This window comes from Tinamus guttatus, unplaced genomic scaffold (genome assembly GCF_059628265.1).
Source record: "Tinamus guttatus ecotype Peru unplaced genomic scaffold, ASM5962826v1 Tinamus_guttatus_pri_ptg000384l, whole genome shotgun sequence".
NCBI lineage: Eukaryota > Metazoa > Chordata > Aves > Tinamiformes > Tinamidae > Tinamus > Tinamus guttatus.
The window spans coordinates 1,482,267-1,545,650 of NW_028288918.1; the positions used below are offsets into that span (position 1 = coordinate 1,482,267).

The window sequence follows — 63,384 nt, forward strand, 5'->3', positions numbered from 1 at the left end:
GGCTTTCTGATATTTACTGATTTATGTGCGCTAATGTTAAGAAATTTGGCAGCACTTCAAGCAACAACGTGAAAACAACGTGTTTATTCTAAGCTTCGCTCTTGCCCTTTGACTCCGCAGCGGCTGCGCGACTGCCCTCTCTTCTCAGCTTGGCTCCGCCGTAGCATGGGAAAAGCAAGAGCAGCAGCGGAGAGACAGCCGGCTGCCTGCGTAGGAGCTCGGAGAGGAGCTCGTCATTGCGTCACGTCGTGTCCGGTAAGTTATCTTTGCAATCAGAAGGGTCAGGATTTCCCCTTTTTTTAATTGCAACGCGGAGACCGCACACACCGATCACACAGGCTCTTCTGCATCGTCAAGTAAAGCTGCCCATTCAGCAGCAGTGAGGTCATTTTTCAGCCCTAAAAATTAAAAAAATACATACATATACTCTCTAAAACTTAAAAAAGAAAAACCCAAAGACTTAAAAAAAAAAAAAAGAAAAAAAGACAACCTGTGCTGGATGCTTTTACAATCCCCCTTAAGAGGAACTATTTGTAATCCTAATAGGATTCCATATTTCATTTTTAATATATGTATGTTCTTTGAATGGAAATATTAAAACCAGCACAAGCCATAAAGATGGATTGCCAGTAAAATAAACGGTTTGGCCTCTGACTGTGCAGAGGAGGCAGACTGATTGGAGAAAATACTTTCAAAAAGTCAGCTTTCTAACTGTAAGAATATTCCAGTACTCATTTCTTATTTAGAACCCATACTACCTTGTGATTTACTAATCTACACATTTACCGTGGTGCGGAAGAGCAAGTTAATTGACATTCTGCTTCCAAAGTAATACTGATAGCAGGAAGGGGATACTCTGTATGAAATGCAGAGTAAATGTGAATGGGAAACCAGAGGGATGTATTTCTGAGGCTCCAGAGAGAGTCTTCCAACAACGGATAATGAAGTAACATGAAATAGTATTTACATGCACGTGGGATGCTGGCCCTAATGGAGCTAGGGGAAAAAATATGATAGGCTGCTGTCATGCAGGACTTTTGCCTTGTCTCTTTAAAACTCTTATGGTGAAACTCATGGGGAGGTATGTCTTGCCCAGTTCACATTCACTGTTGTAAAAGTATACATATGTAGAAGACTCACTGGTGGGGAATCACATATGGGATTCTATCCTTCAAGCCTCTAAGCCGGTGAGTGTGTTTTACACCTATTTACGTTGAGCCTGCTCAGCCACTTGCATTAGGAATGTAACGTCCTAGAGGGCTGGCTTTATAATTTGCGGCTGTGTATATATTTCCTTCATTAAACCACATTTGTGTTTCCTTATTACTGTCATTATTTTAAAGGTTTCTTCATGGCTCCTGGTTCTTTTTCTATAAGCCCTGCTACCTCTTCTTCAATATTCTGACTTTTTAGATTTCAAATCCTGGCTATGGTGTTGGGTATCAGGTTGCTGTCTGGGGACATCTGGATAGGTTTGCGATCCGTGCGTATCACAATCAAATCTCTTAGCCATATATTTTGAGCCCATGTTTTTTTTCCAAGTTTTTGTATCCTTTGTACTTGTATGAGCGTATTCAGTCTCATGCTATTATATAAAAATGGTTTCCTCATGCATGGTATGATATTTTTATAGTTTTATATTCCCTTTCTTTCCATCATCCAGTTTCGTGCTTAAAGAGGTAGAATAAGTTAGGTAATATGTACACAGGGACTGCTGCACTACAGAATGGAGCTTTAAGTATCTCTGTTAACACATATTGTAGCCAAAGAAGTTTACAGCATGTAGAGGGAAAAGGTTATTGTTAGTGTAACTGAATAAGTATTGGGGTTAATATATAATGTATAGGTCTATGTAATGGATAGTTTTTATTCATCATAAAATGTTCAAATGACTTGCAGATGTATGACTGCTGCAGCTGTTGCAGACCTTGTAATGGCATTAGGCTCTGACTAAGAAAGCGGCTCGTTTGCCAAAAGATTCTGGCAGTGGCTACGGTTGTGATATTCCCATTGAAAAAACTATTGTCAGCAGCGGAGATGGTGATATAAAACTGAACCGGAGTATGAGAAAGGGGCAAGGCTGGTGACAGGAAAATGTGGATTCTGAAAGTTGTCCCGTTTTTTGATGCTTAATTAGATAAGTAGTGTCCTACCACCAAATGATCTACCACAGGGGAGCAGCTGCAAGTTATACAGTCATTACACATTCTGGCTACATGCAGTTCACATAATATTAACTGGGGGGGAAAGCAAAAGAGTAAATATTTGATAAAGTAAAATTTTGTGGCTGAGTTTTAAGAAGAAGAGGAGGGCTACAGACAGAATTGAACCTCTCTGCACAAGCATGGCCTGTCGCACAAAGTTTGCAGCGTGTTACATTAACTGTGCTGGCTACTTTCTGCCTTTGGAGACCACGTAATTCGGACAGATATATGCTTACTGAGCAGGGAGAGGAATGCTATCATCCTATGGATACACTACTGTGAAATAGTACTGCAGGGGAAAAAAGAAGAAAAAAGAAAAGAAGGGATGTTTTGTGTTTATTTTCCCAAGTTTGATTCAAGTAAAGAAAATAATGAAGATTGACAGCTGAAATAGGCACATATTTCATGTGTGGGATGTCCCACTGAAATAGGCCCGCTGGGGCTGGTGCAGCTTTGTGGCTCCCGGGCGACTGGAAAGCAGACGCCTGATCATCTTTAGCACAGGACTGGAGAAGGCAGTGCAAGACAAAAGCGCAGTTTTGGCAGGGTTCGGTGCTAATGCTCCGAAAGGAGGGCTGAGGAAAGCAAACCCTGGAGGCAGAGCCGGGCTGTAAATCTCCGACATGGCCAGGGAGCATAACACCACCAACCTATGAATGAGGAGTGTATTTCATTCCTGATGCTGCCTTTCCTGATGTTTTAAACTACTCGGGGAGTGCATTGGCTAGTCATGAAACTGGCTGCTGCGGTGAGGACACTGCTGTCTATGGAACAGTTACAAAGCCACCGGCAATATTGTTTCTGGCACTTCTTGAAAGGTCTCTGGTGACTGCAGTGTGCTCCATCTGACACTGTTCAAGGTCCTATTTAGGAAACTAAGGCTACCAAGTATATAGGCTATTATAAAAGGGATGCAATCTGCATAAAAGTCACTTAATGTAATTAAAAAAAAAAATAGATCCTTATGTGACTTACGCCTTATGCTCTTAAAAGGGAATTAATTGCTTTTGCCTTGCCTAAAATTTCCTAGATAGGCCAAAAAACTCAGGACAGTATAACTGTATTGGCTACTGCTTGGGACTGTGGGCTGAGACATGGGACGTTCTGCTGGATGCAGGATGTGATTTGGCTTGGATGTGTGGATCTATGGGATTACAAGGACTAGAGTTGGGAGATTTTAAATCTCTCCCTGGGAATCGCACCCATTCTCAGAAATTAACAGGAGGCTGCAAGGGGCAAAGGGTGCAGAAGTCACTGCCCTGCAGCGTCCAGGTTGGATTGTCCACAGGAGAGGTGGCTCCGTGTCCTCGGGCCCTGCGGAGCTTCGGGAGCGGGATGTGCCCCTCGGCGCGTGCCCGTGCGGCACAAAGCAGCTCTGTGCTGTGCATCCCCGAGCCCGGCCTGAACGGGCCGGTGTTTCCCAGAGGAAGGAGCAGCCCTTGGCAGGGATACGAGCCGGAATCCCGCGAGCGGTCTGCCTTGTTAGCACAGTGCTCAGCCCCATCCGATTTGCCTTTCCTCCCAACGCGCCGGCTGGGCTGCGCGCAGCACGAGGCTGACGGGGCTTCCGCTGCTTCCTTGTCCAAGGCTGCGTTGTGCAGCGCAGCTTGCGGTGTTTTCTACGAATCTCAAGGAAAAAGGCAGAAAGTTCAGACAGCCTCCTGTATCTCCTCTCTCGTGAGTGCAGGCTTGGGAGTCCAGGAGAGACTTGCTGGCTGGCCAGAAGACATTACAGATTTTCCAGTTTGTAGATGGATTCAGAAAAGGTAATGTTGGTATTAACGGAGCAGCCTGTCGGTGACCTTTGGATAGGATGGTCTGATTGCAATTTTGGATTCGAAAAGGTGCTAAGCTGTTGGTCCCCAGAAGTTCATAAGAAACACCAGAAGGTGACCGAGCCAACCCTTCCCTCATTCCTGATACTCATCTGCTAAGCATTGGCTATTGGCTGCTGTTGGACCCCAAACCGGCTGAGCCCTGCAGCTGTTGTGATGCGAATGTGAAAGGGAGCCCTGCAGCTAAGAATAAGCTGCCCGTGACATCCAGGCTGTCATGCTTGCGCACATTAGCCTTGTACGCAGGGAAAGCGTGGCAGCGTTGCTGGGAATGGTGCCCCAAGCATCAGTAGTTAGCCCACACACAGAAATAACTTATCCCACAGACACAGAGCCTGCCCCAAATGCACGACTGCCCAGAAGAGGAGAGGCTTTGCTTCGATGTGCTGGGAGACATCACATCTGGGATGGCCACATGGATGCGGGGCTGGAGGGAACGGTGGAAGAACAGCAGCGAGGACCATCGTGGGGCAGGATCGTCTGCTTGGAGTGTGTGTGCGCATGGTGCGCACCCACGGCAGCTTCCCCACATCCAGACGTGGCTGGGGAGGGAAGGGGAACGCTTGGGGAGCGCCTCTGCCCTGGCTCTTCCTGCGTGCCTTTTGCTCAGCGCTGTCTCTTGCGTGGAGCTCGGCTTTCCTTCTGCCTCGTGCCAGCAGCCCAGGCGCCTGCCCAGGAAGGTGCATTCGGCAGCACGGCACATAAATCCTTGCTGGGGGCCACCTATCCTCGCTGCCTACCTGCCTTCTGCTCCTGCAGATATTTCCTTCTCTATTCTTTCTCTGTTTCCTAAGTGATTGATTTCTTCCCTCTTCCAGTCGCAAAGCAGTGGCCAGCCATCCTCATTCCCTGCTACTAAAGATTTTCATTTCTTCTAAGCTTCAAAATGCAGAAACCCACAAAGCAGCTGGAAGTAAATGAGTAATGGAGAGGAAAGACAGGTCTCTATGGACTCAAGAAAGTGCTCTGCAGAACCACTGCTTGAGGACCTCTTGTTAATGTCTCCTGCCTATTTTTTTTTCTGTATTTTGTTTTACTCAAATCAAGTCTCACTCAAGCCAGTGGGAATTGTTCCACTGACTTCTGTGAGACTTGAGTCTATCCCCTGGACTAGTCTCGCTGATTTTATTTTAGTTGGTTTCGTTCTCTGTTTCTCAACTCATAGAATAACGTGATTTCATTTGTAGTCCTCCATGGAGGGTTCATAAAAAATGTCTTCTTTTTACCCTCTTTCAAAAAAAAAAAAAAGAAATCAAGATGTGTATTGGTAATTCCTCCTCTGTTCTTCTGACTCTGATTTTCTACCTCTACCTTTTTTTTTTTTTTTTTGGTCCTGTTTCTGCAATGAAGTAGATTAAAATGTTACTGTCTTTTTAAGTATAACACATTTCGGAGGAAACTTTGCAGTCAAATGACAACACACTCTCAATTTTTAGCATCATTAAAAGCAGACAATTTGTCCTCAGGAGGTAATCTGTTTATATTATTCCAAGTAGAGAAAAAAAAAAGATATGCTGAGTTACAAAGGGTGTTTGCTCCACTACTGTGAAATTCCTAGTGTAATTCCCAGTGCAAAGCACAAAGCATTGCTTGTAGGAACATGAGAGTGTATTTCTGCATCATGGTTCAGTCTTCAGTTTTAATTGTATGCTGCGCTTTTATGAGAAGCTCTCTCTTTTTTAATAGCAGTTTGTTCAAATCAACATCTCTGATGATAGCAGAAAGTGAGTGATGCAGGGAATGGTACTAGAGAACAGACAGAAGGGAATATTATCTTATGGAGGTTTGGGGTTTTATCCTCCAGATAGCCTAAAATTCTTTCCAAGTAATGTGTTAGATATTGGTAATGCAGTGACTCAACCATATAAACAGATGGAGTAAGTATTATGCAGCCAGTGATTCAGCTAACATACAGCTCTGGAAATTCAAATTTGAGTAAATGAGAGGATAAATGTTGAATAAGACACAAGAATTACCCCTTTTTCTTTTTCTTTTTTTTTTTTTCCTTTTTTCTTTTTTACGGAGCCTTCTCCTGACCAGAGGTGGGGGAAAAATCTGCAGTTCCATAATAGCTCATTGAAGGAACCGTATCTTGATCACTGCGCAGAATCCCCTTGGAGCTGGAGCAGGGCTGCACCGCAGTGCCAGCAATTGGTCCAAGCCCAAATCCTGCTGTGGGACATGAGCTCTTAACTTCTGCAGAGGGAGCGTTTCCCAGCTGAGTTACACAGATATGCAAGATCTAGTTGAATCAAAGCTTGACATTCATTTAGACTGAGTTAACTCGTTAATTTCAGCTTTAAAATCCAGAGTGCCATATCCATTAAAAAATAACTCTCACATTTTTCCCAGGCTCCTCCTATACCATGTGAAGTTGTGGCTGCAGATGTGAATGTGCTGTGCATGCAAACAGAGCATACAAAGGTTGCTTTTTGCAAAGCTCTCCAAACAGCTAGAGGACATCGAAGTAGTTGACATGTCTTATTACATACTTTTTTTTTCCCCCTGAGAGTGATGCAAGAAGAAGCTGGTTTGCTGTAGAAACTTTCCATTATTAAGAGATCAGCGCTCAAAAACTCACCTGATTTTTATGGAAATCTGGGGAGAACTCTGCTCTGTTTAGATTACTTGAGCCCTATCACTGAAATGACAATTGTTATTCAGTAAGAGTTATGAGTGCGGATTGATTGCTACCACTTCCACATCACCAATCTCTTCACCTCTATGTAAATGTTTCCTTTGAAAGCTCATTACAAAAGAGATAGAAAATACACAATCTAGAGTAATGCCACATATCTAAAATGAGAAATCTCCCCCCCTTTTTTTTTCTGGAGTAGGCAAAATGGACGTGAACATTACATCACAATGACAGTTTTAACATTTAGAACTTGGAGAATCCTAAAGGATCTCACAGTAACTCTAACTCATCTAGCCGCTGTATGTAGGGTCTAGTTTTGCCCTCTAATTCTTTCCTGCAGTCCTATTATCAGTAGCTGCAATTGAATGCGTGTTTCAACTAATAGATTTGGGAGGGTGGCTTTTTCTCATTTGGTGAGACAGGACTTGATTAGCTTGGTGTTTGCAAATACTTGGCCCAATTGTTAGGCATTCTACCATATATTGGAACTGCCTTAGCAGCCAACTAAGGCTCTGTCCCACAAACATATCTGTGTATGCTCTATGTAATAGGCTGTACTTAATAAGGACATTTCGTATGCAAAATGTGAAGCATGCAGCAGTAATCTGAGAATCCCAGTGTTTTATTATTAGCAGTTGCAAATCTAAATGTTACTGAACCTCCTTTTTAAGTATTTGTAGCTTGCAGCTGTAAAGCATTAAGGTGGCATTTCATTCACCTTTCCACACAGTTTTATTTTGCTTTGTTTTGTTGTTTGTTTGTTTTTAGAAAAAAAAAAAGCAGCCACCTCATCACTGCCAGTTAGTGAGTACACCTGTATCAATGGAAATTCATAGCACAGAAGCACATCAGTTGTGTGATAATCCTTACAGAATGTGTACTGTGGAGAACTGCCTTATGATAGATGTTATAAAGATAAGTTGTATTGGACACTGATCCTTTTGCAGAACTGATGAGGCGACATAATATGTTTAGATAAAATGGAGAAATAGAAAAAGGGGCATGTGTCTCTTTATCATTTGGGGCGGGGGGGCTGTTTCTTTGTACTATTTTTCTCATTTGCTTCTTCATTCTTTTTTTTTTCTACTCCACTCCTCACAGCTTTTTGCTATTTTCTGGGGTTGCAAGCTTCTCACAAAAGCCTTGTAACTTTTAGCTACATAACAATAGTTATTTCAGCCATCATATTTTTTAAGGGTAAGCTTCTTAGTTTTCAAGCCTACCATGGCTGTACCAGGGAGAACTAAAGATAAAATGAGAAGCAAGGAATTCCTTACAGTGACTCAGAACAGTGCATTCAGTGAATTCAGACACGGGCAGCTGGAAGGCACAAGTTAGATCAAGAATGACTTTCAGGTTACTTTCTTAATGGAACAAGACTTATGTGGTCATGTCATGTAGGTTTAGGTGTATTTGGAAGTGTATCCATGTGATTTAATCGCGTTTGAACCTACTGACTTGCTTCTATACCATAGGAGATAGGACTAAAGCTGTCAAAAATAATTTAGTTCCTAAAGCTTTCATGAAAATAAGCATTTGGGTAGCAAAAAGGTATCACACACTGACTGAATGATGGAAAGTCTGCACAGCGATCTTAGGCAAATGAGAGTTCACTGTCTGAAGGGACTCCTTATGGATACCATAACTTCAGATGCTTCAGTCAAAGCTTGCACCCCAAATTTAATCAGCCCTGAGGCAGAAATCAGTAGGAAACAAGGCCATCTTAATTCCAGTGCTTGGGAATTACATGCTTTAAGACTGAGGAAACATATTTATGTTATGAAAAGAGCAAGAGACTGAGGAGAATGAAGTATGGGATACGCTTAATTACAGAGCAGACCAAGAGGTGGCATTGCTGGGGCGAGGGGAAGGCAGTAGAGAAGTGTTTGCACCTGTTGTGCAGGAAGGAGCTGGAGACAAGACAGGGGCAAGATACAGAAGAAGGAAAATCAAAACAGAGATAAAGGGGCATCCAGGTTGGGAAGGGCATCCAGAAAGGCTGTGGGGATAAGTGGGAAAAGGGATTGCACAGGAACTACATTAGTTTGAATTTAATCTGCTCTTGTGCAGACAAAATCCCTGAACTCATGCCCGAAGAGGCACAGGCAAGGCAGGAGGGGAGCAGAGGGTTTGCAGGGTGAATCAGGCTTGAGGAAGAGGCAGGTCTGGGCACGGAGTCAGTTCATTTGAAGAACTGTTTAATGAGTGTGTCACTAACAAATGTGTCAGAGAAAATGAGAGAAGAAAGTGTTGGCAGAAGATGCCTGCTCGACCACAGGAATTCTCTTAGAGACGTTATATAGCATGAGAGCAGGCACAGAGAACCTGTGAGAAAGACAAAGCAAAAGTGCTATTATTTGTAAAATCTTGGGGGGCTATTTTGTTTGTTTTTTAAGTTACTCCCAAGAACTTTCATACCTGATTCACACTTTTTTTTTTTGAGCACTTTGCCTTGGCACAATTCATTTTCTTTCCCACTCTCTGTGCAAGATGTACAAGCTCTTTTCACACTTACAAGCCTGGCAAGCATGTGGTGCGGGGAAAAAAAAAACCTAGAAAATGAACTCCTGTAAAGGCTCCAAGTGGCCCGGTGAGGGGATGAAACGGCTGTTTGTGCCTGGAGAAACGGTGGCAGTGTGCACGGCGCGACCATATTCCTGAAAACCCAGCGCAATTTTAACCAGCCAGGCAGGGTCTACACACAGTGGTGATGCTCGGAGGGCTGAAGGCAGAGCTGGCTTGCAGGAGCAGTTATTCAACCGTTTGCATTAACACTCTGCCTATTGGCCTCGCTTTAAGTGGCCTGGTGCTGGAAAGTGTTACGTAAAACAAAATGGAGAGTTTTCTACTGTTAAACCAACTGAAAGATGGAGGTGGGTCTTGAAAAACACCGGGCATTTCCAGTTTGTACAGGAACAAGATAATCAGATAGCTTTCCAGCCTGTATTCTGCAGAGGGGCCACAAAACCTGGAACAAAATCCAGTTCAGTTTTGAGCTGAGTTTCCTAAGAAGATGTGGCTTTTTGTCTGCCAACTTCTTCTTCATACCCTTGATGTCTCTTGCCCTCAAGGCCTGCGCTGCAAAGAGGGGAGGCTACCCAGATCCTGAGAATGAGGAGCCAAGAAACCATATCGATGAGCCACTGCAGGATGCCAATCCAAGCCCTTTTAGACACTGTGGAACGGGCACAGGAGGAAAAGCTCCAACTGGGAATCCTGAGACAAAATGGCAAAGCCACGAGGCAAATGCCTGTCAGGGATCCCCCTTGCCTGTGAGAACAGGCTCACCTTACTGCTCACTTAAGGACAGTCTGGACAAACACAGTTAATCCTGGCAAAGCAGGAAGGAAAAGCAGAGGTTTATTTCTTTTTTTTTTTTCCCTCTGAACGCAGGAAGGGCCCAGACGAAGGAGATAGGTGACAGCACCTTCTCCTTCGCTCTTTCCTGGTGGCGTTCTGGGGGGGGTCCCTGGGGCTCTGCTCGCCCTTTGGCACCGCGCACAGGACGGGGGCTCGTGCTGGGCTCCCGGTGGCCGCAGGGTCCTCCGCAGTGGCCACGGGCTAGCGCAGGGACCCGGCGCGCTCTCAAGAAGACGCCTGTGGTCACCGCGGCCGTTAACGGCCGGCGCGGCGGAAAGCGCCGCTCGGGCTCCCTCGGGAGGGGCCTCGGCGGGGCCCCGCCGGGCGGGGGGCGCCCCCGCGCCGCTTGGTACCTCCCTCCCCCCCCCGCCCTCCTCAAGGCGGTGGTTTCACCTCCCCTGCCCGGGGCGGGGCGCGGCGGCGGCCGCTGGGGACGCCCCGCCCACGTCCTCCTGCATATTCATGAGGGGGCGGTGTTGCGCGCGGGCGCGGGGGGCGGTGCCCGGCGGCCGCCCCGCCCCGCGGCGGTGAATATTGATGAGGCGCGACGCGCGGCGCGCTGTCGTGGCGGGCGGCGCGCGCGGCGATTGGCCCGGCGCGCGTGTGCGCGGTGACGCGCGGCGCGGCGGTGCGGGTCCCGATTGCTGCAGCCGCTTGTCAGTGTGACGAAGATTGGCACCCAGGTAAGCGCTGTCACTCAAACGCGCTCCCAGCCAGCCAGCCCGCCATCCATCACGGCGCGCCCGCCGCGCGCCCGCCCGCCCGCCCGCGCCCACGGCGCCGCCGCGCGCCGCGCCGCACCGCGCCGCCGGGCCGGGCCGGGCGCGGGCACGGGCCGGGGGGGCCGCGCGGCGCCCGGCCCGCAGGGGGGTTAGGGGCGGCGGCGGCGGCGCGGCGAGGGGAGGGAGGGGGAGCGAGGAAGTTTCTGGAACGGCCGCCGTGCAGCCGCGGTGGCTGCGGGCGCGCGGGCGGGGGCGCGCACGCGCCGCAGCGCGGAGGGAGGGCGGGGGGGCGCGGGCACGAGGGGAAGGGAGCGGCGAGCGGGGCAGTGCGGAGCGCGGCTTAAAGGGCCCGCGCGCGGCTGCTCGCCACCCTCTTGGCCATCTCCCCGCCGCCTCCGCTGCGCTGCTTCGCCCGGCCTGGCCCCGCGGAGCGCAGCGCGGCTTGCCGGGATGAAGCCGCCGCGGCAGCTGCCGCGTCCCCTCCGCACCTGCCCCGGGCGCGCCGCCATCGCCGCGGCCCGGCCCGCGGGGAGCCGCCAGCGGCCGCTGCCAACGGCCGGCGCGCACAGAGCTGGTGCGCCCCTCACCCCCGGTGTCCCCCGGGGCCGCGTGTTTGGTGCTTCCCCCCTCGTTCATAGAAAGCAGCTTCCGCTGTCGGCGGGCACACTCGGGAGGCCACTGCTCTTTCGTGCTCCTATTTCGCTTTATTTATTTTCGACGCGGCCTCCCTGTGTCTCGGCTGCACCGCGCGCCTGGAAGCTTCCCTGACACCTAGGCCGAGGCTCCCCGAGCGTTCGAGGAGGCGCAATTAGGGGCTGAAACTTGATGTTGCCCAGAGGCCCTGCTTAGGATGTGTGTAAACAATAATAAATCAAGCACTGGTTTTATCTGGGAGTATTGCCTCAATTAGCCGCGCATCCTGGGTCTCCGTGGAGGAGCCAAGAGCCAGCCTTCATTCCCACAGCAGCAGCTGTATGGTCCAGAGTTCATCAATTAAAACCAAAAGTGGTTAACGCTTCTGTGTGATACTTCTTTCCACAGTTTTATCTAGTTTTATTGTTTCTTTATTATTTTGGGGGTCTTAAATGGGAATGAGCCATGTTATTTTAGAGATAACAGTATTCTTAGCTGCAACTGCGGTTAAAAAGCCCCCCGTTTTTTCCGTTATATCTAAGTAAATGCTTTTGGAAAGGAGAATGTATGTCCAGATCAGGTTAGATACTTTCACTATTTATTTATTTATTTCTGTGCTATAAATTACTTTTTTGGCATCTACAGTTAAGTGCTGTCCAGGCAAGATGCATTTTTGTATTCCGCTAAGTAGATTGCTGGAATAGAGAGCATGGACCATATGTGCTTTTTATTTTACATGTTGAAGAATGTTTTAGCCCGCATCCTGTGGAGAATGGGACAGGGTTTAGGTCATTTTCTGAGTGTGCTAAATGTCTTGGGTGATTAACGAATTCTTTCTTTAATCTTTATAAACCATGACAGTTTATAGTGCCCCCACTTCATAATGCCATTTATAATATTCTTCCAGAGAAAATGCCCTGCAAATTTTTTAGCAGTGTAGTTTTATGGATTAGAGAAGTTGTAATGACTCTAGCATAATAAAAGCATGTATCTTACAGCTGTCCATGCTAGGAATATGCTCCCAAGTCTTTCCCCTTTTCTGCATGGGATATAAACTATCTACACCCTGCCTATGCTGTGGGCTTGCATTGCTTTAATTATACATGTGTAGTTAAAGTGATACAGCTTCTGCACACAGGCAAGTGCTGAAAATCTGTTTAGTGCGTGCTAGCTACATGTACAAATTTTATGAATTAGACTGAACCACAGAGCAAACTATTGTGATTGCATTGGAAATCTTTATTTATATATATAAATATATATAAAGTAGTAACAAATGTAATTTGAGTGCATTTTCTGACTGACTTTACAAAATAATAATTTCCTGAATCTGTGCCTTTATATTTTATATTTAAAATTTCAAAAAAAAGAGAAAAGAAAAATATTCACATGTGTTCAATCTGAAGGAACAGTCACACACTTTTCAGAGTGACTGACTTTTTAAAAATATACACATATTTAAATAAGTGTATATTTCACTGGAGGTTGCTACAGATTTATGTATTTTCTTGTCAGTTTATAATTAAAGTTGATTGAAGTATCACATGAAAACTTCAATGTAAGTTTCATGATGATTTCTTAACATAAGCGTCAATTGTGTGGAAGGCTGGAGGCATAACCCCATTTACTTCATCTACAGGATAAACACTGTTTCAGAGGATGTTACACTGCACTGAGGCTTAAAAGATTGATTCACTCATTCTCTTTGATCTGCTGAGTGATTTTGGGGGTGGAGGGACACGTATTTTGGTCGGTACAAATGAGGTAAATATACATCTGAAGTATTAGTCTGTAGTTAAAGTGCTTTGCTGAAGCAATTTGCTGGAATTGATCTGATTACCCTTTCCTGTGTACCAATAAGAAATTCAGGGGCTCTCCAAGTTCTGTGTCTACTAGGATTACTCGTGCCTATTTTTCTTTTTTTAATTTGGAAGGGGCACTTTGGCAAGTAAAAAGTTAGTCTACTTGTGTTTTCCTTAATATTAAAGGCATAACTTCTAGCCGTTATTCATATTATTTCTCAAGCTAGATAAAATTTTAAAGATTTAGGTTCATCTTTTAGTGTATTTGTATTTTGAAGTAACGTTTTTAAACTGAGTCTTTTTAGTTTTCTGTTAGTGAAACAAAAAGGAATTTCGTATGGAGAGAGTACAAATGTTAATTCTGTATGTTTGAGTCTTGTGAAATGGATGTGTGTCTATTAGATACTCTATTTTAGTTTTGCCTGTGAACAGAATTGGTTTCCGTTCTTGCCTTATCTATACATTACCGTGCTGTAACGTAGTAATTCGGATTGTGACTACAGCAAAATTAAAGTGTTTCAGGAGTTTTTAAGTTCTTGGAGAAGAATAACTCTTTCTCTGTTACTACATCCTGTACTAATGTGTGGTTGATCCAGAGAACCAGTTTTGTGATAGTGGAACTGCTTGTTCTAATGGCTCTATTAATTCTCTGAATGGAGATGTAGGCCACAATGTCTTTCGGGATATTATTCAGTGATAGGGGAGCCAAACAGTACTTTTCAGGAAGCACATGTGGAAATTTACAGTAAAGTAGATTAATGTCTTTACTTTGGTGTAAGTAAGAGTGAATTATTTTTTTGTGTGTGTGTAAAAGGCAAACTTCCAAAGGGTTACTTCTCTCTTGCAACAGCTGCTTGCTTCAGTCTCGCTTGTTACAAGAGTCTATGGGTTTACAAACACTAAATCTCTCAGGGGTTTATTTTACCATGGCTTATACTGTACAAAATGCAAAGCAACGTACTGCTCCTCTAAAAGGAGGTTTCCAAGAGCAAGAAAAGAGCTGCAGATAGATATATTTTTTTTAAATTCACTTATTTGCTGCCAGATGTTACTCAGCCAAAGATAGTTTTATCTAAGATAACTGAATACTGCAAAAATAATGGACTATTTTAGCAGATTCTTCAGTCAGTGACATTACTATCTGTGACTGCATTGTGTGCTCTCGCCATGGAAGTGGTTTCATGGCTGTAGCAAACCAGCGTCATCAAACACAACTAGGAGTGGGGGTCGAAAGTAAAAATAGTGACCCAGGAATCTGGAAGGAGCAATGTGCTGTTAAAGGAGCATTGGCATGCTGGTATGAAGGAGGTAAAAGGTGTCTCTGGTTTCTCCAGCATCAGTTTGGAGAGTACAAAGTCATGTGTCTTGCTAAAGAATAAAAAGGAAGTCAGTGTTGGTGGAAATAAATTTTGGCCTTACTTGCCTTCATGTCCTTGCTTGTCGTCCTGCAAACAAGGACTTGGGTTTTGTTTTTAGTATTTTAACATACCAACTACTCCAGGCCGTGATATTCTATTTTATAAACATATGTGTATAAAACTGCTATTTGCTCTAAGACAGGAAGAGCATTTAAATATATTAACTGTCAAAAGGTGATTTCAGAGAATGGGAGAGAAATGGCTATGGTGTGACTGCCCCATAACCTCATACACTGATGGGCTATACCTGTCACCTGCACTTGGCAGTAAATTCAGGCAAAAAAAAAAAGTGGAATATGGCAACATAATACTGGTGAACTAAAATAGGGATCAGGTTTTTATACCATTAAATTTTAGTTTGCTCTGTTTTGGAGTATTTGGAATTGAGGAACTTTTTTTTTAATTAAAAACAAAAACCTGCTACACTTTTTCTCTTGCTTAACTTTTTTTTTAAGATTACACAGTAAAGGAAACAAAGGGAGAAGGTTATCGCAGTACTTTCTACAGCAAAATGAAGTCAAATTCTTTTATATTTGTTTTCCAAAAAAAGAGGGTTTTATAGAACAGAAATTGGAGCGTTATACATGTATAACGTGCCTAGAGAATAGTGGAACAAAAATATGTGCTGCTTTTTTACGTATATTGTGTTACTGAATAAGTCAAAATTCTAGGTCTGTGATTACTAAATCCTTACCTGTTTTACGCCATGACAGTAGTAATACAAGTGGTAGGGTTACTTGGTTAACTTTTGTTTTAATATGTTGTCTTCAGTTGGTTATATCTTAGTCATACTGAAATTTGCCATGATGCATATGTTTGAGCAGGGTTATTGCAGGAAGTTTAAGCTAAAATGATTCAGCATTTTGAAAATTATCATTAAGAGAAAGTAAATATACTAATTTAAAAGAGAAAATCATGTTTGGTTTATTTAAAGGAGTATCTGAACCTGAGATACTGTATTTAGGGTTGTAGACAAGGGGAACTGTGTATGGCTGTTTTTAGAGAAATGTTAGCAAATTAAAAGCTCTTGAAAAACTGGTTCATTAATATTATTTGGCAAATATTTCATATAATGTGAGTATCTTCCTGTCTGCTGGTCCTTACATGTCACCTGTCTGGGCAGTCATTACCTGGACCAGGTAGTTAGGCGTGATGCGTCACCCATCAAGTAGGTGATGGGTAAGTCTAATACTAAATAGTCTTTCTTTAACTGGCCCAGTGCTTTCTAGCCCCAGTGCTGGCATGGAGATGGGTGCTGGGGATGAGGTGGGAATGGTTATTGAAGCTGGAAAAGCAAAAGGCCCAGGAGCCTGGAAAATATGGTGCTAGCCAAGCTAGTGAAGGGTCAGAAGCAGAGCGGGTGTGAAAGGGCAAGAGCCGAGAAGAACAAGCTGAATGTTCCTGTGGAAGCAGCAACAGGAAAGAGCACGGTGAATACGGGTAGGAAAATAAGGGAGCATGAGGAGCAGGAGCAGAAGAGTGTAACACAGAACATTTTCCATGCAAAAACTAAGCAAAGTGATTGCTTCTGGTTCACCATTGCTTTACTGTTTACCACATAGCTGTGGACAACGTAGAGGTGAAAAGGAAGAATTTTTAAAAGCTTTATGAGAAGAAAATTAACAATTGTGTTAAAGCCTAAACATCACAGTAAAATTAAGTTTGTGTTTGACCAAAGTTTAGGGTCAAGGGAAAGTAAATGATGCTGGAAAAATCATTGACCAAAGGAGAAGTGCAGGAGCAGAGATACTTGTCATTTTAGTTTATTTGATTAATCCAAGTAAATGACCAGATAATTCACAAGCTCAAAAACTATTATTTCTGAAATGAAGAAGGGCATAAAAAATGAAATCATTGACAACAGAACATATTAATCTTGATGAAGTATTTAAATGTAGAGGGATTTTCATGAGCATTAGGCACTTTAAGCTTATTTAAAATGCAGTTATTAATCAGCTAAAGCAGATCTTTCTTCCTTTAATTGCATGTTAGTGTCAGTAGGACAAATTGTCATAGAAAGGACCATTAGAAACTTCTGTAATTTTGTAATAAAACTGCTGACAAATCTAAATATAAGCATGTTAAGTGATATCTTACACGAGCTGTTTGCTAACACTGTGAATTATTTAATAGCAATAAAGCATTGGGAGATGGGTGCTCATTTGGTGTCTTCTTCATGAAAATAACTACAAAGTATAAACTGTGACCAAAACTACTCTGGTTTTGTTTACTGGGCGTTGATACAATTCAGAACAAAATTGGATTTCATGTTGCTTTGGTTAGATTAATTTGGAAAAATGAGAGCAAATGAGTGTCTCCCTCCAGGAATAAGAGATCCACATAGATGTTCATATGGACATTCCGTAGGCTTAGATGGCAGGAGATCAGGATTTTATGTCTAGCACACAGGCAAACCTGTTTTTTATCCACATAGAGTCTCGGCAAAATAGGGAGGGTGGAGTTTAGGATTTTATTATCTGGAACATGTTCTATGAAACTTTATTTGAAAAACTAATTAAATATAAATTGGGAAAGTCATGCCAGAGTGAGTTCTAGCTGTGCAATTGTTATTGTACCCACTCTGTTACGTGTAGTTCTTTATTTAAAAAAAAAAAAAAAAAAGTCATACAGTCCTTTTATCACTATAGCAGCACATTAGAAACTTGATTTTGGGCCTAAGGTGTCATGATAGAAGTATTTGGTAGCTCTTAAAGAAAAAAATATTACCTTTCTGTTCTGCCATAAGAAGGTATATGTGAGGAATCACTATCACTGCATGTATTCTAGGGTTCACAAGGAAGAACCATAAAGCTCCTTTCGTTTGCAATGCTGAGAATACAGCAGGAAAAAAAAGCCAAAGGAGTCTTCATTTGCTCTGAGGATATTGGGAGTGAATGAGGGAGTAATGAGAAATAGTGCTCCTCCCCAGTCCTCTAATCCTTGAGCAGTTCTGGAGCAATTAGCAAAAGAAGCTTTCTTTTTTCCATGTTTTGTTTTCTTTTTTTTAACCAAATTTTCATTTTCGTCCCTTTCATTTCTTCCTACTGCTTTATGGAGTTAGTAAAGCAACATCAGATTACGGTGTGAAATGGGTAGGAGAAACTGAGGTGCTGCAGGAAGTTTCTTGAATTTGAGAATCTTTCGATGGTTATAAGAGTGAAGTTTTAATTCTGCAACTGGTAGAACAGCTTCAGGGTTGCCTTCTGCAGTGCTGTGAGTGACTTGGAGCCTGGATACCGGCACATGAGGTGACATTCTTTGTGGCTAGATGGGATAGGATTTCTCATCTCTTTAGTTGTTTTTATGCCTGTGGTTTATAGACTGTTTTTTTCTATAGCAGATGTCATCCATGTTGTTGTTAAGAAGCACTTGGTAAATTGTAGATTAAAAAGCCGTGATTATGCATGCTCCCCAAGAAGTCTGCTGATGTAAGCAGGAAGGTCATATGCAAGGTTAACTAGTTAAAGTTTGTTTAGAAAAACAGAAACAAACACCCAAATGCCCTTAATTCTGCTTTCATTGTTATGCCTTGAGGAATTTATATAATGTTACGCATTTTTAATATTTGTTTTAGCAACTGCTACATACCCAAGTTCAGATTGTGAAGTGGCACATTTTATAACACTTGTATACAGTACTTAGAATAGAAGAATTTCCAGAATTTCTTTCAAATAGTGAAAACAAAGTTTCCTCACTGAGTGTCCACCAGTAGAAGGATTTATGTCTTCATATGAGATAATTTGTTGTTTGTCCACCTCTGTAACATGATGTGCTAATGCTTGAAAAATAAATTCTATGATAACAAGGCATATAAACTATGTGATTTGTAAAAAGAACAATCAAGATGAGTGTAATGACAAAGAAACCAGAGAGATCTTGCTGAATAAAGTCAGTGTTGCCTAGTGTATGTCCAAAGTTGCACTTGCATTGAAACGTTAGTAACAGGTATTAATGTAGTCTGTATACTGAAGAACTTCAATGTTAGCAGTGGTTTTTATTGATTTGTATTTTCAATTTCTTAAAATATAATATGCATTTTGTAATTTAACCTCATATTTGTCTTGATTAAAGTATAAATTACTTGATTGCATCACCAAGCAATAAAGAGGGGGAAAAAATGATATAAAGTTAATTTTACAGCAAAAAATGTGAGGCTTGTGGGCTTGTCTCCTAGGGAAGCTGACAGCAAACCTGATGTATAATAACTGTTTACCTCTGTGCAGTAGTACTACTCCTTGAGACTGGTTTATATTCCTGAGCAAGAGGATCATCATTCTGAAAAGGTTTTTCTAAATAATGACTGTACTTCATGAGTACATAAGATAGAGGAAATGAAAGCCACCTTGCTGCTGAATAAGAAGAATTACATTCCCATTCAGCACAACTTTAATGCACTTCGGCATCAACTTCACATTAGCTTCTATGTCTTGATTAACTGAATGTCTCTTTGTAGGCCAGTTGATTGAGATAGGCATCCATTGCAGAAGAGGAAGAATGAATCTCTGATGACATGTCGTAATGGCTTCCTTATTACTCCTTGAATCTGTGAAAATACAAATTTATCCTGACTTGTTAATGTATGCTAATATTTGTGTATATATAACTGTATGCGTAAGTCTTTTTTTTAACTAGCTGATATGTGAAATGAGAGAATGACTAAACAGAGAGGGTTCCCTACTGTTTGACTGAACAGCGTATTTACTTTTTAGTGATGTAATATTGCAACTATTAAGTTGCAACTATTGCAACTGTTAAGCTGCAGTACATCTTTCAAGTGACAAAGAAAGCACTGCTTATATTTTCAGAGTTAGGCATCTTCTTCGTGATGGTAATATGACTTTAAAGCTTGTCCGCAAGAGAAAAAAAATGGTAAAAAATGGCAAGTGTGGGCTCCACGGTGCCTTGGTAAAGATGCTATCTCCATCCTTACATAGGTACACTTCTGCCTCTTGTCCCTGCTAAGATGCATGGGAAGGCATGACGTGCAAACTCAGATCTTTCTTGTCATATCTGATATGTTTCAGAGTAGAAATTGTAGCATTAATTGTATCAGATGCCTTCTGGAAGACAGCATTGTGCTTCCTGCAATGTCCTCTGGTTCCTTCTCAGCCAAAGCCTCTTCTCTGTGGCATCCTTCACACGCACCTGCGTTTCATTCGTACCTCACACTTTCTGCCCTTGGTACCTCCTACAGCAAGGTCTAGGATTTAGCCTATTTGCAGAGTTTCAATTGAAGACTTTGTAGGCGAGGGCTGTTTTCTTCTTTAATCCTGAAATATTTTGCGCAGTCCGATCTAGCAGCCGTGGCACTATCAGATCTTCCCCACAACTGTTTCTGAATGAAGGAAAGAAGTTTTTCGGATTTGCAAAGATGAAGTAGTCCTTTATAGCACTGGTCTGAGCACAGACAAGGAATGGATCATCTCTAGTTGTCTGTCATTGATCTGTGTTCAGAAGATTATGCGAAATGAGAAGTGTTTTGTTTGGAAATAGCCCAGCAAGTTGAGGTAGGTGAAAATAAGTTTCAAAATTAGGGAAGTTAAATCCTATGTGAAAAAAAGGCACTAAGAGGTACAGTCATCTTTCAGAAGAGAATTTTAGAAGTTCCAAAATTGAGAGAGCCCCTTGTTGGGGGGACATAAATCTTTAACAGTAGTAAGACAGAAAATGGTAAGAACTAGTGTGTCATCTTGAAGCCTTTGAGGCTTCAAAAACAGGGGTACCAGGGCAGCCTGAAGTTCCTTTAGCTCAATATTCCGTCTCTAACAAATGACTAAAGCAATATACTGCCTGATAACTCCCCAAAGCATCTTCCTAGGCTTTTACAGCCTGAGGCATCACTGATGTGTAATACCCCTTAATATTTTATTTTTCTCTGAGCTTGTCAAAAAAATGCTTCTACACTACACATAGCTAAACTTTGGTTTTCAAATCTAAATGCCATCTTTATTTCACTTTCAAAAATGTTGATTTGGCATTATTTTCCTTCCAGTTCTTCAGTGCTTTTGGCAAAACTGGAAACACCAGAACTTGGAGCGTTTTACGCATGATGCCTTTTCAGATGCTCCTTCTGCAATGCTAATGTTTGTAAGCTCCCCTAAGCTGACTTTGCTGGGGGTAACTGGGGCTATGTGTGTCTGCTCAGGTAGTCGGCTCTCAGGCTGCCTGCTTTCCTTAGTGCGTTTTAGGCCTTGTGCTTTCTAAATGCATTTTCGTGATCTTTGCATTACTACTCCTTAAAGTGGCTTTAAGATACCAAACTATTAAATTAAATGTAGTTTAAGTAATTTTCATAGTTTTTGAAAATTTTTTTTAAGTGATTGAATAATTCCATTGGGTACCTGCCTTGAACACATGACAGCAATAATGGCTGACATTCCTGCCTACATTCTGTGGGGTTCTTTGTCAGAGCAGTGTGTTACTTGATCATATCAATAAAGAGAATACTTTCCGTTGTTGCTATCAAAGCATGGTTATGAAGGGGACGGAAGTTTAAAAAGTGACCTTTTGTGTTTCCATGTTTGTTTTTTGCACGGAGGGATTTCATTTTAAACACTTCGCAGTTGTTGCTATTTCATTTTATAGTTTTACTTGGGGATGTGCCCTTCCAGCCTAAGCAGGCAGGTGGTAAACCAGAGAGTATAACATAAAGGTTCTGTGTTCAACAAAGAGCAAGTCAGCAGTCCAGCTGTTAACCTGCTCTTGCAAGCATCAGCAAAGAGGAGATACAGATGAATATATCATTCATATTTATCATCTGCAAAGAGAAGAATGAATAAGATAAGTGAAAGTTCAAACAATATCATGGAATAGGAGGGGGCTAGAACAAATACCTTGTTCTGGTCAGTTTACCTAAACCTTGGAAGAAGAGCATAATAAAATGAAGTCTTTTTTTTTTTTTTTTTTTTTTTTTTTTTTTTTAGGTCATAGTCAGTCTCAGGAAGTATGTTCTGTATTGTTGCCTTCTTCTGAATCTTTCTTTGTTATTTCTTAGGTTTCTGTCCACTACCTTGTGCATCAGTGGAATTTGCTCTGCAAAAATGAGATAATGGCCTCTTCAACCAGTTGAAAGAAAGAGGTGAGCAGCTTTCTCACGGTCAGTGTTTTGTCTCCTTTAAAAAACGTTGTGCAGTGGAAACAAAATTCATTACATTTCTTAATGAAAAGTGAAACAGGTTCTAGATATTTTTCATGTGTCAAACAGGCTTGTTTTAATTCTTGTTCTGCTTTGCATGTGAGTATAAAGATGTATGTTATACAGTAAATGTCAGTACTTAAGAAAGGACAAATAGCCATACTGAATCTTCTAGCCACCATTTTTTTCTCTAATGTAGTTACTGCTGAGTACTTCAAAAGAAGGTATATAGGGAAAAAGATTATAAGGAACAATTATGTGCTAACAAGTCTGTTGGGTAGTTTCTTCACAGCCATAAGACAATTAGTGGTTGGTTTATACCCCGGAGCATAACTATTTATATGCCTTACAAACATCTGTTGTAGCTTATATATCTATATCTTAAAAATGATATTACTGAACTCCAACACTTTACTTGCACCTTATGCTAACATTACTGGGTGGTCCCTTTGCTTTCAATTATGAAGGAGTAAGTAGACCAAGTGAGGAGTGATGTATATTAAATAATCACTTTGTGTACATGTTTCAGCTCACCTTTAATCTTTTTTTTCCCTTAGATACTCTTAACTTGTGCAAAGTTTCCTTATTTCTAATTGTGATTACTCCCTTTAATTTAACTTCTTATTTCTACTGCATCTTACAAGTTTGTCCTTACTTTTATTAAAAGCTTAATTTTTTTTTCCTTATACTTTTTTTTGCAAAACATACTGCTCTATGAATTCTTTTGCCACAGATGTCAGTGAAGTTTCTGAATGCAACTGGCTTCCATGTGTTGGCTTCCAGCTTACATGACCTTAAATATTGCCTTGGATTTTCCTCATGCTTTGTTTACGAAATAAATAAAATGAGAGTTAATTTTGTTCTTCATGAAGCAAGCTGGCTGATGCTGTCAGCCTCAGGTTGTTTTTGTCATTTGTAACGCTTTGATTGCAACACAAATGCACTGTTTTCCTTCTACTCTCAGTTTCTCTTAGGAAGAATAATTGGAATTTTTAAAGCAAAGTTGTCCAGAAGTCCTGTGTGCTTGGGCCTACTTCAGATACCTTAAGCCATGTAGTATTGGATATAGTTGTTCTGGTTAAAGATGGTCCTGCTGTGAGTTGATAATCGCCATACGTGAGCCAGAAATTACCACACTAATAGGTCAGCCAAGAGCAGGGGTTGTGCGAGTGCACAGCAACATGCTTCACACAACGTCAGCTGCTTTACATCAGAGTCACCTTTAACAGTGGGTGGAATAGCCTGGCTGGCTGTATGTAAAAGGGATCAGAAATCATCATCCGCGTGTTCCTGTGAGCTCAGGGGTAGAGCTGTGGGAATAGTTAACTCTGGCAGGGTGGTAGTGATAAACATCTGGCAGCGAGAGCAGCTCCAGCCAGCATCGCATCGCTGTGCGCAGAAGGAGCATCCGCTTCGGCTCTGCGTCTGCTGCCTGGGCCTGGGTGCTCCGGCCAATGTTAGATGACAAAAGCTGAACGGATACGTGCCTTTTCGGTCATTTTTTTCTTCAATTCTAACATGCTCTGTCACTTCCACTAGTGGACAACAAAGAGATTTTTTTCTCTTTAGTCAATGAAAAGTAATTCCTCATTTAATTGCCTCAGTTGAAGCATGCGATTAGCTCAATTTGTTCTTGGTTTGCAGTACTTGTCTTCGCTAAATTTCATCAGTCACTATCTCGATAATAGTTTAATCTTCTTCACCTGTAATTATAAGTGAGAAATAAAGCTCTTATGGGAAATAATGGCTATGCCCATATAGATTTTTTTTCCAGTTATTCTGGAGAGGGCTAAAGCCCTTTCGGGTGGAATCATTTGTTGATCTAGCTCAAATTTGTCCACCTGTTCCTTTCTATGGCACGGGGTGGGGTGGGAGGTGTCCAGATGTGAAATGTCTCTTCTGTATGGGAATCTTGACAGAAGGGTCAGTCCAACTTGTTTGGTTCGCCTGAAATTCTTGCCATGTTTTATCATCATCAACAGTTTAAATTTCTTACCATCAGATCTTGTTGCTTCCATCTTCATGTTGTTCTTTGTGCCACATATATTATTTCACGTATCTGTTAACTTTAGAATACTCTAAAGAGATCATGCTTAAACTCTTTACCCTTTCCTAGTCATTTCTGACTAAGAACTTCCTTCTTTCTCCCACAGCTACAATTTCTTTAATAGCCTTTTGTGAGGAATTTCTTAAACTTCTAAAATAATCACTAAATAACATTTACTGTTTTTCTTGTTACTTTATTTTTTGACAAGTCCAAGTGATTTTTAACCTTGAGGATAGTTTGGTTTGTACTTCTGATATCACATAAGAAATAAGATATACGCCCTTGGGGAAAGAGAAAAGCAGGTTTTTGAAAGATACTTGTGCTTTGCTGTTGTGGCAAATGCTGATTTTATAACATTGAATGATTGAGATCTATAGGCTTGAGATCTATTAGCTTCTACCAGCAAGAGCATTTATGTCTACCCTTCCCTATTTTTTTCTCTTTTGCTGGAGAAATCAGTAAGTTTTCTGAGTTTCAAAGAAAAAGATACTGATTTAGAAATAGGTACTGACGGTTAAGTGGAGTCTATGAAAGCCCTTCAAGCTCAGTGGGGCCCTTCAGCAAATACATTTCACAGTGGGATTCAAGTTATAAAACCAAGACAAATGTAGCAAGAACTTTGAAATATTTCTTGTTATTTTTGGTTCCATAGTGCGATAGTAAAACACCATAAATGACGTCATGTACTGTATTTCATTTTGTTTAATATGTTTGGGTTAGAAGCCATAAAAGAACTCAAGTGTTTTTCAAGCTAAGTCTCCAGAAAATAGGTGAAGGCTCACTTAAGAAGTTTCTGCTTTTATAATTCTTTTTATTTTGTATTTTACTTTTTTTTTTTCTCCTTGCAGTGTTTGTGCAAGGTGAGAACATTTTGATTGCACTTTGTTTAGAGAGGAGAATATACACAGGCAGCAAGTGTTGATTGAATTTGCCTCTTTTTTTTTGCAGAGCCCTTCTGTGATCAGTCTTTTAATTGATTTCTCATTAATATTAATGGCAACTACATCGAATCTGGAAGTAGAATAAAGCTTGTATATTTGTGTGATTAATAATCATGTGATATAAAGTTCAGTTTTGGAAAAAAAAAAAAATAAATAAATCCCGAGTAAACCTGAATAGCAGAAGTATGTTTCTCAGGCTGAACTGGGAGTGTAGTTAAGCTAAGCAAAATCATAGAGCAGCATTTGGGAGAGCAGATCAGATGGTTACTAAGTTTTTTCTTCCCTTCCCTTTCTCCCCCTTTCTCCCCCTTTCTCCCCCTTTCTCCCCCTTTCTCCCCCTTTCTCCCCCTTTCTCCCCCTTTCTCCCCCTTTCTCCCCCTTTCTCCCCCTTTCTCCCCCTTTCTCCCCCTTTCTCCCCCTTTCTCCCCCTTTCTCCCCCTTTCTCCCCCTTTCTCCCCGTATAATTTGAGATTTTGGAAAGGAGACACAGTAGAAAGGAAACTGTAAGTGAAATAGTTGGGAAAGAGAATTGTATGTTAAAGACAGAAGGCAAAATGTTACTGGAAGTATAAAATGCAAGAAAAATTACTCAGAGTTGCCTTGGATGACTTAAAAGGAGCTTCATCTTTTCCTAAGAAAATACAAGGATTGTGAAATCCCTTTCACCCCCTCTGGGGATCTGATGCTGGAAGGCTGTTGTAGTAGTCTAAGGAGTAATACTTGTATAAAAATATGAAGAGCTATTATTTATACTAATGTTAAAATGAGCTTAAGTATTAGAGCAGGATTTAAGACTTTGTCAGTTCTGTCAATGTTGTTTTGGTGCCTTAGTGATAACATAACTAGGTGTCCATCATAGGGAAATCCAGAAAGACTAGTAAAGCTGCATGACAGAAAGGATATTAGTGTCTTTCTCACCACTAGTTTGTGGGGAAAATATATATATATATATATATGTAAAAAAGAAATTGAGAGGTACTTTAACTCACATACTCATATTTTATTTTTGTGTATGTTAAAAATAGACTTCAACCCCAGAATCTCACAGTGTTTCCATGTGATGGTTTTGGCTTGTGAAGGTGCAATTTCTGCCAGGCTGTTCTTAGGGCACTTGTGCCATTTAGAACTGAAATATTGCAAAGTACTCTGTTCTTACGAGATGATTACTGCCTCTGTAATAGAGCTACAAAATATGTCTGCTAAAGCTATTAGAAAGAACCTTGCAGCGTATCTTCCTATCTAAAGAGCTACAGTTACTTAAAGATGCATGTTGTCCACAGATAGAAACTGTGCAAGCACCTAGTACAGTGCAAGAACCAAGAGCTGCTCTGCCTGTTCATACTGGTGTTTCCCAAGATACTTCTGCTTGCATAAGTTGGCATAGACTCCTAAAGAGCAGCAACTTGATTAAAGAATTATAAAACACCTTGAGCTGGACTGTAAAGGAAGCCACAGTTATATGGTTATGGTTATGATGAAGTACTTTGATCTTAAAACTGTGTAAAAGGGTATAGCAGTTACCCTTAGGAAACCCATTTTTATTAGTTTTGTATAAAGTAGGGTGCAAGGGTTGTCCTGAGGAGTTATGATTTGTCTGTGTGGCCCAAACTGTTAAGTAAACAGAGAAGTGAATCTTGGAGTCTGATGTAACGTTTCCCGAGTGAAACATTTTACTTGAGACTGTTCCAGTCTGTAGGGAAAAATAGCCAGAATGTGAAAATGGCTCTTCAAAATGGTCACGCACAACCGCAATTGAGTTGTATACAACAAGGTTGCATACAGGGGTGAAAGGATGCCAAAACAATGGAAACATTTTGTAGTGATTAAACCCATTGCATAAAAAGTAGCTTTAAGGTCAGATTTTTAGGGGGTGAAATTTCTAATGACTAGTTATATGTTACTGATACAAGTGGAAGCATGCAGAAAACCTGGAAGGAAGTCCTGGGTGCAATCCTTTACAAGACATGAGCTCTGGACTGTTTTATATATATATGTGTGTGTGTGTGTATATATATATATATGTATAAATATATATATATATGTTAAATGTATATTTTTATAATGACTAAAGCCTTAGGACTCCTACTTGTCCAGAGAAATTGAATGCTGTGATAATATTTAGCAATAATGGCTTAATGTATTATGCAGTTTTGGTTGTAATGCCTGATAATCTGCCAAGAAAATGAAATGTAAATTGTTAGTTTGGTGGATAAACTTTATTTAATGGTAAAGTTACACTTTTTTTTTTTTTTTGGAAAAAAATATTTAATTCATGTAAGTCTTGAACTGCAGCTAATGCATAGAGGAAATGCCATACATAAACTGCTTGTATCACAAATACCCCTAGAATTAATATTTGGAAAGCTTCAAATGTCTATAAAAATGAGACTTCTGAATTCCTAAGTCATTTTTGAAAATGACTTTGAAAATATAGGCCCAGTTTAGAGATAATTAGGTATTGTTCCGTTCGTCAAGTTTAGAGATAATTAGGTATTGTTCCATTCTTCATTGGTGCTTATATGGCTTAGATAATAAACGTTTGATTTCAGAAATGATACATGACTTAGTAAATGCTTGAAATAGTAATTTCAAGCATTTCAGCATGTAGGATTAATACTCGTAAGTATATAGAGTTATTTCTGGACACTTTTCCCTTTGGAGTGCCAGTTGTAGACAATTATTTCAGTTATTCCAAACTTAAGCATTCTATGATTCTATGATTGTCATGTTCAGAATGCAGTTAGCCTTTTCAAAACACAGAAATGTAAGTCTTAGCTTTTTTGGTGTTTTATGTATGGCTTTGCAATAAATTAGTTAAAGTAGTACAAAAATAAATGTTTGCCTTTACCTAAAGTTTCTCAGTGTAACCTCATTCTTATAGTAAAAATATAGAGTTAAAATGTGAATTAGTACAATGAACTATTTATTGATGAAACTTTCGTGATTTCCAGCATGGCATTTTCTGTAGAAAATGCACGTAACTGTTATATTGTCAGTAAGTTAACTGACATTTTTGTGCTTAAATCTCAGTAATTTTTCATCTTTTAAAACTAGGTTTTAAGTAAGTTTTGTAACTGATTTTTTTTTTTAGCGTGTTTGTCCTCACTTATGATGATTTGACATACTTAACATTTTATTAACCATGATGGCAACACAGACATTAAGTATAGACAACTATCAAGATGGACAACAGGTAAGTCTGTTTTTCCTTTTTCTCTAAATTAGCACAATTAGCAATAGGAAGATGTAGTGACTTTTCTTTGCTACCTGCTTTGGCATTATTTTAAGTATCTCATGTTGATTGTAAAAACAAGATCTTTAAAGTGATGAACTAACATGCTTTATAATACCTGGACACTTGTATTAAATGTTTAGCTCAGCCTTGCGTAACTTTGCTTGACTTTTGGGAAATTGTTACACAAGGAGTTTTTCTTCTGAAGCTGCCCTAGATGATTTATCCTGTGCTGTAATGCTCCAAATTTAGGAAAGTTAAATGGCTGTTTGTAATATTTTGTGTATGGACTCCTGTGCTTCTGTATTCGCAATGATATTTAAGCAGCGATAGACATGTTGGTCTTCAGCAAGTGAAGTATAAATTTAGTTATCTAGAATTACATGGCAACAACCTCATTTGACTTGCTACAGTTGTGCTGCAGACTAGAAACTGGTAAAATACTTCACTCAATAGCCTAAATAAAAGTAATAATTAGAATTAAAATGTTAGTCAGTGGTCTTTCATGCTTTTGTTTCTGTTAAAAAGCAACTAAACAGCTAGAATAATAAAACACACTTCTTCAGATGTGTCTGATCATGATAATCCTTCTTTTGTACAACAGTCTGCATATTGCACCAATTTGAATTACCAAATTAAAATAGTGTTAGCTGGAGGCAAGTCATACCCTGCCCTGGGCTCTAAAGACCCATTTTTGTGTTATTTTGTGTCAACCTTAAGCTGTAAATACAAGCACTTCTGTCAGCAGATGGCAACAGTGGTGAACAGACAGAAGAAAAACAGCAACTTTTTCAATCTCTCAAACAGATGTTTATCTGACTTAAGTTGGGATTTACTTATTTTTTTAATGTCTGTTTACAACTTTTTTTAAAAAAATTCTATTTTCTTGCTATTCTTTCACCTAACTTGAATTTTTGCTTTATTTACCACAAAATACATGCTTTCCTCTAATACGTGCTTTTGTGAAGACCAAGTGGGGAGAGAGGGTTTTCTTTCCATTTATTTTATATCATAAACCCACTGTGACCCAGATAGGCAGGTGATTTGGTGCCTGCTTCTTCTGCATTTTGGAAATACCCCACAGGAAACAGCGTGCAGTTTTAAGTGAGCTATTTCCTTCTTGCAGCAATATCGCCTCCACCTTCATATTCTGCAGATGTATGGCATGACATGAGTCATCCCCTTTTATTTTGCCCCTCCTTTCTCTCGTTAGCCAAGAAATGAGTTCACTAGTTACATCTTTTCTACAAGCACTCTAGCATAGAAACTACCCGGTGCTTGCTGAGGGAGCACTTTGCAAAGCAGAATGCTCATTTGGCTTGGATACTTTGTCATTTACTTAGTTTCCCGTTTAACTAGAAGATGGCTTGCCCCTGTCAGGTAGATTTGTTTTGCTTATTTTGTGTGGCAGATAGAGGCAGGTCTATCAGAATGGGATGCTCAGAAGGGTTTTGGAGGCCAGCTCCCCTCTTGAGGAGTTCTGCATGAGAGGTGACACGATGTATTTCAAGGGAGAAGAGAGGAAGTGAATGCCTTCTGTACACTCGGTTCATTTCTGAAGGTGCTGATTCTGACTTCATGGTGGTGTGTAGAACAGCCTCTCATCTTGAATTAGGTGAGGATTGGTGTGACTTGCCTTTGTATGGATATCGCCAGTGTCAAAGGGGAGAAGACCAAGGTTTTGTGTTTGTTTGCTTTTTTCGAAGGGAAGCTATGATGCTCAGGGTTAAGTCCCTTAACTTTTAGTCTTAAAAAAGTAATTGGAAGTGATGGGAAATCCATTTGCCAAGCCTCAAAAGCACCTCCCATGTATTCCCAGCCACCTCGCGCAATTTAGGATATGCATGGTAGCGGCAGTGGCTCTGTGGGAATAATTCCAGTGCTGGCAGATCATGCTCTCTCAGATAGATCTGGTGAGGAAAAAGAGATATGTCTGTTCTTGCAGCCAAACAGGTGAATAGAGTGGGGATTTACATCTGAAGGAGTAGAAGGCAGGAGAAAGTCAAAAGAGGAAGCCAGAAGGCGCCCCCTCCCTCAGATTAGGGGCAGGGAAGTGTTCAACTAGATGCATCGCTAATGGAGAAATTATGTGGGACTTGAGCTGTTGTTGAGCCCAACATGCTAAACAATATTGATGTGAGGCTTTCATCAGCACTATCAATGTGACCACAGTCACATATATAGAAGTTATAGAAGTTTAAAAGGACTTTTTTCAGTAATATTTAAACAAGATTTATATTTTTAAAGTGGTGTGGGGGATTTTGTTTGTTTTGTTTTTGTTTTGTTTTTCAGAGGATTATTGATATTCCCCCTGCTTTTTATCTACCTTAACATTGCAGTTCCTTATTGCTCCACTTATTTGCAGGCCACCAATCCAGACTGGTCGTTTTTCACTCTCATGCAGATTTATCGTTTTAGACTGACAACTTTTACATGAGGTGATTAAATTTGTTATGTATGAATATGTGAATTACCTTTAGATAAGTTCGCATATATAAGAAATACTTTTTAAAGGCAGTTGCTTAGATTTTATTTCCTCACAAATTGCATATATGTTTTTGTTAAATGGATTTGTAGATGTAATTATTGCTGTTTTCTCCCATAGCTTGATATCCCTAACTTGTTACCTCAGTATGTAAATTTGAATGCTAAAGCTCAGTGGAAGTTATGTTCCTGATCATTGAAAGATTGGTAAGACATAGAATACTTTGCTCCTCTAAGAAAGTAGGCACTTTAACAGACAAGAAAAACTAGTTTCAGAATCCAATTGCTTCAGTATTGCGCTGTAATGTTCAGTAAGGAATGAGAAAGAAAACTTGGAGTAGAAACTTTCCTTCCTGTAGTTTTCCTTGTATGCAGGCATCCTCATAAAATTTTTGGAGCGAGGCACTTTAGCCCTTTCCAAAAATAGCCACTTGAAAGGTGAAATGTTTTAACAATTCACTGATACCTGTCATTCCCATCTTAAAGCTGAGTGTTGAAACTTGAAGTGACCTTTACCCATTAAGAAGTGTCAAAGATTAAAAGAGAGTTTTTGTTACTGCCTATGTCTTGTGCAACTGCCAAGTCATACCAACCTTCTGGCAATTTGGTAGCCTTTTGCATTGCTATTTCCTTAGAAAACAGTACAGTTATTTTACGTCAAGCACACAGCTTTACTAATAACATATCTTACTTTATCTACAGATGCAAGTAGTAACAGAATTAAAAACTGAACAAGATCCAAACTGCTCTGAAACTGATGCAGAAGGGGTGAGTCCTGCCCCTGTAGAATCTCAAACTCCAATGGATGCAGACAAGCAGGCTATTTACAGGTAGTAACAGACTTGCGTTCTGTCTTTTGAAGGGTAAAGTTTTGGGTGTGTTTTTTTGTTGTTGTTGTTTGTTTGATTGTTTGTTTTTTTTAATAGGCCGATTAAAATCAGATGGTCTCTTGGTTATATGATGCTGTAGGTTATGGGGAAGGAATCAGATCAAATTAGTTTCATTATCAGTCTTTACCCAAGTAAAACTTTCCTTTATTGTGGGATTCCTTATACTTCAGCACAGTATCAAGGTTATTCTAAAGACAGCAGCATTTAAGGATCAAATGCAGTTTAGCAAGTTATTCAGGCTGTTGAACTATGATCACAGTTTTTCATACTGTAATTTTTCTCTTAAATCTCAGTTTTATTTTTATTGTGATTACCAATCTTTATTCGCTGTTCCTAGGGATTGCAATCTATTGCCCGGTAGTTAGCTCAAACTGGATTAAATGTTGATGTAAAAACAAAACCAAAACACCTTCCAGTGTTATGTGCTGTGCTGAGCACTAAGTGCCGTTTTGATGAGGTTTCAGTGTTCTTTCATTTTCATTACTTTATAGAGTTATAATTGCTACCAGTGAGCACGTGAAACATGAAGCAAAAGACCTAGCACAAGTCTCCAAATAAGTGGATAACAAAATCCTAGTTCTGCTCTGAGCCAACCTAAATGATTGCATGGGAGGCCACCAACTATAGCCTATGTACCAGTCTCAGTTTAATCAGTCTGTAAGGCATTTTGTGATATGTAAGATCTATATTGAAAATAAGTGAATTTTATCAGATTTGATCATTTAAATCTGCATTCATCCCATTGGTAACTGCTAATCTCAATTTCTAATGCACCGTGTTAATGTATATCTTGCCACTTAATTACAGTTAATAAAGCAATATGCATAGTTTTGTAGCTTGTTCTCTTTGTTTAAATATGTTTTACTGCTTTGCTTGTATCTAGATTGAAATGGAAATGAGAAAAAAAAAAACAAGGCTTTTGTTTTGCTATAGTCACTTATGTTATATGCAGTCTTTCAATTTCTTATACAAATGGCTGTTACCTTACGTGAGGTAGATACTTAAGTTTTCAGTTGTCTGTGTAAGAGATACTTAAATATTTTAACTCTTATTCCAGGCACCCACTATTTCCTTTATTAGCATTATTATTTGAAAAATGTGAACAGTCTACACAAGGTTCAGAAGGCACAACTTCTGCTAGTTTTGATGTAGATATTGAAAATTTTGTAAGGAAACAGGAGAAAGAAGGAAAACCATTTTTCTGTGAAGATCCAGAAACTGATAATCTGGTAAGTATAAGATGTTCATTTTATATCTTAATCAGAATGCTTGGCTGTTCTTCCTAATTTGTTTTCTCAGCTGGTGGTCATATTTTCTACTCAGATATATATATTATATATATATATATATATATAAAATATATATATATCTTGTTTTATTGTGAATACCTGATCTCTTAAGGGGACTGTGAGATAGAACAAGTCTGCATCCTTGAGCCTACCTCATAGGAGAAAGGGCTACTTAACATGTACATTCACAAGCAAAGCCAAATTGACAGGAGCTGGAAACATCAATCGGAAAAAAATAATGATTTACAATGGATATCTAGGAAGATTTAAGTGTGCAATATCCTATGTGGAACACTGAAGTAATGTGCCTGATAAAATCTTCTAATCAAGAAGAAGATTTTACATGAGAGATATGAGATGCTGCTTTAAATTGCCTGGAGTGTTGTAGATGACAGTATGTCAGGAGGGGCACATATGGTTATAAGAAAGCGGTCATTTTTTGCCTGCTTTTGCAAGCAGACTGAAGCGTTGTTTTGCATAACTTGATTTCTTTCCAAGTACTTTGTGACTGATTGTCAGTGTCCTGAGTTCAGGGAAGATAGTATTGAAATACTGTCATGAAAGATAATGCTGAAAAGGGCCTTTGTGTATTCCTAGACCAGTGTGAGAGGAAAGAAGATAGAGGAAAGGACAGTATGTTGTCGAGTGAGGCAGGCTTTTACAGCCCTAGCTAAAGAGGCTTAAAAAGTTACCTTCTCAGCTACTTGTTACATCTTTTTAATTGTAGGTTATAGTGTTCTTGATTGAAATATCTTTGTAGATTGTGTCAATGCTCTTAATCTATGTAAGTATGGTCCGGTTAGTTTAAATCCTCTATAGGGATGGATCGGGTTAATGTAACTTTGAGCTAGACTGCCTGCAGGACTAAATAGCTCTTGCATCTTAGTTGTGGAGCTGATGATTTGTTTGCTGTCAGGAACCACCACCAAGGTGAATTTTCAATGGTTTGGCTTGTTTGTTTTGCAGAAGATTTTACTCCCAATTTGGAAAAATTTTGAATTTCAAATGAGATTTTGGGATAGATGGTAGACCAAAAGAATGGACTTCAGAAAGATGGCAAAGCAGCCAAAGGAGGAGTCACAGCTACATTTTAGCTACTTCAGAGCATCTCGTGCATATTAAATGCATCTACTCCCAGTATGTTAAGGTAGTCTCAGTATTAGTGTGAAGATTTTCAGTTTATAAATGAAGAACAAGTATTGACCTGTTTGAGCAAAGTTATAGCCAGAACAGATTTTAACCCACAGAATCTCAGTTTAATATCTTGGTCTTTAGGTCTCCATGGACAAATTTTGATGCAGCCCACCTGACTAAGATTTACAGGTTTTACAATAACTTCATTTTCCAGGTTGAAGGAGGTTGACATAAACACTGAAACAGTTCCATGGATAAACCCTGTAGCAGAATGACTATTGCTACTGTAGGAAGAAAAAAAGAATAGAATGTTGAAAGAGTAAAAATAAAGGGAAATAAAACATACTTTTCTTCTTTAGCTACTACCCTAGAGTTAGAAGCAATGGTGTGGGACACTGCTTCTTTTCTTTGAAATGTCAGTACAGTGGCACTACATTTGTGAAATACTTGTAGCACAGTATAATACTGTGTTTTCAATGCATGCAAAAATAAGTGCTTGCTTCAGAATGGCGACAAGAAGATGGTCCTGTTTCAGAACGTGAGTGTGGCTTTTCCACCAGGGTGCAGAAATACTTGGAGGATCATCTGGACTTGGACCATCATTTTAGATATGGGAAAGGGTTTCAGGGTTCTTGCAGACCTCCAAAAAATGTTTAATGGGGGAGAAGGGGATAAATGCTTTAGAGAGATACTAGTTTCTGAGGAGAACTGCTAATGAATGTAGTTAATCTTGGAGGTCATTTTAATGTGGTACAAAATCTTGTGGGATTGTCGTTAAAGTAGTGAGTTGTAGACAGAATTAGCTAAATAATATATCAGTCTTGGGATCTTGTAATTTGACCCAAGTATCTAGAAGCTTGACTGCCAGGTGTGTACATAATTTTAGAGTAACTTCTTCCTTCGTCTCTGACTCTGCAATGTGTTTGTTGGTTTTTGTCACTGCTATCAGTGGCAACTCCTGAGGGCTGTTTGCACATCAGTTGTGAATTTAAAAGCACTAATAAATTTTCTATTTTTCTTTTTTTTCCCCTGGGGTCTTTTGTGAATATATTTCCTTCCCATTCTTTACTCAAAATAAAAATGAATTCTGTTCTATATAAAGTGGGTCTGCTGACTTGCTCAGCCTCAGGTTATTTTCCTCATTTGTAACTCTCCAAATTTAACACTGGAAGGAAAAAGCCCATGTTCAACTCGCCCTTCTTCCTGATTGACCCGATTCTGTTTTTTCTGGTGACAAAGTCACTTGGTTTGTGTGGTTCTTACGGTTGTGGATGGGCTGGCGGCACAAGTCTGCCTGAAATGGATGCGGAAGTCTGGTGTTTCGTAGCATGGCCCTGGTAGGAGGCACCCAGTTATAACAGCTGAGGTCACTGCTATCTTAAACTGGAACCACATTGCAGAGTTGCCTTGCCTTCGGCAGGGGAGCCAGCTCTGTAGCTGCATTGTCAGCCCTGCCTTTCTGTTACCAGATACTGAGTGAAATCTGAGTGTGGCTTCTCCTCCGCCTCTCCTGGGGGCAGAGGCCTCGGAGCAGCTGCTGTCGCCGCAGCAAAGAGCAGAGCGGAAGAGTTTCTTCAAGTTAAGGAATAGCTGGTCCTTTCCTCAGGCTCTTCTTCTTGACGCTCGCACAGAGAAGTTTTTCTTCCTTGTGTCATATAAATGAAATGCACTTTTTTTAAACATAAATTTAAAAATCTCTGTGGGATTGGAAATAGAAGAAATCCTAAGACTATGTTCCTTTTGTTACTTGTCTGTCTTCTCCCTTTTTAACTCTGGTGTTGAATAAACCATGCACTCGAAGGGAGAAACCAGCAGATCCTGCCAACGAGAGCGAGCTGGAAGGGTGGAGGAGATGGGCTGGACAACCACAGCTTTCTGCCTGTGCTCTCACCTGCTTCTGGTGGAGTCCAACAAATAAGGGGGTTTGGTTGGTCTGGCGGGGCATATCTTGTAGATCTCAAGTACTCTGGACAGTTCCAACACAGAAACTGAAGTTAGTGACTTCAAAACAAGAAAACCCTTTCTGTGTCCCATCTTAAGCTAGCTCTATACTGCGTTTAGGCTGATTGACTGGGTACCAGAAATCCTGAATGTTTGGGGATTTTATACATGAATGTTAATATTCTGGCAATGTTTCACACTGCCCAGACACTTAAAGTGCCTTGAATATTCTTCAAAAAAAATAGGTTGTTTGTCATCCAGAGGACTGCAAAATGTTCATCTGTAAGGCACGGACTTTAGGTCAGAGTGGCCAGAAAGGAAGGTCATTAAAAGCTGTGTTAGATTGTGCTAACCTGAGTAGCTCTTAGCAAGCTACAGTCTAGATTACCTCTTGTCACTTTTATGTTATGGTATCTTTTCCATTCTGTATTAATTGGTGGTTTCCTTCCTTAATAGTGTAAATTACTTTGGCATTGGGAAGTACAATGAGAATCCACTGGAAATTTCGTTTTAAGAACAGTCTTGGTCTATACATGGTTAAGCCTGGCCTATAAATAGGTTTTTGATCCTTTTTATTTATCTTTATAGAGGCATTCTCTTCTTTAAGTTACAAAGTCAACAGACTCAGTAGGTGATCTTGAAACCATATGGCAAAGGATTTGGTCAGTATAGAAGTAGTGACGCTCCACCCCTTTTGCAGTGTCTTACCCGAGTTTCCCTTTCAGGTACATCGTCAATGTAGAGAGTTTGCAGTGAGACGGATGGGAGTATTGCCACTAATGCTGATGGCTTCTGGATTATGTCAGAAAAGAGTTACTAGGGTTCATTGAATTTTAAAGGACAAGAATTTCTCAGAATGTGTTATGACAGTTTGAAAGAAGAAAAACATTGACACTGCCCTATGCAAGGTTTCTTCTTGAAATGAATTTTTGAGAAATTCTGCTTGTGACATGGTCTGGAGTAAATTTGTTTGTTTTATTTGGCCTTGTACAGCTGTTGCTGTGTTCCTCTTTTTCTGTGTGATTGTTTTCATGTGCTTAAGGCAGAGATGGTTTTGGCCTTGGTTCTGATAAGGTGTTCTTGTACTCTGTGATCTTTGTTCATCATGCGGGCTGTGAGCAGAAGGATGGGGCATGTCCAGTTCTAAGTATTTCTCTGGAAGAAAAAAAAAAAAAAAGCTGCAGTTTTGAGTACAAGCCTGCACTAAAACTCTCAAAACTGTTACAGGTTCCCTGAAGCAGTGAGATTGCATTTGTTTTCCTTTATTGGAGAAATGAGGTGCGTTTTTTCCTCTCAAGGAAGAGCATAACACAAGAAAATGCAAAGTTTTGATTGATTTATGGTTAGTTTTGACTTTAATTCAATTCTTACTTTGTGTGTCAACTATCAATTTGAAACTAAACCTAAACTGAAAAAGGCTTTTTTTTTTTTTTTTTTTAATCCAAACACATGTTGAGTAATAAGTGGTGTAAATATCGGTAATGGTTTAAGGGAGGAAAAATAGTCTGACTAAACAGAACCAATTCCTCATGTAAAATATTGTGTGCCCAAAGATGTATTATTTATTACCTCAGGCCCAGCACAGCAAACAGTAGATGAAAGAGACTAAAAACCTTATGATTAAGGTATTCACTAATGCATATACTCTCTGTTAGTCTGCTGCATATAGACAATTTTATAATTTAAGTGTTTTGATCTCTGATTATTGCGGTATTACAGGATAGTCATTAATAACTATGAAAGAAACATAGGTGACCTTTCTTTTGTGTTAAATTTGCATAGGTTGTTAACTCATTTGTGTTTAAGGACAATTTTAAAGGCAACCGTTGTAGAGGGCTATTCTAGAAAATTGCCATCCTCAGTGACGGGCCATTACACTTTTTAATCCACAGGCTTTTGGGTGTTAAAAGCTCCTAAGAATTGCTAGGTTTTAATTTGGAGCAACTGCTTTGAGCATACAACTTTTTTTTTTTTTTCTGCAACTGTACTTTTAAAGATTTTTTTAAAAAAAAAATTTGGTAGAAGGAGGAAAAAAAAAGAGAGAACAGGAAAAGATGTGTTGCAATGAAAGTTAAGTCATGATGAGATGAGTTTATCAGCCTTGATCTCCTTAAGATACTTTGAATAAAGGCTACTTCTGCTCCTAGTTAGGAGGAAAATGGCCTCGTAGTTAGGAGGAAAATGAAATATCATTTAGTGAGGTGTCATTTTTGGTCTGGATTCAGTGCACTGGCCAGGTAAACAACCCTGTACATGTGACAAATCCTTCTAAATAATGGTAAATTGCAGCTTTGCACCGTGTCCTAAATTACGACTTGTTCAGTTTTATAAAAAAGAAGGATTTTTTTCTTGGATATCTAGAATTGCAAGTGTTGGGAGTGGCACACTGGGTAAAAATAAAATGAGGAGTTATTTTGCCAGTCTCTTGTATGCCTGTTTGAATGTCCTGGATCTGCTACTGCTCCTTCAAAACTGGCACCAGCTGATTTTGGTTTTGGCTTTTGATCTTGTGCTATGACCCTTACTGTCACCTCTGCTATTTTTGTGCAGTATATAATACCACCAGCTATCACAGCCTACAAACCTTTCTGTCACAGTAACCATGGCAAGGATTCTCGTCATGATAACAGTTCTCATCATGCATGTATCTCCAGTACTTCATTTTTTGTTTAACTGCGGTTTTGTGAAAAACTGTTAGGTTACTACAAGCACTGCTGAATAAGATGACAGGCTTTTGAACCTCTCTAATTTTATACGTAAATTAATTAATGCTAGTAATTTTTTTATTTTTGTTTTTTATAGACAAAATGATAGGACATTTCCTGTTTTGTTCCCTCCCAGCAATCTGTGTGACAAACTTACACTAAGTTAGAAAAGGTTCTTCTCAGAGTATGTCAAATTTATGTGTACACTGTCACTTTGCTTGGTTCAGGGTGTAATGGGCAACTGAGCCTTGTATTTCTGACCTGCAGATCAAGACAACTACTGCTTACAAAGCCTGTTCCAGCCATGCTTTTTAAATAGTGCATCTGGATGGGACTGTTTCCATTCCCTTCTAATCCGATCTGATATATGGCCCTGAGTTTAATGCTGGTAATAAAAGATCTTGCGGCTGTACTCATCTGCTCCATGTTCACCTCGATGGTGCTCTGCCTTCCTAATGCACCAGATGTAATAGGGTCAAAAATTACATTATGCTTGTGTTTGGCTTCTCAAGGTGGGGTGTTTGTATATACATGCATTCCTTTCACATTTCAGGAACATTTGATCGGTACTAGACTACTCCAGGAAGCACTCTGCTTAGATTGGTGGTCTTCGTTATCTGGAAGTAGTGTCTGCTTAAATCTTACATTAAATATTTATTGAATTAACAGTTATTCTCATTTTGTTCCTAAAATATTTTCACATTGTCTCTCTAGATGGTAAAAGCAATCCAAGTTCTACGTATCCATCTGCTCGAGCTGGAAAAGGTTAATGAGCTCTGCAAGGATTTTTGTAGTCGCTACATTGCCTGCCTGAAGACAAAAATGAATAGTGAAACTTTATTAAGTGGAGAACCTGGAAGTCCTTATTCACCCGTGCAATCTCAGGTATGTTTCAAATAGTTATGTGGATTTTTGCTTAAATTTCCTGAAGAAATTAGAAATACTCTTTTGTTGGTCTTAGTTTGTAAATGGAATTTCTGCAGTTTCTCTAACTTTTTTGAATCTGTTGTTAAGATAAGAAAGAACTGTAGGGGGTGTGTGTGTGTGTGTGCACATGTGCCGCTGCATGGTTGGCAGATTTGTTGAAATGTGGCAGTGCTTAAAGAATCACTTTTTATTTGGCCCCCAATACCTATTAGACATCCAGTCCTATGGGATGGTCCTGATATACAGAACTGTTTGCTACATATTCTTGTCAGTCTTGTAACTTAAAGTTCACTCTCTGCCATCCCTGTGCATATTTTTGATATCTGAAAGCATGGAAAGAAGAGTTTAAAGTCAGGGAAATATGACCCTGTAACAGTCTTACTCTAGTAGAGACTGGAAGAACTGATTTTTGTATGTGGAAAACAGTAGAAATTATTCTTACGTATTAAGGTATGTTTAAAAGTTTGCACGGTCAGTGAGAATAACTTTCTTGACCTGAGTAAAGCACTAGGCACCCTGTATACATACTATATCATTTTGAAGTTGGAAAGTGTTAAGGTTCAGTTAATAACTGAAATTGCTTTGATGCTTGTAATAATGAAAGCATAAAGGGTCCATTTCATTTTTCTTCTTGCGTGTTTGGATACCGCTTTTTATTAGTATTCATATACCTAGAATCATTTTCCTCCTAAAATTTCTGCAGGTAGTTTTATGTCTTTTGTAACGGTTGCTTTCATTAGGGTTTTCGAAGATACTGATTGGTGGTAATGAGAAAGTTAATGTAGGTAATGAGGAACCTCTAATCAAGTCTCTTTCTCTATGAAGTTAATCCTGTGTGTTAGCTCCCAACATGGTTTTAGAGCCAAAATTACAAAAGCATGCTTTATCTCCTTTACAAAAAAAAAAAAAAAAGAAAGGAAAAGAAAGAAAAGCAGCAACTAATTGTTTTATTTTTCTAGCAAATTCCAAGTGCCATTGCAGGCACACTCAGTCCCCAAGGGATTATGGTGCCAGCATCAGCATTGCAGCAGGGAAATGTAACTATGGCAACAGTAGCAGGTATGACAAAGTAAAGAAAAACTGGCACCTTGCTCTTCCTTTTGATTTCTTTTATAGTTGTTACAGAAAATACACAATTGCTATTTAAAATGTGTGTTTTGTGGGGGTTTTTGTTTTTTAACTCAAATAATATCTGAAAAGTTGGGGGTATGAAAGTCAAGTGCCTTAGTGGTTTCTGAATGATAGTTTAATTTCAATGTATACCAAGTACATATATGTGAATGGAGGTTAGAGTTTAAATACAATTTTAAGAGAATTTTCCATGCACTACTGTTTTCTAAAAGTCATTTCAGAGACTGGGATTATTTTTTTACTTATTTTTCAAAAAAGAAGAATCTATTTGACAGAGATATGTGTTAATTAAAATATTGCACTATCTAGCCGCCTTCTGCTTTATGCAGTTTTGAATCAACCTAGAAGCCCAAGATCCTTGAGGTCCAAGTAGTGCTGCTGTTGAAGAGATGGCATTAGAACTGGAAAGTTGTATCTTGCTTGTGAAGCACAACGACAACAACAACAAAGCCTTCAGCATGCCTGCAGGAGAGCAGTGCCGTGCTCTCCCGCAGCGTCCGGCTGCAGAGAGGCTGTGCTGGGGGACAGCTGGTGCTCTGCAGCTTCGTTGGTGCCCAGGCCCCCGTGTGCTCCCCAGACGACTGGTCTCCTCATTGACGTGACTGTCTGGGTGTCCCCCAGGTCGGCGCGGAGAGGTGGTGGCTTTTCAGCCCTGTGGGTCTTGTCACCTGCAGGATAGCCCCGTGGCAGGAAGGCCATGGGCTCCCCTGTGGTCTAGAGGTCGTGGCACGTCTCTTTGAAAGCAGGAAAGGTTGACTGGAGCTCGGATCTCTTGTTTCCTGAGCAAGGATTTTAATTGTTAGACTGATAGGGGGATGATCCTCCTTCTTTCTTCAAAGAGAGAAGAGAGCCAGGTAGATATATCCAAAAGAAATAAATCAAAATTTAGCTTTGCGATTGATGTAAATGAATCTGAACACAGGCTGAAACAGAAAGGGATCATTCTTCCATGTACCTGCCCTTGGCCCTTCCATCTTGCTGCTGCTTTCTGCGGGTACTAGCATTTCTGTAGTGGCTCAGTGAATGAGCCACTGCACAGCCAAAACTATGTCTGTTTTTTCTAAGTTACCACACAGCTGCGTAGTTGCAAGTGTCAGCACTAGCAAACTGCAGATGGGAAGACGGGTAGGACTGCCCATTCCAGCATTAGCCTGCACTTATGTCAGCATAAAAGTATGGTCAAATCACAGCATTAGGCATCTATGTCTAGAAGGTGTTTTGGGGACAGTGAGTCATAGACACTTCAATTTCAGAATTTTAAAGTCCCCTCTTTTTCAGTACTTGCTATTGGCTGTCTTCAACATCTCCCATTGAATATGGTGAGTGTTGCAGGGCTTTTTTGGTCCATGTTCTTCCCCCAACCCCATCCCTCAGTTTAGTGACTTCCTGTATATGGAACATTATTGCCTAACTTGGATTTGTAAATTCTGTTTTTTGGAGGCTCACATGCGGAACTTTCATTTACTGCAGTGCAAATATTTTGACAATAAAGAATTCAAAGTCATCAGAAGGATCAGATGTAGCATATCTAAAGTACAGGAAAACATAATCAAATTTAGCAGGTATTTTTGTGGGTGGAATAAATTCTAATGTAGCAAAGAACACATCTTATGTGTCTAGTCTAAAATAATAATTGATATGTTGTCAAATTGTAATATTATCTGCCATGATATATGTGTTTAAAGAGAATGAGTATCTGATTTTTTTCTTATCTGTAATCTCTTTATTGTTGTTTTTTGTTTTTTGTTTGAAGGCGGGACAGTGTATCAGCCTGTCACTGTGGTCACTCCACAAGGTCAAGTGGTGACACAAGCACTGTCACCTGGGACTATTCGGATCCAGAATTCTCAGGTTTGTTTCATTGGCTTTTTAGGAGAGTGTCCTGGGCTCACGTAAATCCGATTGTGTTAAAGGGTTTTGGTTTAAATCTGACATGCTACCAGAATGAACTTTGTGCACAAGTGTGTAGTAACTGATGTAAAATTAATGCGAACACTGCAGTAATATCAGTTTTACAGCATGGCATAAGCTCCTAGAGAGATCTCCGTTGACGCTACAGATTGGTATAGTTTCTAGCTGTTACCATTCTTTTTTGCTGCTCTTGTTGATGGTGAGGATGTGATGGTTGTTCACAGATAATTAGAAACCAGATACCTTAAGCTAGTTAAATAGTAAACACTAGTTCAATGATTAATGCCTTTCTAATTGTTGAGCTAGTCTTATGGCATCATGGATTTATGCTGTTGGGTTACGATGCCACTGCTGGCGTCGTAAATCTGACTTTATCAGAAGGCTGTCATCAGTACTGCGAGAAGTATATAGCTCTCAATTTATGTATGTTCAGGAGTATTTTGTCATGAAACTAAAAAAACTGAGCTGAGACTAGGGGTAATCCTCACGTAGCGCTCATCAAAGTGTTTGCTAGAAGTTGGGGAGCAGTAGTCTCTTGCAGGAGGCTCTTTAGAATTGGATCAGGAAAGCCCTAAGGAAAAAAATAAGGAAAAGAAAGCATGGAAATGAGAGGATCTTAATTTAGGAAGGATTTACAAGCTTTCTCTTGGAACAGAAAATAGTAAATCGCCCTTTCAGGAACCTGGAGCCAATTACCAATGTGAATTAGGAGCTATCGTGTCCACAGTATAAAAATCTGCTGGTAATAACTCACTCCTCCTCCTCTTCCTCCTCCCCTCCTATCTCCCCTCAAAGTGTGCTTAGAGAATTCTTGCCTTCCTTTTATTGGCAGTAGCATGAATGTACTTGCCCACATTCTGCCTTACATACATGCAATTTTGTCCTTAGATATCTTTTGGAAGGAAGTGTGTAAAATTAGTCTGAAGTGTTTTTGAAGAAAAATGATTTTATCCCTCTGATGGGGAAAAAATAAGATACTTCACAGAAAGTAATATCTATAACTTATCAATTTAACCAGCTTGCCCTTCAATATACTATCCATCTGTGGCTTCTTGTTGTGTTGATAAGGAATCTCAAAACCACCTGTACCTAGATTTGGACCCCTATTCTTTACCAGCTCTGGAAAATCCCTCTTCAAATTTCTCTTTCAGTGTTTGAGTACTGTGGAAGTGGGAAGGAAATACTAGGAGAGAACTGTGAATGTTCATTACAACAAACCCTCCATAGATAAATATACTGTTTAAGATGTAAAATGTTATTTCAGAAAGATAAGTGTGCTCCAAGTATATATATTATACACACATACTTAAACACGTGTGTAATATATATTCCATATAAATATATTTTATATAGCTCTGTGTATAAAATATCTAAAAGTATATATTTATGTAATGTGTATGCACACAGAGCTATATATTCCTACACATACAAATGCACATTATAACAAGTTTATGTGTGTGTATATATATATATATATATATGTATGTATATGTATAGATACGCACACATGTGCTTGTTGTAATTTGATAGTATAAGTCTAGCTCATAAATGACCTCTAAAACTTGTACACATGGCATTGACATGACTGGCTTGAAGAAATTGATCTGTGTTGTTTGAAAAAGAATGTTCTAGAATGATTTAAATTACAGTTTTCTGAAAGAATATCTCATATGCAATTTGTATATTATTTCTTACCAACTTTGCCCAAATTCTGAAGAACATACCACTGATACTCACAGGTGAGGTGTTTTTGTTTTTTTTTAATGTTCCTAATCTGTGTGCAAAAGATTTGCGTACATTAATGCAGTGCATTACTACCTAATACTGCCATTACTGTGTTAAGTTCATTATTTTTTCTCACATTATATTTGCAGCTTCAGTTGCAATTAAACCAAGATCTAGGCATCTTGCATCAAGATGATGGCTCATCGAAAAACAAACGAGGAGTTCTTCCCAAGCACGCTACAAATGTGATGAGATCTTGGCTTTTTCAGCACATAGGGGTAAGGACTGAAGATGCTTGGAAGTCACAAGGTTTGATGCAACTCTTTATATAATCTCTTATGATTTGCTTCATAAAGAAGGTAAATTTGCTGTCTTTGTGTAATCTCACTTCAGTTTTTCCTCAGATCTTCTGGAGTAGTTCCACAGAGTCTAATGTAATAGTTCTGCAGAGTATTATCAGCTGATGTTATTATTTAAGAAATACATTGTGTTTGCACCCCATGATCTCAAAAACGTTTTAAAAGGGATCTTTCTTCTTTTCAGTGTCTTGAGAATGGAATGCTCTCTATACTGTACTTGGCTCAGTGAAAAATGGATCCGTGTGTGTGTGTGTGCACACGTATTTGTGTGTTTGTTTTCATGGAGGAGAACTTCGAATTTTGGGAGATTATTCCCCTTTCAACAACCTTTCTGACACATGCCAGTTGTGTTCCTGTCTACTTGTGCTTACAACAGAATGTCTTTCCTTTGCAAATAATATTCGTCCTTGAAGGATATGTAGGTCTTAAGATATATTATAGTGTATTTATAGTGTGGGTGTTTTCTGGTTTTAGCAATTGATTTTACAACAGACAAGTTATACAGGAAAATCTGCATGTTCATCTTTGTTATGTGCACTCTTTTCATTAATTTCATTTGTAGCTTTATTTAACTAGAAGAGGCTTGTCAGTACTCTCATGTGACATTGCCTTTGGACAGCATAACTAATCAAATCTGGTCACATGCTGTGTTGCCCAGAGATCACGCTGCTTAATACTGTCAGCCATGAGAAGTTTTCTTCTTCTGAATTAGACATTAGCAATTTAATGGTACCGTAGACACATTCAAGGGTAAAACCAGTTTTTGTCGTAAAGTACGCTTTGTTAAATGATCTTATCTACAAGAGTTTTTGTGGTTTCTTAAGCTCATGTTGTTAATGAGTCAGGTGGCCTTAGTCTAGCAGCTTTAATCAGTTGTAAGATAGGAGTCCTTATTTTTGATGAGGAGATAGAATGGAAGCTTACACCTTTTTCTTCTTCTTCTTTTTTTTTCTTTTTTCTCTCTTTTTGGTTTGCTTTTTATCCTGGTTAGCATCCATATCCAACAGAGGATGAGAAGAAACAGATTGCAGCACAAACAAATTTGACACTACTCCAGGTTAACAACTGGTAAGACCAGAAACGCTTACTTAATGTCTGTTACTGCTTCCATATGCTTGCAGCATACAGAAATAATTAAAGAGTATAACTTGGACATCTGGAATCAAGCTTGCTGTGCATAGTACATGCATGTTATTTTTATAATACATAAGCTATGTTAATACTTGTGCCATTTAAATTCAATAATGATCCTGTAAAATTTTATCAGTAAAGAATTATTTTTTTCTATAACGGAAAGGATGGAAACTTTTGTTCCTTCTGCAAGTAAAGACATTCAAGTTAAGAGGATTTAGTGATCTGTAAAGGCTCTGAAAAATGTGCCTTAGTAATCATGGTTCCTGTGGTTTAAGAAGATACCTTCAACAGGTATTTCCCTTTATCTTCTGTCAAGGGGTATTGTCCAAATGGAAGGTGTCAGTGCCTCAACTACTACTTTCTTGGGTTGATATCTTTTAATGTGTCTTATTTTTCACCAGAGATATAAGACATCAGTCCAAGAGGAGGAGCAGAGGTGCCAACGTGCACCCAACTCTGCTCAGGGTATTGATTCCTAAAATTGTTGCAGATGAGTCCAGTAGGGCTCTTCCTCAGCTTTCAGACGTGATGCTGCCTGGCTGCATGTCTGCAGTGGGGTTCGTTGGGGAAATACTTGTGATAGTGCACAAATTCCACAAGCAGGGTACTGTAAGTAGGCCTGCATGGCACGCTGGCAAGAGAGCTGGGAGTTGACTGAGGAGCCTTGTATTGCACCATGTGGCCCTGCCAGCTCCACCCTGCCTCTTTCCACTGCTGATAAAGGTGGCTTCTCCGAGTGCTTTGGCAGATTTAGCAGGGAATGTTGCCCACAGTCACAGGACAATTCCTGCTTCCTACAAGTAGCCACAGTGAAACTGATTTAGTTGATTGCTGGTAGGGCAGCGAAGTGTGGGTTAAGTGTTTTCTTATTCACTAGTGGAGTAAGGGAAGGGCAGCAATTAGCAGTGTAAAGTAAATGGGTGGAGATCAAGGAGTGAAAAGGAGCTGGGAAAAGATGGAAAATGGGTTTGATACTGTCTCAGGAAGGTTACCTACAAAGCAAGTCATGCAGGAGCTTAGGATGGCAATTTAAACCAGGCCAGACAAGGTAGGAGCTGTATTTTTAGGTGATTCCTAATGAGAAAAGTATCAGCTTTTTGAGTTATGCTGTCAGCAGGTCCTCTGTGATCAGCTTTTAATAAGGTCTTGAAGTGTGCGTTACTCATGCAGTCTGGGGAGCTTCTTCCCCTAGAGATGGGGGGAAAGGCTGCCAGCAGGCAGATGAGAGCTCTGCTTTCTTAGCTAGTTTTCAACATCGAAGGATGCCAGTGTTTTGGGAGAAGTTTCACATATTAAAAAAAAAAAAAAAAAGGCAAGGCCAAGCTGGTAGGGAAATGTGACATTTTGCAATTATAATAATTCTGATTTTTTTTATTGCATACTTGTGAGTCCGAGAAAGAGAGAACATTTACAAACTTAACGATCATAAGTATTTCTTATTTTTGATTGTGTTTAGGTTTATCAATGCTAGAAGGCGAATTCTTCAGCCAATGCTGGATTCCAGTTGTTCTGAAACTCCAAAAACAAAGAAGAAAACAGCTCAGAACAGACCAGTTCAGAGGTTCTGGCCTGACTCCATTGCTTCAGGAGTTGCTCAGCAGCAATCTAACGAGCTTACAATGTCAGATGGTAAGGAGAGCTGGCTAGACAACAGATCATGAAGTTAATCCTCTTGAGCATAGAATTTGAGTGTTTGATACATTTAGTGGCAGGGAGCTTCCCAATATTTCTGCATGGCTGTGTTTGGACAGACAAGAGGATTTTTTTTTTTCTCCTTAAAATTGTTTCTCTGTTTTCAGGAGGGTGTTACTGGAAGTTTTGCTGAGAAGCTTTTGGTTTTATTTCAAAAGTTATGAAATGTTGTGACAAAAGGTTAGATGTATTTGCGCATTCTGAGATGAGTTGCATGTCAGTAATGTTCTCTCTGATCAGCAGTATTGGACTATACTTTGTGATTCTCCATCCTGTTCACATTCCTTTCAGTATTGCTTGGGGGGCTGAGAATCTGCAATTCTGTACATGCCTCATGTGTTTCAAGCTGAGAAGAAGGGAAGTGCAATAGAGCTTCCAAAGTTTTCACTTGAAGTAACTTTGTTAGCAACAGATCAAACTAAAATATTTGTATTTACAAAATTGAATCTAATGGCTTTAATCTCAGGACCAACCTTTCTTTCCTCTTGCTTTATTATAAACTACAAACATAACAAATTACAAACCTGTAGCAGCTTTGCCCCCAGCCTCCACTGAATCTAGCAACAGCTTTATCCATTTAAGTCATCTTGAACATCTCTAAATACTCCCATTTTTCTGCAAAGAATTAAACTGCAGTACTCTGCAAAAATTTTATTGCAATGACTTGAGTGGAGAATTGTTGTAATGAACATCCGTAACACAGCTGGGTTTGAGCCAGCTTTAGTTCTGGGACTTCCTAATATTTAAGTGCTTGATGAGCTAAATAATGCAGCTTTTATTTTAATGCAGTTCCTTAGGTTTGCTTCCTATTGATTAGAAACAAACTCTGTTGTATAAAACTCTGCATTACTTAAAAATAGCTGAGGAAAGATGCTCAAGTGTGGTGATTTTTGCTTCTCCAGGTGCTGTTGTAACAATCACAGCCCCAGTCAACATGAATGTAGACAGTCTGCAGTCCCTGTCGTCCGATGGTGCTACTTTGGCTGTCCAGCAGGTTATGATGGCCGGGCAAAGCGAGGACGAGTCTGTGGACAGCGGCGATGACGACGGAGGAGATCTCTCGACGACAAATATCAGTGGGCTGGTCTTGGATAACAGTGATTCTCTGCAGTAGGAATCAAGGAAGAGTGACAAAATGTTTAGGAAAAAGAATGGACTGACTGACTGTTTTTATAGTTTGCACAGCAAACATTTTACACAAGTTTTATTTCTAATATGTTTTATATGTAGATATAGAAGGGTGCACTTTTTTGTATTTCATAGTAAGCTTAAAGAGTGTTTTTGCAGGTGCAGCAACTTCTTTCAAATGTGTTTTTTCTTTTTTATTTCTTTTTCATTTTCTTATTTCAGAAAATTATATCTAGTAATATAAAGAACCACATAAGCACCCCTTTGTTCTCTGATGAATTGGAAGTGCTGCAGTTTCTAAAGAATTATGCAGTTTCAATTAGTGCTGTTATTTAACACAGCTCTTGATGGGCAGGTGATGTAAATTTAAAGCATGTGACACTAGTGTGTGGAACTTGATCATTGCGTTAGATACATATATTTGAAAGATGCTTCTGCACCTTAAAAACTGCTAGTCTGAGGTGGACAGCAACACACAAAAAAAAAGATGGTGATGTGTGATTCAGTAGCGAATGTATGGCAATTTAAATAAGTTTAGTTTCTCTCATAGTCAGTGAGCCTGTGTATCATTTGCTAAAAGAAAAAAACTCCTATTTTTACCTTGCCGGGATTATTGGATAAAAAATATTTTTATAAATTCAGTAGGAATTGGGATGACGACTGTATTAAGCAGGAGAAAAACAAATTTCCAGAGGGGAAAAGTAAATGTTTAGTATTCCTATTTGGAAGGTCTGAAAATTGACCAAATTTAATAAACAAGCCTACACTAGCGTTCTATGATTCTCAGCTATCCCATAGTGGTGTAGTATATTTGATAACGGCATAAAGAATGGCCCACTGTTTGATGGGATTTTGATATTGTCAAACTTTGATTTATATTATGTGTAAACTAATATTCAAATAACATTAATGCTGTATCTAAACTTGTATCTGAAGATGTTTCCTAAATGAGTATTCAGGTAAGTAAATTCAAACACCCACAACACTTCCAGTTATTACAGAGATTTAATAGTTTATAGTTTGTCCATCTGATTCTAAAAAATGAAGTTGCCTATTATGCAGTGATGAATTTGCTATCTCTTTGCTATTTTATTATATTTGAAATATTTTTCCCCCAATACAAAAAGTAATAATTTATGGATTTATATAAAGTGTTTTCAAAGCTGCAGGTCACTACTAGAGTATACAGCAGGCTAATTAGAGTAGGAGATCCTTGTGTGTCCTTCAAAAATTTGAGAGCTTGTCATGAAAGCAGGGGTGGTTTTTTTTTTGTTTTTTTTTTTTGTGGTAATAGATCATTTCTTTTTTCCCCAAGTTTGGAGTCTGTGTCTGTCTACTCGTGAACACTTAGTTCTGGAACTTTGTATTCCTGTTATTAAGTACAAGTCTCCAAGTAACAGACTCCGAGAGTCTCCTGGTATGATCAAGGTCCTCTTTTCCTTCAGTCCATTTGTCCCTATCTCGGCTTAGATCAAAGACAGAAATTTCTTCTAATTTAGACCACATCTAGTTGCATTTCTAACATGACAGGGACACAGAAAAGCTTTTAGAATTTTAGATGTTGTATCTGAACAAAGCCCTTTAGCAAATGCAAACATTGAACTGCATTCATTTTTTGCTTCACAAAACGCTCAGGCATATGCTTAGGTCTCGTTGATTTCAATAGGATTGAAGCATGTATTTTTTGACACGCTGAAATTCTCGGAAGCAGATCTTTAAAGACTGTTTCCCAAGGCATTTTTAAGTCAGTAGGAAAAATTTCAGGAAGAAATGTCATACTAGTGACTAGTAGCTGTTTTGAAAAATTGGTGTTGGGCTTTACTCAACACAAATGATGCTTCTTCAGTGGCTTTCACTCACTCCCAGATGGGAATTTTATTTCTTGGTTCAAATACAGTAATGACCTCCTCCATCTGGAGTTATGTTTTCTAAAGATTTAGTTTTATTTTAACTTCTCCACTTTGCCACTAATGTGCCATGCTTATTAAAGAGCATAGTAATTGAATAATGAAAGATTTAATTAGGAAGACTTCAGGATAGCAGAACTAACTTGAAAGCTATCATCAAATCTAGTTTGATCCTAAAGTATTTAAAAAGACAACTACCATGTACAAATCATGCTCCTCTGGAAACATTCTACCTACTGTCCCTGCAAATGATGCCCGAGGTGATTAGAACCGAGAAACAGATCAACTCCTCAAGCACTTTGTCACCCTCACGCTTTCTGTTATATAGTTGGTTTTGTTTGTTGTTTTGTGTGTTTTTTGTTTGTTTGTTTGTTTGTTTTCAGGTACCCTTGTTCATATTAAATAGTGTGTTAATCCTAGCATGTAGACAGATTGGTAATCTGCCTCTTGGTGTGTACAGAGTTGTGGACAAATACACTTTTCCAGATCAACCTGTTCTGAAGGAATAGGCCATTGCTCACTGTCTCCTTTTCCCCTCTGACCAGAGTTGCTGCTGCCTCAGACGCAGCAGCAGAGCTTTCCCCAGCCTGTGGAAAGGGCAAAAACGGGCAAAAGTTCTGCAGTTCATAGATATCGGGCATCTGCCTGTGCTTCAAGACTTAATAGAACTGAGGCCAAAAAAAAAAAAAAAAAAGGAGAGAGGGCATTGATGCCATTTAGTCTGTATACAGCTGGCTAGAAGAGAGTTCAGAAATACATGCAGTTTATATTGCATTTTGAACTCAGTTTGAAACAATGGGACTTCAGGGCTTGCAAATTTCTGAAAGTTTAGTTTTTGGAACAAATTGTTTTCTGATTAGTAATTTTCTCTATTTGCAGTGGAAGTTTTAATCTCCTGAGATGTTTGCAACCTTCTCTTCAGCTAGTGTATAAATACCTGAAAAATGACATTAACTGGAAAGTGACTATGAAAGGAGAAAATTTAGTAGTTTTACTGGCAAAGCGGGCGAAAAAAAAAAAAGAGACAGGGAATTATCCTCTTTTAATTCAGAATTTTGTAGTTGGTATGAACTGTGTGGAAGTACTTGTTCTTTTCATGTCTTTAAAAAGAAAAAAAAAGTGGTGTTCCCTTTTTACTAGTTAAGAAAGATTACTGATTTAAGGGAAGCACCACTGTTCAGGAAAGATACATGTTTACACTGGACAGTTAGTTGCAAAGTTTTCATAGGGGATATAGCTCTAAGCCCCTGTATAATCCCCTCCTTCGCACTCAAAGCAATTAAAGTCACATTCATACATAACAGAAGAGCTTGCTTGTTTTAAAAATCAATACAACTCTTCTGCAATTCTAATTATTGAAAATCAAACTTTTTTTTAATGTGATCTAGTTCATTAACCCCAAATAGGGTTCTCAGTTCACTATTTGAAGATTTCTATACAAAGACAATTTTATGTTGTTCCTTAATATTAGGAACATTGTATTTAGGAAATCAATTCCAAATTGATCAGTGTGTGTTTAAAAACGACAACTCCAAAGCACCAATGATGTTAAAATTAAGCATTTGGAGTTGGTAGGTATGGCTCTGGCTGAGCAGACAGTTTCCTCGATCTGGATGAGGGGTCAAAAAGGCATCCGACTACCCTTGGGGATTCAACACAAGGTTGCATCTTGAGTGCAAGAGAACTGCTCCTTTCTTCTGGTCCCTGTTTATGATTAGGAGGCTTTTAGAGAGCCCTCCAGCTTCCTGCTGCCTTCATGGCTCAGGTGCTTCTGAAACCAGAGGATGAGAAGGGCAGAAGGCCGCATGGAGCCGGTTTGCACCAGGTATTTTTTGTTTGGAATAGGGCCCAGCGATTTACCTGGACGAAGGAACTGGAGTTCCCGCTTCCTTTGCTTTAAAAGAAACTTCAGGTTTCTGGATCCTCTTGTGGAACAGGACCATGGAGACTTAATGCATGAACAATATATATCTATTCATTTCTCTAATCACGTGGAAAAAGAACTAGAAGGCAGCTCAACTTCCTGACTTTGTGAAATTGAAAGCGGAAAGGATGGAATGAAGTGTTTCCAAGGGATGGTGGCTTCATAAAAACAATTAGCCTTGTAGCAGTTATTTGGAAAAATGAAAATACATGTATTTAGCTGTAATTAACGTTGGTTTAAGATTTATTTTCTGAAGATGAGTCATCTTGGGAGAAAAAAAATTAATAAGCATTTGTCTATGCAAGATGAAAGTCAAAACATGTATGAATGAGCCATTTTAGGTGCTGTATTGCTGTCTTTTTCACTTCTGTTTCTTTGATTAATCTTTTAAAGTTTTCAGCCTTGAATTCAGCTTAGTTTTAGAGCTGAATAGGCAAAATGTAGTTCTGAAATCCTGTTGGAAACGTAACTGACTTTCGTTCACTCCTGAAAATCTTGCATGTTAAACTGGAGAAGGCAAATGTTTTGGTTCCCCAGTAATGAATTCAGACCGTCACCACCTCCTAAAAACAGCTAGCTGATAAATATCCAAGGAAAAGGTGAGTTTAACTGTAACGTTTGAATGATCAAATTATCAGTCTTGTGCTCAACACACTTTGCTCTTTACTCTTCAGTGTTGCTGAATAGTAAAGCCGGTTGCCTTCACCAAACTCAGAGGGACTTTCCTTCCTGCTTTGGCTTAATAAGCTCTTTCAAATAGGCTTTGGGTTGTATTAAGTCCTAAAATTACTTGGTCACCCAGTATAGTAAAACAGACAGTGATGTGCACTTAAGTGATTTCTCAGATCATATTGCGTGGTCGTTGTTGTCTCCTGGAAATATGAAATCTTGTCCTGTGGCTTGGTTCTTCAGCTGATTGAGCACAGAAGTTTTTCCAGAGAGAAGCAATGTGGGAGAGAACAGCAAAGCCATTACCCACCTTGTAGACCGCAGCAAAGATGTTTAACTGGTTGATAGTGTCTCCAGATAGTGACTGGGATGTCCTCTGTGTCTTTCAGCGGTTTAGCAACATTTGGTCTGTACAACTGACAATCTTTAAAACATGAACCCTGTTTTTTTTTTTTTTTTTTTTTCCTCTCCTGTGGCGTGGTTGCTAAGGGATTTTGTGAAGTAACTGATCTATCAAAAGATGAAATTAAAAATGCGAATGTTTCCTGGATGATGTATTTTGACACTACTGTTCTCTGTGAACTTAAAATGTGTCTTTAAAGTAAAGCATTCACATTACATTAGCAGTGTGGTTTGGCTGGAAGACATATGTTTTCGAGGAACCTTGAGCACAGTTTCAAACTAGTTAACCAATTCTTGGCCAGGAAGAATCTTTGGCCTTTTTGTTTGATTGAATTTTCTTGTTTATGCAAATGCAGAAAAAATGTTTATTAGCTCTTAAGAATCTGGGGATTTTTATTATGTTTTTGTAATGCAGGAGCAGCTTTGAAAGAAGGAATTAGCAGGTAAATAGCCCATGAAGTGTGTGAGTTTTTTTGTTTGTTTGTTTCAAAATTGTTAATTAAATTGGCATGGACATCAAACTCCAATAATGGTTCCAAGCATATACAGTACTGATTTATTTGAAAAGGAATCCCCCATGCAAGTCCCACATGCTGACATTTTTAGCCTGATAAGCTATAAGGCATTTCCAAAAATACCATGTTTTGTTACATTGGAGATCTTCCAAAAGCGAGCAGGCTGCTTAGCAGGCAGCGGCAGCATCTCTTCTACAGCAAGAAAGCCGGCCTCCTTCCGGCCCTGGGTCCTTCCCTCTCTCGCTGGGGAGAAGTAAGACGGACAGATGTCGGTGCCTGTTGGGCCAGGCCTGGGGCTCCCAAGCCGGGCGCTCCGTGACCCGCTCCGCGTCCTGCACCCATCACAGCGCAGGTGGGAGCGCTCCGGTCACCAGGCCACGTGCTCCATGACCCCCTCCATGTCCTGCACGCCTCATGGAGGGGGTGGGAGCGCTCCGGTCACCAGGCCACGTGCTCCATGACCCCCTCCATCTCCTGCTCACCTCATGGAGGGGGTGGGAGCGCTCCGGTCACCAGGCCACGTGCTCCATGACCCCCTCCGTGTCCTGCTCACCTCATGGAGCAGGTGGGAGCGCTCTGGTGGCCAGGCCAGGTGCTCCACAGGCCTCATGCTCAGCGCAGCACCGCAACGTGTCCTCTTGCTCTCCGCAGTAACAGGTGGTGTGGGCAGTTTTCACATGCACTAGTCATATTCACAACTACTACTTGGGGATGTGTCTCCAAGTGATTTTGGATCGTGCTTTGTTTTACAGGGTTACTCTGTGATGGATTAGTGTTATAGACATGCCATGACGTGCGTGAGCCAGACCTGTAGGTGTGGGTTAGCCCGACGTTAAAGCTGTGCCTGGGAGTAGTGCGAGCAGCTCCAGGCGATACAGTTGGAGGTAATTTCAAGTCCGCTGCTTCCAGGGAGCAATTTTTTTCCTCAATATGAAAAGAACAAAAAGTAAGCTTCTTTAAAGAGATCCCTTCCACTAAGTTACCGTCAGGACAGTGTATTGCCCAGTCTTTGACTCTCAACTCGCCCCCTCAAAGATAAACTCCTTCAGATGTTGCATGAGTCAGAACTGTGATGCTAAGCACCTGATTAGCCTGTTTGCTTTTGTGGAGTACCTGTTTACCAAACACCCAGTGATCTTCTATTGCCCAACTTCAGCCTCTTTGGAAATCGCCCTCTTTCCAGAAAACCAGAACGATGTTTTCCATTTGAAAAAGAAGGATAACACACTGCATACAACAACTGTAAAATGTCAATTCTGCAAAAAATAAGAAGTAGTGGGCTTATATAGAGTACTGCATTACTTATTGAAAACCAGATAGGCAGGAGTAAGACTGTGGTGTATTTTAAAACAACCAAAAACCCCCTTTAGATATTAAAATAAAGAGGCTTCATGAGCCACCTTTGGTTTGTCTTCTTGATGCAGCAAGGATGTACGTTAAAGCTAACTGAAGAAATTGAAGTGTATTTTTTATCTTCTCTGCTTGGTTTTTACTTTGGGCCACAATTAAAGGTCAGAAGGTGGGGTCTACCATTATTCCCAGTATTTGTTTTGTTCTATTTCTTGCTGGGGCCTGAATAGTGACGCCTATATTAATATGTAGGTGTGGAATAATAACATTGAATTTGCAGACAATTTTTGTTAAGATCCAAACATTTTAAAACTTACTTTGTCATGAAAAATCCATAGATCATACTTAAAAATGGCTTCTTTGTCACTTGGTTTGTACCTGCCCCTCCCAGCGCAACCTTCCTGTACGAGCTGTGAACTGCAGAGACTCTCCTTAATGTTTTACGTTCCTCAGATGACTCGTGGTTTCTCACCTTGCCTGGTCTTCAGATTGAGACTGCTCTTGCCTTCGGTGTAGGCTAGAATGCGTAATGACAGAAACACTTACTGTATGTGTGACAGCATGAGCAAAATGAATTTCTGTGCAGGTGCTGGTTTCCTTAGACATGGACACAGTGTATGTGGTTCCCAGAGAAAGATCCGAGTTAAGACCAGGAAGCAAAGTGAGAGAGTGTTTCTGTTGCTGGTATTTCACTTTATTTTGTATTTGGACAAGAGGAATCTTTTTCTCTCTACGTGAAAGGACTATTTTGCACTGTGGATTACAAGTAACTTTCTTAACCTAGCACCATAGCTGGACTGAGACCTGAAACCTCCTAAAAACTTAAGCTTCATCAAATAAAATTGCAGAACTCAGAGTTTTTCAGGGAGCGGGGCAATGTTCTTGGACAATACTTGCAATAGCTTTTCTGCCTTCCAGATGCTGCGGGAAGCAATACTCCTGAGTTGGTTTTAAATGCAGTGACACTTTAAGCAGCTATGAAAATAATTATTTTACTCTAAGAACGTACATTTTGCTTTCAAGCAACTGTTTTTTTTTTATTCCCCCCTCCTTCCTTTCTTTGAAAGCTGGTTAACAGCAGTTAATCCCTGATTACCCAGCCCTTGACTTTTTCTGTATCTCTTGGACTTTTCATCTGTGAATGGTGTTGGATAAGGACTCCACCAAGAGCTCCAAGGTTCAAAGTGAGCTTTGCTGGGAAAATTCCAGCCCGACAACTTTGCAAAATGAATTGTGGATGCCACGGTGAATGCAGCATTGGACCGATAAATAAGAATAAGCTATTGTTAGCTTAGATGCACAACATTAAAACTAAAACATTTTAACCCTAAAACAATCTGTAGATTATTTTCTGAAGTGAATGTGTGTCATTTTTGTCATGTACATGCTGTTTTTATAACATGTTTGCCCTAGTAAATGGTCTTAGATATAGAATCTGCATATTTTAATACTGTGCATTGCAAAAAAAAAAAAAAAAAAAAAAAAAGCACTCCTTAGGGAAATATTTTAAAAATCTATTAAATTATGCAAGCAAGTCCTTAAAGAAATTACACTTAATAAATTATCAGAAAAATCCATTTCAGTTCTGAATTTCAGAAGTAAAATGTGTAATGTACCCAGTCTCTGTCTGTACATTGGGTTTGCTCCACAGATCCTGACCAGTAAATCTCTCTTCTTCTACAGCCCGTGCTGTGCTTTCGCCAAACATAATCCAAGAGTCTGTTTAACGGTGCTTCCCGGAGGACATTACTTCCGAAAGCCAAATCTACATTTTTCTGTTCCCCCCAGCCCCATAAAAGAAGGAAGAGTTGTTGTTTGCAATGCAGAGAGCAACTGGGACTTTGCTTTTTGCTGTGCAGCATTATTTGTGGTTTCTCCTATGATACCTCCATGATTTCTCACTGTAATAGTGATCCAAATGAATACTGGAGGAAATCTAATTTAAAAAATCTGCTCTGGTTCAGTGTCCCGCTTGCACGTATAACATTTTTCTTTGTACACTGACCCAATTGCATGTGTATGTGTGTTTAGTACTCATGAGCATGCAGGGTTTGCTGGTTAAGGCTAAGCCTAACAGGGAACCTTCACGCAAGGGGCCGCCTGTTGGCTGCTCTCCTCCTGATCTCAGGTTGTGCGTGCAGAATCAGGGTCTAGAGAAACACCTAGAGAAAGCCAAGGGCAGCCAAAATCCTAAACCGAGGGCCAGGGGAACCTGCTTGCCCTGGAATAGGTGAGAGGCCCTGGGAGATGCCTCACTCCTGAGGGGCTTTTACTTGTGAATATTCCAGCTTGATGCTTTATAGCTTCATAGTGCACAAACCGACAAGGCTTGTGGCGCCTATCCAAAACGTGGCTCTAATAAAAAACATTGCAAGGCAATGGAGAAATCCTCATCAGCTCCACAAGTGAGTTACAGAAAAGGTAACGGCCTTGTGCAAAGTTACAGGGTACTGAAGAACCCAAACTGATCCCTCCAAGCTTGTTTGAGCTCTTTTTAGGAGCTGCAAATTTCTTTCGGTGCTGTGGCTTCGTTTTCAAGGCTAGTGTGGGGATGCAGAAGAATTTGTAGGTAGTTTTGCACTTAAGAAAGAGTGCCTTATCTGCCAACACACACCTGTCTCTGATGCAAATGTGGTAAACATGCAAATGTAGTACCCACAAAACTATAGTATGAGCTGGAGCTCAGGGAAAGTCTGACTTGGAAAAATCTAAGTATTGGTTATTCCAATACCATGTCTAAAATGTAGACGAGGCCTCAGGTGGTTAATACTGGAGAATACAGGACAAAACCCTTTCAGATAAAGCATGCTAAAGAAAACAAAACGTAGCTAAAGCATATAAATTCTGATAACTAAACGATCTATCATCTTTGAAGCGGGTTTCTTTTCCTCCCCTTGCTAGGAGTGTTCATAAAAAAGTAACGCAGTGTCAATACTCATGTGATTATCATGAAATGCAGGCAAAGATCCCGTGAGGCAGCCTGGCAGTGGCCATAGCCACAAGCTGACCTTAAATCTGAAATGGTTTGGCCAATATTCAGCAATCGCCACCTGCTCATGCCCCTCTCCTCCCAGGGGCTATCAGGGAATGGAGACATCCTCCACAGGGGATGATTCATGGCAAGAGTAAACACATCTCCCCAGACCCACACCCTCCCCAGCTGAAAAGGGGCTTAGGGAAGAAACAACAGAGTTTGCCTAAATCACTCAAATCACTCGTGACTGCTGGGGGAACAATTGCCTCACTTGCAAATGGATTCAGATTTCTGCAAATGTTTGGCAAGCAAGAGCGCTCAGCTCACAGGTTAAAATATTAACGCCTGGTGACTGTAGCTGAGCGTGGCCTTCTCCCTTCAGAAAACCATGAGAAAGTAAGAGGTGCTGTTTCCTAACCCAGTTCATTGGTAAAAGTGACGAGTTTCTTGCCTTTGAACTGCGACAAAAGCCCAGCTCAAGCATGGCAAAAGTTGCTGAGTGCCTGCAAAGGGACTTGGTGCTGCCCTTCATGTGGTTTTCCACACCGAACTTTAGTGCGTGACAGCATTTTTGTCGGGCAATTTCACATCTTGGTTTGCTGCGAGCTGTCTTTCTCACCTAGAGAAACCCTCGGGTTTATGGCATTTTTGTTTCTGTGTGAAGATCCAACACAAAGAATAAGCCAAAACACCGAGAAGTGAAACTGCTGAGCGCTGGGGTTTCGCAGCACGCGCAAGGCAGCCCCTCTGCGGGGCGGCAGCTCGACCGTTCCCAAGGCCAAGCCAACAGCCTGCGGACTTTTAACCCCCGATGCTTCTTTGGGGCAGGAGGAACACACAGGAGCCGCTCATCTATTTCCAAAGCACAAATTTGTCTCCCTCATGCCCCTTTCTTGCTGCCCAGCAGCAGCAGCAGCTGTGTCTCGTCCTCCCGCCACTGGCTGGAGCCGTGTGGCCGCAGGCTGAGCAGGCCAAGGAGACTCGCTTAGTGATTCCGAGTCTCTCAGGGCAGAAATATCTGCCAGGGGGCTTGTCTGGCCCAAGTGTCACCAGCTAATGTGTAAAAAAAAGCATAGGTAGGCCAAAAGTTTATCATTAAAATTGATTTTATTTAGCCTCTTGGAGAAAAAAAAATGTTAACATCTCAGCCTGATTAAGCTGTGTTTTTGATTACAGTCTTCCACAGAATACATACATACATATATATATATATTTATACTTAAGGCATTCAGAAAATGAAGGTGTGGTGCAAACTTAGTTGGTCTTTGGCAGTTGCAGGGGGAGAGCACAAGTGAGGAGGAGACGCGCAACCTCCAGGTTCCTGCTGCACCGGCGTCTTGCCGGGACTTGCAACAGGCTTGGGCGTGAGTAAAGCAGTACTATCTACGCGCTATATAAACATACATACAAGAGCACAATCATCTTACAAATAAATAAATATCCACAGTCGTTTCATTCACATGAAACCATGGAGCCACCATGGAGCCAGCCTTACAGAGAAAAGATCACCCAGCTATACCTGCTTGGACTGGCTTATAAAGGACGTGGAAGGCAGCGTCTCTGCAGCATGCCACGTAACCCCTGCCAAGCTGCACAGCACAGTCTGAAGCACCTAAAGCTGCTCCCCAAGGATGCTCCAAGGGACAGGAAGCCTCTGGACAAGGTGCAGGAAGTGGGTCTACTCCTCGCTGCCATCGCACTGCAGCCGCCCGCCCTGTGGTGGGCACGAGCAGAGGCGGTCGCCACGGGCGGTGACGGCGCCCGCGGGCACAGGCAGCTCGTCCTCGTCGTAGCAGACGCACTGGGGGCAGCCGTCGGCCACGGGGCTGCCTACGGCGGCGCAGGTGGCCGGCACGGCGGGGCAGCGCGACGCGCACGTGATGTTGCCGTCGGGGCCGCAGGTGCAGAGGCGCCGGGCGAAGTCGACGTAGAAGGAGGCGCCCGGGGGCACGGGGTCCTCGTCGAAGCCCTGCATCTCACAGTCGCTCTGCAGGTAGCTGGGGCAGGGGCAGGCGGGCGCCAGGGGCTTCGCGGCAGCGCCGACGAGCAGCAGGGCACCGAGGCAGAGGCCCAGCAGCATCGCGAGGGACATGCTCCTGTGGGGACACCGCAGGGAACAGTCACGGCAACCCCAGACCACCTATTTAGCCCCAAAACCTGCCCGGGCTCCCCAGCGCCTGAGCACTCGCTGTGCCCTTTGGGAGGGATGCCCAGGAAGGACGCTCCTTTGTCCCTGTATTGACCTGAAGGGTTTAAGTTCCAATGACCAATTTCCCCTGGGAGGCCTTCAGGCTCGGGAACGCGAGGTGATAAATGCCGCACGGTTTCCTCCTCCATGAGCTCGTGCAGCAGCCACTGCTGCGATTTGCGCCTTATTGCTCTGCAAATGCATCTAGCTTTCTGCTCCCCGCCACTCTTGGCGGGCCGTGAGCCGCCTGACACCTTTCTGCTCGCCCCTTCTAGCCAGCCCCTGCTCCGCGGGAAGCCCGGCAGGTTGCCTAGTCCCTGTGCCTCCTTGTGAAGCCTTCAAAAGGATCCCAGGCACGACTACCTCGAGGAAAGAGGAAGTGGCCTCAGGGCCTTCCCCACCAGGGGAGGTTCAGGTTAGATATTAGGAAAAATGTCTACGCAGAAAGAGTGGGGAGCCCTGGGACAGGCTGCCCAGGGAAGCGGTGGTGTCACCGTCCCTGGCAGTGCTCAAGAACCGTGTGGCTGAGGTGCTTAGGGACAAGGTTTAGCAGGCGTGGTGGGGATGGGTTTGCAGCTGGACTTGATGATCTTGAAGGTCTTTTCCAACCACAATGATTGTGCAATTCCAAGATTTCTTTTCCCCTACCCCAGTTCCTCAGCCTCCCCATTTCAGCCAGGGCTGCCACGTGCCAGCGCCGCCCTCATGGGAGAGACCTTCTAGGCTGTCACCAACCACCTGGGCAGCTGGTGCTGCGTAGCCTCTCCCCTCGGCTGACCCACCTTATGTCTGGCACTGCTTTCTTCCAGCCTGGATTGCTCTCTGATCCCCCCTGTGCCACCTTTGGTCTCAACTGCATCAATCTCATCAGTAATCTCATGCTATGCAGTTAGATACCTTTGATTTGCTACTCAGAAATGTGCGACTAACTGCAATTCTTCTTAACACTTTTTAAACAAAAACGTTAGTAAATTGCGAAGAATTAGGAAAAATGCATGATTGGATAGAGCAAGAAAAAAGACTGGCAACAAGAGAGAACACACAAAGTAATATTCTTTATATCCTTCCTGTTTTTAAAGCAAACTCAGGATCAAGTTACTCATGATCTTGAAGATCTTTTCAACCACAATCATTCTGTGATCACTCTGCTTCTTTCTCATTACTGGAGACTGTCCTGCTGCTTGCACATTTCATTCATTCACACATTTCAATCCATGGCAGCTAATTTATCACTATTTCCAGCTGACTGATGGCTGTGCTGATTGCACTGAGCCCAGACCGGCTCCCTGAAGGTTGCCCATGGCAAGACCTGCCTGCAGAGTTTCTCTCTTGCAACCCCATGCAGAGATCCCTTGGCCATTCCCCATCTATGCAGCCCCCCGTTTGCTTTACACATAACGTGTAAAAACATGAAAACACGTATTTTGCAAAAGCAAACTCCCACACCCCAGCACTCACACTCAACACTCCACACTTAAGATTTAGCCTAGCAATAGGCTCAATGCAGCCCGTCTTCAGTAAAGGCCAAACATCAAAGGAAACTGTGGGCTGGCCTCCTGCTTGTGCCGAGCCAGTTTTTCCCTATCTCTGGACAACCAGACTACCGGCCCCACAAAGTGCTCCCGCTTTGTGTGGGCCCTGGGTTACCTGGTGCGTGGTGGTGCAGGGCCCTGGGCTCGGCGCTGGAGCAGCATCTCCCGCCTGTCCGTGCGTCGTCCCCACGCAGCCCAGCCAGTGCCTCTATTTATACGTCCCGGCCCGCGGCTCCGGGATGAGAAGCTGGGGGGAGACAGCGGAGGCGGGAGCCGCCGCTGCGCGGAAGGTGGCTGGGCCGTCCAGGAAGATGTTTATCTGGCTCGTGGTGTCAGTTTAGTCCCTGGGGCTGCAGACTCACCTGGCGGCTGCAGGGCTGCTGTCCGGACCCGTCCCGTCCTGTCCTGTCCTGTCCTGTCTGTCCCGGGAGGATAAAGGGATTTTAAAGCTGAGGCAGGGGGTGAAGAGCAGGGATGCCCTACCCACCGTGTCCCAGGGGAGGTGACGGGGCTGTTGGTGCCCCCAGCCCCAAGGCCGGCTCTGCTCTCCCCATTTCTCACCAATCTCCATCACTCCTGCAGGCTGCGGACCCCATTTCCTCTGTGTCGGCTCCAAGCCATGGTCCTTGCTCAGGGTCTCTGCCTGCCCGAGGGACAGGGGCATGAGCAGGAGAGGGGAGAGCAGGAAGGGCAGAGCTTGGCACCCAGCTCCGATTCAGAGCCTCCTTCTGCACTGGCGTGTGCCTCACACCGACCTTGCACTGCCGTGATAGCCTGGCCATCAGCCCTGGCATGTGGTAGCTGCCTCCTCGAAAGGGTCTCAGCGACATCTCTCCAGCCTGGCCCTCTCCTCCTCCCCGGCGGGTGACATCATCGCTCACACGCTTCCCCCTTGCTCCCACATCTTTGATTGTTGTGGCGAGGAAACCTGGGCACAGGTGGAGGCGCCAGCCACCACGTGTCAGGCAACCCTGGGACACCCCCGGGACACTTGAGACACATTTCTGAGGACAAACTATGGGGACTACCTGCCCCTTCAGCCTTGAGTACTGCTAGGCCAACCACTGCTGTAACCAAACACAAGTGGCAGCGGCCTGGAGCTCTCCTTGCTGTCCCAGCAAAGCTCTCTGGCGCGACCCAGCACCCTCCGTCTGCTTGGAGGGGAGTTCTGCGAAGAGAGACGGGACCCTGGCTATGGAGAGGACATAAATCTCCACTCTTCTTGCAGCCAGGCCTGTGACGTGGACTTGGTGGGCCAGGGAGGGTCTAACGTGTCTTGAGCTTCCAAGCGGACTTGATTGAGCTTCACTTCTGCACTTTATGGGTCTAGGAGGCATTTTGAGACTTACTCACGTAAACTTGAAATAATACACATGGGATAACGTTCTTCAATTTGCAATAGAGTTGCTAAAATATGCACAATAGAAGGTTGATCTAATTGGTATTTACTCATCTGGACAAATAAGGTTATTATTCAAGCAAAAACTTGCAAAGGATCTGATACAG

At 41.1% G+C, this 63,384-nt stretch overlaps 2 protein-coding genes across 5 annotated transcripts; one reads left to right on the plus strand and one right to left on the minus strand.

The window, feature by feature from the left end:
* Positions 1 to 10,609: 10,609 nt before the first annotated feature.
* PKNOX1 (PBX/knotted 1 homeobox 1) lies at positions 10,610 to 49,188 on the plus strand. 4 transcript variants are annotated; one of them, XM_088530655.1, is made up of 12 exons: positions 10,610 to 10,720; positions 21,607 to 21,690; positions 27,827 to 27,928; positions 31,154 to 31,281; positions 32,399 to 32,570; positions 39,125 to 39,295; positions 40,297 to 40,396; positions 42,222 to 42,319; positions 44,254 to 44,382; positions 45,455 to 45,531; positions 47,054 to 47,226; positions 48,192 to 49,188. In XM_088530655.1, the coding sequence occupies exons 3-12, from the start codon at positions 27,878 to 27,880 to the stop codon at positions 48,401 to 48,403; spliced, it is 1,311 nt and encodes a 436-aa protein (XP_088386781.1). In that variant the 5' UTR covers positions 10,610 to 10,720; positions 21,607 to 21,690; positions 27,827 to 27,877; the 3' UTR covers positions 48,404 to 49,188. The 4 variants fall into 4 exon arrangements, with proteins under 4 accessions (XP_088386781.1, XP_088386782.1, XP_088386784.1 ...); XM_088530656.1 differs by lacking the exon at positions 21,607 to 21,690 and having other exon boundaries at positions 10,624 to 10,720; XM_088530657.1 differs by lacking the exons at positions 10,610 to 10,720; positions 21,607 to 21,690 and adding an exon at positions 30,573 to 30,658 and having other exon boundaries at positions 27,884 to 27,928.
* A 10,648-nt stretch (positions 49,189 to 59,836) lies between these two features.
* On the minus strand, positions 59,837 to 60,250 carry LOC148593537 (fibulin-2-like). The gene has a single exon (XM_088530627.1). It carries the CDS (start codon positions 60,248 to 60,250, stop codon positions 59,837 to 59,839), a length of 414 nt encoding a protein of 137 aa, XP_088386753.1.
* Between the last annotated feature and the right edge of the window lie 3,134 nt (positions 60,251 to 63,384).

Coding starts and splice junctions, on each gene's coding strand:
- PKNOX1 (XM_088530655.1), top strand. CDS start 27,878: ATGATGGCAACACAGACATTAAGTATAGACAACTATCAAGATGGACAA. Junction 31,282..32,398: donor GACAAGCAGGCTATTTACAG/GTAGTAACAGAC, acceptor CTCTTATTCCAG/GCACCCACTATTTCCTTTAT. Junction 32,571..39,124: donor ATCCAGAAACTGATAATCTG/GTAAGTATAAGA, acceptor TTGTCTCTCTAG/ATGGTAAAAGCAATCCAAGT.
- LOC148593537 (XM_088530627.1), bottom strand. CDS start 60,250: ATGTCCCTCGCGATGCTGCTGGGCCTCTGCCTCGGTGCCCTGCTGCTC.